This window comes from Acomys russatus, chromosome 4 (genome assembly GCF_903995435.1).
Source record: "Acomys russatus chromosome 4, mAcoRus1.1, whole genome shotgun sequence".
Taxonomy (NCBI): Eukaryota; Metazoa; Chordata; class Mammalia; order Rodentia; family Muridae; genus Acomys; species Acomys russatus.
Window position 1 is genome coordinate 79,506,728 of NC_067140.1, and position 68,621 is coordinate 79,575,348.

General features: G+C 45.8%; 2 protein-coding genes and 1 non-coding gene across 4 annotated transcripts; 1 reads left to right on the forward strand and 2 right to left on the reverse strand.

The window, feature by feature from the left end:
* Window positions 1–35,795: 35,795 nt before the first annotated feature.
* Snx5 (sorting nexin 5) lies at window positions 35,796–52,827 on the reverse strand. Its single transcript, XM_051144767.1, has 13 exons — window positions 52,700–52,827; window positions 45,426–45,530; window positions 44,684–44,794; window positions 43,772–43,893; window positions 42,667–42,790; window positions 41,941–42,036; window positions 40,443–40,548; window positions 40,280–40,355; window positions 39,817–39,856; window positions 39,646–39,732; window positions 38,288–38,447; window positions 37,257–37,342; window positions 35,796–36,385 (listed from the first exon to the last, which is right to left on the reverse strand). Exons 1-13 carry the CDS (start codon window positions 52,754–52,756, stop codon window positions 36,335–36,337), a joined length of 1,221 nt encoding a protein of 406 aa, XP_051000724.1. The 5' UTR covers window positions 52,757–52,827; the 3' UTR covers window positions 35,796–36,334.
* Window positions 48,676–48,913, reverse strand: LOC127188725 (small nucleolar RNA SNORD17). Its single transcript, XR_007830573.1, has one exon. It is a non-coding gene; the product is annotated as a small nucleolar RNA SNORD17 (small nucleolar RNA).
* Window positions 52,828–53,219: 392 nt separating the features above from the next.
* On the forward strand, window positions 53,220–59,120 carry Mgme1 (mitochondrial genome maintenance exonuclease 1). 2 transcript variants are annotated; one of them, XM_051144764.1, is made up of 5 exons: window positions 53,220–53,392; window positions 54,186–54,725; window positions 56,607–56,823; window positions 58,258–58,390; window positions 58,737–59,120. In XM_051144764.1, exons 2-5 carry the CDS (start codon window positions 54,218–54,220, stop codon window positions 58,896–58,898), a joined length of 1,020 nt encoding a protein of 339 aa, XP_051000721.1. In that variant the 5' UTR covers window positions 53,220–53,392; window positions 54,186–54,217; the 3' UTR covers window positions 58,899–59,120. The 2 variants fall into 2 exon arrangements, with proteins under 2 accessions (XP_051000721.1, XP_051000723.1); XM_051144766.1 differs by lacking the exon at window positions 53,220–53,392 and having other exon boundaries at window positions 54,165–54,725.
* The last annotated feature ends 9,501 nt before the right edge of the window (window positions 59,121–68,621 follow it).

Sequence of the window (68,621 nt, forward strand, 5' to 3'; positions counted from 1 at the left end):
AGACTGTAACTAAGGAACGTGATGCAAGATCATTTCCTGTATTTGTCACCAACATCCATGTCATGAAAGATGGGCCAGAACTGAAGGACTAGAGACAGGACAGCTGACTATAGCAGAGAACTGGGGTATTGTTTTGCCATAAAGGACATTACTGCGACCATTGGTAACATCTAATCACAATTAGCTGGTAATTGTGTCAAATTGTGTCCATGTCCTGATCTAGGAAACTGCACTGTGGCTATGTCCATGACACTTTCTCTGTAGGAATTTCATGCTTAAGCTTTAGGGTGGGGGGGTCAAGAGCATCACATCTGTAATTTATTCTCACTTGATTTAGATATACATATACAAATAGAAATATACAGGAGTAGGAAAAAAGAAAAACAAGACAAATGTGGCAAAAAAAATGTTGCTATCTGCGAATCCGGCCTAAACAATGGAGACACTTTTTGTTCTGCTCCAGTGTTTTTTCTGTGAGTCCCTTTGACTTTGAACCTTATGTTGATAAAGATATCACAAAGATTGACTCCTCCCTGGCCCCCAACTAATATGTTCACTTGACGCTGTCGGCTAGATGAGTGGTGCTCCAATCTAACGGCTCTTCAAAATAAGCTGTTTTACTTTGTTTGAGGTAGGATCTTACGATGTAGCCCAGGCTGGCCTCAAACTTGCTGTCTTCCTGCGTCAGCGCTCCCGGTGCTGGGATGGGGTGCAGACTGCATCACCATGCCCACACTGCAGTGGGCCTCTGAAGTTGCTATCACTATCCCCAATTCGCAGAATTAAAAACAGAGGGTCACTTATTAAGGTCACAGCAAGCTATCCAAGTGGCCCCCAGATCTTCACAGTCCCACAGTGACCCACTCTGACATTGCTGAGACTTCTCATCAGCCGCTGTTTTAAATTTCTTCTTCTGGTTCTTCTTTGCTGAAATGATAGAAGCAAAGACGCAAACAAGGCTAGGCCGCCTGCTACAGTGAGCATCGACATATACACATAAATGCTCACATTAAATGCAATTAAAATATAAGGCTCAGTTCCTCAGGAGCATTAGACTCGTTTCAACTCCTCAACAGCCTTTTTTAGTTAACATCTACTGTTTTGGTAGATAATTAAACATTTCCACCACTGCAAAATGTCATGTTTGACAGTGCTGCCCTGAAAATCTTCACATATCCTTTCCCGCCCAAGGTAGCTTTTCTTTAAACTCACTCTGTAGACCAGGCTGGCCTCAAACTCACAGAGATCCTCCTGACTCTGCCTGTTAAGTGCTGAGATAAAAGGCATACACCACGCTCTACTCCCAGGGTAACTTGGAGTTCACAATATTGTCTTCCTCACGCACAAATTAAAAATTTCTGGAGTCAGAGGGAGACACCTACAGGCGAAACGTGGAATTACACCCTAGCACAACCAGCCGCCGCGAGTTGGAACCCGCCGGGTTTAATGGCCGTTAGCCTGAACTTGTAAGAAAAGCCCCCACACCACGGAAAGATGAGGGACACAGTGCCAGGAGTCTAAACTTGGCCAGAAAGTGCATCCACCACTAGCCTGAGCCCTCCAGCAGCATAGGCCACAATGAGATCCATCAAAAATGCTACATCTACTAATATATCCATGAAGAAATTACAAGTACAGTGATTGATTCGCTTGGAGGAAGACTCCAGAACCTTACATTGAATGTTTTCTTGTCTTAACTTTGATTTTTTAAAAACTGGATGGATCCTTTGCTAGGACATCAGTGCTAAAATGGGATCTACTTTCAGGCAACTTATGACATGAAAACACATGACGTTTGAGCTTTGTAGAGTCATCAAGGACAGTACACAGCAAGACTTCTGAGTAAAGCACAAAGTATGCCCCTGCTTCCTCCTTTGGCACAGGTCTCAGGGATGAGTGGTGGCTTGCTTGATTGGGAGATGGATTCGTCTAAATTATGTATTGACCCACGCAGTTCACAAACACGTGCCTGACCTCACGGTAGCCAGGGAGCAGAGGGACAAGAAGAGGTTCTCTGGGTCCTGAGCACAAGGTTCGTCTTAGCTCAGTCCCAGTATTAGACTTTTATATCACTGGACAAAATAACAGATGAAACAACTACAAAGGAGGAAAGACTCAGGACAGAGCAATGACTCACTCAGTGGTTAAGAGCACTGACTGTTAGCCAGGCGTGGTAACAGAAATGTTTTATCCGAGCACTCGGGAGGCAGAGGCAGGCAGATCACTGTGAGTTCAAGACCATCCTGGTTTACAAAGTAAGTCCAGGACAGCCAAAGCTACACACAGAAAATCCCTGTCTCAAAAAAAAAAAAAAAAAGGCTGGCAATGGTGGCACACGCCTTTAATCCCAGCACTCGGGAGGCAGAGGCAGGTGGATCGCTGTAAGTTCGAGGCCACCCTGGTCTACAAAGCGAGTCTAGGGCTACACAGAGAAACCCTGTCTTGAAAAACAAAAACAAAACAAAACAAACAACAACAACAACAACAAAAAAGAAACAAAATAAAACACAGTCTGTTCTTTCAGAAGACCTGGGTTCAATTCCTAGCCCCCACATGGTGGTTCACAACTGCCTTTAACTCCAGCCCCAGAGGATCTGATGCCATCTTCTGGCCTCCACAGGTACTGCATGCACCTGGTGCATATGCATGAACTCTGGTAACACAATATAAAGGTAAATAAAGTCCAATGGTTTGGTTTTGTTTTGTGGAGTTTTTTTGTTTTTGTTTTTGTTTTTAGGTTTCTTGTTTGTTTTTGTTTTTTCGAGGCAGGGTTTCTCTGTGTAGCCTTGGCTGGCCTGACTCTGCCTCCCTAGTGCTAGGATCAAAGGCATGCGCCACCACTCCTGCCTTTTTTGGTTTTCGAGACAGGGTTTCTGTGTTACACAGAGCCCTGACTGTCCTGGACTCTCTTTGTAGACCAACCTGGCCTTGAACTCACAGAGATTTTCCCCCTGCCTTTGCCTCCTGGGGGTTGGGATTAAAGGCATGTGCCATCATTCCTGGCCAAAATAATAATAATAATAACTTAAGGATAAAGGATTTGTTTGGTCCATGATTCTGTCCATGGTCAGCTGGCTCTGACTTTGGGCCTAAGGTGAAGCTGGACACCACGGCAGAGGAGGCCGTTAACCTCATGACAGACAGGAAATGGAAGCATGCGGGGACCAGGGTCTAGGCATAACCTTTGAAGACAGACACCCCCACCCCTGACCCACAGTAATCTGTTTCCTCTAGCTGGGCCCGCCTCCTAAATTTCCCACCACTTCCCAAAATAGGGCCATCAGCTGAGGACCAAGCACTCCCTACAGGAGCCTAGAAAGGACATTTGGAATTCAGATCACAGGAAACCTAGTTCAAGAATGAAGTCCTTTTTCGTTTGGGGTTTGCTTTGGGTTCACTATGTAGCCCAAGCTTACCTTAAACTGGTAATCCTCCTGCCTCTGCCTCCAAAGTGCAGAGACTACAGGTGGGTACCACCATGCCTGACCTAAATCCCTTAACTTTGCCAAAGGAACAGGGTCAGAGTTGATTGGACCATAGGTCTTGCCCTGCCTGAGGACAGACACATTATATTTTCCAAAACAAAGAGAAAAAAAGGTGGCAATGAAGGCCCTCAACCCCCCCCTGGGGGGGGGGGCAGCAAGTGCCCTGAAGTGGGCTATGCTGGGGAGGTGGCTGTGGTTTCCGGGAACTCCGGAATCTAGTGGGTCCAGGTGCCAGGGGAGCTCAAGTTCTGCATGCAAATCTCCAACTTGTAGCAGATGGGGCATAGATAGTGATGTAATCCCCAAGGGCTGGGGAGGGCCCCATTTCTGGGGTGACGTTCCATGGGGCCAGCATGTGGTCAACAAGGCTGAGTCAGGACTCGATCCACGAATTGGTGGCCTGAGGAAGCTCAGGGGCCACCTGTCTGGAATTAGAGAGGTCTCAGGCTTGCGTCTAGCTTTGAGGGGGTGATGGAAGAGTACCAAATGTACCATTTGTTGCAGAGTTCACAGTAGCAAAGCCCCCCAAAACAGGGATCATCCCCTCCTCAGTTAACTTTCTCTAGACTCTTGCCTTGGGCCTGTGCTAGATTCTGGGAGGAGAGAGAGGGTAAGCTTCAGGGAGGGGCAGGTTCACACAGACCCCCTTTCACCCTCATCACACACTGCGTAAAGCTCTCGCGCCCCTTCTTAACTCCCGGGATAAGTGAGATGCTATTTCCCAACACTCTCCCTTTCCCAGGAGGGGAAGGGTACCAGATGCATGAACCGGGCACCTTGCTCAAAGACAGTCACAGGCTTATGAAAATATGCTCAGCATCAATGGGCTCAGCCAGATGCAAATGAAAACTATGCACACTTCGGCCGCACACTACAATTAAACCTCTGAAAACACCTGGATCAGTTGGCGTGTGGCACAAGCTAACTCAGAAGCTACTGTGGGAGTTGACATTGGTGAAAGGGTGTTGGAGGAGCACAGGCAGATGCTTCTGAAATTAATGGTATGCCAAGCACATGACCACGCTGTTCCACCCCTGGGTGTATACCTCAGAAGAAATGAGTGCTTGTGTGTGCCAAAAGACATGTGCAAAGGCATACATCTCAGCCACATGGATAACAGCCCTAACAGTAGAATCCAAACGGCAGTCCACTGAAGAATGTATAAGTGTACGGCAAAAATCAATGAGCTGATAGACACTCAATGTTATTAATAAATCTTGAAAACACAATGTTAAGCAAAAGAGATTAGATGCAGAGGGAAGGGGTGTGGCTTAGTGATAAAGGACTTATCTGGAATGCCTGTGACCCTGAGTTTGATGCCCAGCAGTGTAAGCAAAACTAAGAGGAAAGGAGGGAGGGAGAGGGAAGGGAGAGGGAGGTGATACAAAAGACCGTTTCCTGGGCTGGAGAGGTGGCTCAGAGGTTAAGAGCCCTGGCTGTTCTTCCAAAGGTCCCGAGTTCAATTCCCAGCAACCACATGGTGGCTCACAACCATCTATAATGTGATCTGATGCCCTCTTCTGCCCTGCAGGGGTCCATGTATGCAGAGCACTGTATATATAATAATAAATAAATTTTATAAAAAAATATACACGAGAAAGAAGGACTCCGCTTGGGGCCACACTGCTTTGGGAAGATGTCCTCCCTGCTCTCTTTTCAGTACATCTAAAGCAGGCTTTGGCTCTGCTAGGACTCTGGGGCGCTCAGTCTGCATGTGGTGACATCTGTACCTCCATCCCTCCATCCTGATCCCAGGAGAGCATCCCCGCCTCAGGTTCCGCCCCACCTCAGGTGGTCACTAACCCACTAACATCACTCTCCTCTGGCTGTGAAAACCAGGCTGACCTCAAACTCATAGAGATTTGCCTGCCTCTGCCTCTGTCTCCTGCCTGCTGGGATTAAAGTCATGCACCACTACACCCAGCTATGTTTGGTGGTGGTGGTAGTGGTGATGGTGGTGGTGGTTTTTTGAGACCGTGTTTCTCTGTGTAGCCTTAGCTGTCTTAGACTCACTTTGTAGACCAGGCTGGCCACAAACTCTGCCTCTGCCTCTGCCTCCCAAGTGCTTTAAAGGTGTGCGCCACCACCGCCCAGCTATGGTTGCTGTTGTTGTTGTTGTTGTTGTTGTTGTTTTAACAGTGCTGAGTAATATGTTTTCTCTGCTGACAAAATGATCCAATTCAAGTGAGATTAAAGCATAAAGGCAGGTTTACTGGATGCAGTTCTTGGGGCGGGTTCACTGGTCCCAAGGACGGAGGCCAGGGAGGTCACCAGGGGGAGAAAGAAAGAGAGGAGAGGGGAAGAGAAAGAGAGAAAGAGCCTGCACACAAAGGGAGAGAGAAAACGCAGAGGGGTGGGGGACCAAAATGTCTGGATCATACAGGGAAGCCCAGCCCCTGGGCTGGAAAGTTCAGGGTAGATGGTGGAGTCTGCCAGCCATGCCCTGTGCCAGGGAGGGGCTGAAGGCTGCTGGAAGAACCTAGAGGCCAGGCCGATTTGGTATGTTAATTATACACCTCAGCCGCTTGTCCAGGGTCTGAAACCCAACGCTGAGAATGGCACGGAGGGCCACGGCATGGTAAGCCTGTTCTCTGCCCCTCGCAAACCCTCTCAGGTGTTTGGCCGCATTCTCAGAACTGGAAAGTGGCTGCCGTGTCCCGCCCAGAGCTGCAGTGCCTTCTCTCCATGTAGCCCCACTACTCAGGGCACTTACCACGGACATCATGGTGCTCAGTCAGTCTTTGCTCAATTAGTGCTAGACATGGTGGGACCCACGCCGACCCCAGCATTGGGAAGTTACCAACAGAGCTGTCAGGCAGTCAGTGCAGAACAGTTCCAAGCCGAAGGTGCACTGGTGTACCTTCATCACTTCCAATCCCGTCTTGAAATCAAAGAAACTGATGAAATCCCCTTATATGGGGTGGGGTTGCAGAGAAAAGCAAGAAAGACCAAAACCTTTAATCCCAGCACTTGGAAGGCAGAGGCAGAGGCAGGCAGATCTCTGTGAGTTCAGAGCCATCTTGGTCTATGTAGTGAGTTGCAAGGCAACATAGTGAGGCCCTGGCTGACCTGAAATATACAACAATCCTTCTGCCTCTGCCTCTGCCTCTGCCTCTGCCTCTGCCTCTGCCTCTGCCTCTGCCTCTGCCTCTGCCTCTGCACGACAAAGGCATGCACCACCACACCTGGCTTTTTACAGTTTTATAACTTCTGTGGTGGTGGTGGTGGTGGTGTGTGTGTATCTGTGTCTATGTGTCTGTGTGTCTCTGTCCGTAGGTCTGCCTGTTCATCCCTGAGGTCGAACTCAAGTTGCCCAGCTTGGCAGCAAGCACCTTTTCCCAGTAAACCACCTCACCAGCCCCACAAGCTAAGATCTCAAGCAGGCAGTCTGGAGGCAGTGTCAAGACACAGGCAGAGAGTGAAGGACTCAGCTCCCAGCACCCACATCTGTAAGCTGCCTATAACTCCAGCTCCAAGGGATGCCCCTAACTTCAGGCACATGCAAACACACACACATGCACATAAATAAATAATGATAAATGGTTTTTTAAAAAAGAAACTACTTTGGCTAAAACCCACTGACTCCTCCCTTGATCCCAAAACGCTGAAGTCGAGAAGGCATGAAGTTAAGAATATTTGTCCTAGGCCTATAATCAGCGGCTCCTCAGGGGCAGACCCTCCAAAGGAGGACAACCATCTGGGGTGGGAAGGGACCTTGACGGGCAGGACCACACCTTGACCAGGACTTTTTAATTACATACCTTTTGTCTCCTGCCCAAACCTAAAGCTTTGTCAGTACCCTGAAGATAGACCAAACCTTTTATTTCTTCTTCTATTCAATCCATGCATTAAGTCTTCTGTCACAAAGTGGCGGCAGCTACTCTGGTGACCCTAGGATCCAAAGTCTTCCAATGACTTGCCTTGTCTGACCAGAACCGGGAGAAGTGACACTGCCTTTCTGATCCCAGGTCTCCGGAGCCTGTGGTTTTCCACTGAACTGCTGACCCTGCCCAGGGAGCAGCTGAGCTGCTAAAGGAAGACACTGACCTCCCAGGGGAGAGCCAGCTCCTCCTGGCTGAGGCTGTAAAGGAGAAGACTACCAGCTTTGTAGACAGGAAAGACCCCACGGAGTCAACAGAACCCAAGCAAAGAGAGTGGAAACAGCACCGAATGGCCAGCTGGTGACTAAAGCAAGTACAGGGAGTCTGGATATTGGTGTGTGTGTGTGTGTGTGTGTAACTGTGTGTGTGTAACTGTGTGTGTGTTACACACACAAGTGTACACTTGGGTGATGGGATCCAGGGCTTCAAACATGCCAGGCAAAGTACTTCACCACTGAGCCCTCCCCACCCCTAGGCCCCCCCGGCACCCCCCAGGTGCCCCCCAGTGTTGTTTACTTCTTTGTCAATGTGGGCCCTAAAACGAGGATCTCTAGGTTTATAGCCCAGCTCGGGAGCAGCGTGAACCACATCTTATTAAGCAAGACCTAGGAAAGTGAACACAAACCATTCTTTTCAAATCTGTCACAGAACTGCAGTCACAAGGCCGCAAACTCCTCTACGCATGGCACAGACAAGGCTGGGAACGTAGCCCAGTGGAACAGTCCTTGCCTAACGTGAGCAAGGCCTTAGCCTTACTCCCCGGCATCAGTAGAAAAACACAAAACAAGTAACAAAATGACAGGCAGGGTGATACATAGACTCTCAGTTAACGCGCTGCTGTGAGACCCCGGCAGCGGCAGCTTCGGCAGCAAGCAGTGTGTAGTTGTCAGTGTGCTGGGGGAGCAAAGTGTGGACTAGGCTGAGGGAAGGCTCCCGGGCTAGGAGGGGCACACCCATGCTTCAGTGAATTTACCTCCAAGGCTATCATGTCCTCACAGTAATGAGTGGAGGAAAGTGGTCTGGCGCTTCTGCATGGGGTGGGAGGGGGTGTAGGGGGTAGGAGGGGGTAGGCAGGTGTAGGATGGAAACCTCTGTCACTGTGAAACATGCCAGAGCATTCTGTCCTTTTGAACCAAGCCCGCCTCCAAGAGAAACTATTTCACCACAGCCTGATCCATGGGAGTCCACTCAGACGCCAGGTTGAACTGACTCCGGGAATGGCAGAAGCCCAGCCCCAGCCTCCTGTAGGCATCTGCTCCTCTACGCCAGAGGAGAAAGCTGGAGCTGCCTTGTGAATTCCTGCCCCTGCCACAGACTCACACTAAGGGCCAGAGGCCAATCCTGGGAATCGAGTCTTCCTCTCCCCCCTCACGTAAGCACCGGGCTATTAGAGGCTTTCTGGCACGGTCCCTTTTTCCCTGGTCCATCGTGCCTGACTTCCAAATCACCCTCCAAGGCTGAAGGGGGGGAGAATATGAAGATAGGAGAGGAAGCATCCGAATCTGATATGGCAGTAATGCAGCAATGACCAGACCAGGCCTTAAAAAACAAACTGTGGAGCTGGGCGTGGTGACACACATCTGACCTCAGAACTCAGGAAACTGAGGGAACAGAGAACTGGAGACCAGCCTAGGCCACACAGAGACACCCCCCACCCCAGCCCACCCCCCACCAGCTCAAACATACACACACTTAGCATGATATAGTTCATATATATGATTAACGTCACAAGGACTTTAGTGGAAAAGGTAGGCAGACATTAGATAAGTGCTCTAAGCAGACAAGCACTTAAAAAAACAAAACACTGTAGCAGAGGCCAGAGAGATGGCTCAGTGGTCTAACAGCACTTACCGCTCGCGCAGAGGACCCTGGTTCAGTTCCCAGCACCCATCAGACAGCTCACAACTGCCAATAACTCCAGCTCCAGGGAGACCTGAAGCTCCTGACTTGCTCTTAGCACCTGCACTCACATGCCCAAAGCAGCACACAACCACGGAGAGAGGGGGGTGGGTAGGGAGGGAGAGAATTTAAAAATACATGTTAGGCCAGGCGAGGTGGTGCACGCCTTTAAACCCAGCACTTGGGAGGCAGAGACAGGCGGATCGCTGTAAGTTCAAGGCCAGCCTGGTCTACAAAGTGAGTTCAGGACAGCCAAAGCTACACAGAGAAACCCTGTCCCAAAAAACAAAAAAAAAAAAAACAAAAGAGAGAGAGAGAGAGAGAGAGAGAGAGAGAGAGAGAGAGAGAGAGAAAACATAAGCCACTTGCCGAGAGAAACTATTTGCAAAAGATGCATTTGAATTTGATAAATAATTTGAAAGTATAAAGAACTCTTCAAACTCAACAGTAATAGCATGGTGACCACACGGTGATTTATGCTTTTAATCCCAGAACTTGGGAGGCAGAAACAGGCCAGCCTGGTCTACATAGTGAGTACCAGGTCAGCCATGTATTCCCGAATAGGTGCCTGAAAAGCTCACAGTCTATAAATGCAAACCAACAGGTGCGCTAGAAAGGGAGGGGAGAAGGGGTGGGGGCGGGGAGGAAAGAGAAGGGAGGTGGTCGGCTCTCTTTAACCAACCTAGGAGAGGAAAACCGCCTCACAAGAACACTGGGTAAATAGAAGCACACAATCACCCAATCCAAAAAAGAAAGAAAGAAAAGAAAAAGGACAAAGATAAAAGCCTCAGGGACCCAGGCACTGTGATCAAAGAGCTGACATCCACACCACGGGAGTCAGGGGGAAGGGGAGGAGGTCGGGGGAGGGGGGAGGGGGGAGGGGGAGGAGGTCAGGGGAGGGGGGGGGGGGGGAGGAGGGAGGGGCGTGGGAGGAGGTCGGCCCTGAAAGGCGGCTGACAGAATAATGACGACTATAAACTTCCCAGTTTGGTTTTTTAAAAAACCATAAGGCTTACAGCTATGTGTGGGCCGGAGCAAGGGCTCAGCAGTTAAGCATGTGACCTCCAGTGGAAAGCTGAGTCTGAGTTCAGCTCCCAATACCTTCAAGCGAACACCGACGGCAGGTAACATTAGCTTCAGAACTCAAAAGGACACACACATGCACACACACACACACACACACACACACACACACTTAAAAACAAAATCTTTTTAGAAAAGAGACTCTGTGAACCCCAAACAAGGTAACCATCCCCAAAAATATCCATGAGACACATCATAGTAAAAACTCTAAAAACCAAGGACCAAAATACTAATAACAGTGACAATAGTAAGACTGAAAGAGGAAGAGAAAGGGAGCGAGGCCTTCAATAGTCTGGAAGATGGCAGGCCTGGGCTAGAAGAATTGTCAAAGGAATTTTTCTAAAGGAAAGAAATCGGCAAAAGAAGGCACCTTGGATCCTCAGGAAAAGGAAAAAACACTTCAAGTAAAAGACTTTTGGAGAAACACAATGGACTGTATTTCCTCTCCTAAATTATGTCTGACACTTGAGGAGACGTTGAGAGTTTCCTGCTAAGACTCTGAACTTCCTATACAGACTACAGAATTCATTTCCCCTATAAGTTGCTGCATCCCATGGTTTTTTGTAAGCATTTTGGATATCTGCACACGTAGGTAACAAAAAATGACCCCTCACAAATTGGGTATGGTGGCGCATCCCTTTAATCCCAGCACTTGGGAGGTAGAGGCAGGCGAATCGCTGTGAGTTTGAGGCCAGCTTGGTCTACAAAGTGAGTCCAGAACAGCCAAGGCTACACAGAGAAACCCTGTCTTGGGGTATGGGGGTGGGAGACTCTTCACAATGAATAAACATGGTCCCACCTAAGGTCAGACTGAGCCTCTCTTTCCACCTCTGCCTCTCTATAGCTTATGTTATTATGTTATTTACTTACTTACTTATTTGGATTGTATGTGTGTGTGTATGTGTGTGTGTGTATGTGTGCGTTTGAGTCAGGGTTATTCTGTGTAGCCTTGGTCATCCTGGAACTCACTCTGTAGACCAGGCTGGCCTAGAACTCAAAGACCTGCCTTGCCTCTGCCTCCATGGGATTAAAGGTGCACACCACCCCCACCTACCTCACAGCACCCCACACCACCCCCTGGCGCGCAGCTGCCTTGAACAGACATAACCCCAGATCCGGTGGTTTAAAGGGAGCGTGCCAAAGGTGCAGGAAAGGAACTGCTGAAATGGCCGCTCTGAGGATGGAAAAGAAAAGGTTTGTTCCAAACTGTCATGGCTAGCTCTCAAAGGAAGAGCAGGGAGAAGCAGGCCAGGGAAGCGCCTTGAGGGTTATGAAGCGAACAGGTAGGTATGGGGTGGGGGTGGGGGGCGATGGGGGCGAGAGGGGAGAGGCAGCTTAGTAGGAACTAGCGTGGGGCTCTATCTGTTGGACACTTGTTTGACTAGGCAGAACTAGAGGCCCTCTCCGGAGCCTGGGGACCGTAGGAGCAGATAAGAAAGCAATGGCTTTTCCTGACAAACAGAAACCCATTTTACAAGGTTTCTGAGGAATGCTGAGTGTTTACCGGGTCAGAGTCCAACATGAGCTGAGGCCAGATTGTCATGGGGTCAGAGAGACGCGATAGTAAGTATTTAATACAACCACATTACAGAGAAAGGGTAAGGGAGCTAATTAGCCGTTTGTAACTTACATGTCTGATGCAACTACAGCCAACAGTAGAAAAAGGGATGCGTTCAAACCCAGACACCAGATCTCTTTAAATGTTCAAACCCAGACACCAAATCTCTTTAAATAAACGACTGTTCGTGTATGAACCTGATTGCTTAGGTGAGACGTGTGGCATGCTGCTCAGCCTTTCATCCTGGTAACCACATCTCAGCACAAAGCTAGGATCCCAGCAACAGGAAACAGGAAGCAGAACTGGCCTGTGCTCAACGGCTCGTCCCCTTTCCTTTAGTCCACCTGAGCCTCCAGGCCCTCGGATGTGCAGCCTACATTCTCAGTGGCTGGCTCGGGAAACGGCCTCCCAGACGCTCCCAAGGATGTGGTTTATTAGTCTCCTGGGTTCCTCTCCATCCAATCAAGCTATCGAGGGCAGCTACTGCAGAGGCTGCACACCAGCACTTGGGGGGATGGAGGCAAGAGAACTGGAGTCCAAGGCTAATCTGACCTGCAGAGTGAAATCAGGTCTCAACATAAAATTTAATAAAAGGGATTTTAGTCAGGGCTGGAGAGATGGCTCAGAGGTTAAGAGCACTGGCTGCTCTTCCAAAGGCCCTGAGTTCAATTCCCAGCAACCACATAGTGACTCACAACCATCTATAATGAAATCTGGTGCCCTCTTCTGGTGTGCAGGTGAACACGCAGGCAGAGCACTGTATACATAATAAATAAATCTTTTTAAAAAATTATAGTCAGTGGTGGTGGTAGCACACACCTTTAATCCCAAAGCAGAGGCAGGTAGATCTCTATGCTTTTGAGGCTAGCCTGGTCTACACAGCCACCCAAGGCTACACAGTGAGAGTCTGTTCATTTTATTTTCTTTTGAGACAAAGTTTTATGAGTAGCTCAGGTTAGCTTTAAACACATGGTGCTCTGGGTTCAACCTTCTGAGTACCAGGTATAGTTGCTAGCCGGAAAGCCTGGCTTTTAATTAAAATTAAAATTTTAAATAAGCAAAAATAAGCAAGTAAATAATAAAAAAAATTAAAGCTACACATTGTAGATAGAGTTCTTAAAAGTCACAAAATATTATATTCCATTTGTGGTGGTTACTCCTCATAGTCAAGGTAAATGGACTTAGAGTTGGCATAGAAGGCTGGAGCACTTGCTAGGAAAGCACAGAGACCATACAACAGGCTGGGTGCCCTGCTCACACTTGTAACCCCAGCTCCAAGGTGCTTGGAGGCAGGAGGATTGCTGGGGCTTATAGGCTCACAGCCAGGGAAAACTCAAGCCCCAGGTTCATGGGGAGACCCTGCCTCAAGGGAAAATGTGAAAAGTGATGGAGGCAGACACCTACCATCCTCTTCTGGTTTCAGCACACACACAGGCACACATACACATACACAAATAGGTCCTTTTTACCTTATATTAAAAGGCTACCTACACATATTTCCCCATAAGATCATGAGAAAGGCAGAACCCAATGGGCTCATTCAACTAGCCTTAGCTAGTCAAATATGGCAAAAACAAAATAAAGAGATATGAAAAATGAAAGACTCATAGAATGTAGCTGGATGTGGTGGCGCACGCCTTTAATCCCAGCAATTGGAAGTCAGAGGCAGGTGGATCTCCGAGTCTGAGGCCAGCCTGGACTACACAGTGAGTTTCAGGATAGCCATGGCTAGGTACAGAGACCCTGTCCCACAAATTAAAAAAAAAGCCCAACAGACAGAAAAACAGCAGATAGGAAAGAAGGAAGTAGAGAAGGAAGGAAGGAAGGAAGGAAAGAAGGGAGGAGGGGAGGGAGGAAGGGAAGGAGGGAGGGAGGGAGGGAGGGAGGAAGGGGCAAAAGCACTGCCCTGGGCTGTGGGTGTGGCTCTGTGATGGATAGCCTGTAAAGTAATATATATAAGACCTTGGGTTCCATTCCCAGTGAGTGAGAAAGAAATAGGTTTCTATTTGCAGATAATGCAGAAAATCCCAAGGAATCTGGGGGGAAAAAAAAAGAATAGCAAAACTAGTAAGACCTAAGTTTGATCTCCGGGATACAGAAAGAGAACTAACTCTACAGGTTGACCTCTGACCTCCACGTGTGTGCTGTAGTACACATGGGCACATGCGCACACATACATAAATAACATAACAAAATATTTTTATAAAACATTTTAAGGAAATGGAGAGTCACTATATGTTCATGAACTAGACAACCCCAGACAATAGTCAGTTACTTATCCATAACTGACAGGTTCAAAACTAACGCTATCAGCATTCCAGCCAGGATTTTATTGATATGAAGAAGACTATTTTAAATTTTACATGGAATGACAAAGGAAGAAGAATAAACAACTCCAAGAAAGACAAAGTTGTAGGGTTTCACAAAACCCATCTGAAGACCTACAATAATATTGAAAACGGGGTAGACAGATCAGTGGAGCACAGGAGAGACCGGATGTTTGTGGTAAAGCCAGCTTCTTGTTCAGAGTGGTACAGAAGCCACAGTAAGTGACTTGGGAGCAAATGGACACCCACTGGTCAGACATGATGCAAAACTCAACACAGACTACAGAGTCAGTGACAGAACACAAAGGTAATCACACCCGTGACAGAGCGCGAAAATCACACATGGGAGGCTAGCCTGGCCTACACGGTGAGACCCTGGGGAAGAAATAAATTTAAAATGGATTATTGCACATGCCTTTAATCCCAGCACTCGGGAGACAGAAGTAGGTGGATTGTTGTGAGTTTGAGGCCAGCCTGGTCTACAAATCGAGTCTAGGACAGCCAAGGCTACACAGAGAGACCCTGTCTCAAAAAAAAAAAAAATGGGTTATTAACTTCTGTGCAAAATGTAAAGCATACACTTCAGAGCTGGCCCAGAGCATCCTGGAATCCAGCACCTGCTCTGCATGTGAAGGCTGCTATCCACAGGGGTCAATTTGGACTTGGATGAAAGTAACAACTTTTTCTCTGTGAAAGTCCTTGCTAACATGGTGTGAGAATGAGCCTCGGGTTGTAAGATAATGTTTCAAACCACCTGCCCATCAAAGAACTAACTCACAAAGCTCCGCAGTATGAAAATAAGCAGCTCAGTTAGAAAAGAAAAAACCCAGGCATTTCTGTGAAAAGGCTGTCCAGACAGAAAGCAGGTCCATCCGCACATGTTCTGTACTGTCGGTCACCAGGGAGATGCAAACTGAAGCCCCCGAGACACCAGCAAACACTGCTCCCCCCTAAGACTGTAAAATGAGCAGCCACCCCGGAGAACAGGTGGCAGTCTCTAAAGAGATCCAGTTCCCCAGCTCAACAACAGGAGAGTCATGCCTCATACTGGAGACCTAGCCAATACCCAGGGCTAGTGAAGTCAGTTAGAGGAAAACCTACAACTGTCACTAGACCACCATAATTCCTAACTGACTACACTCTAAACATTTGCCCTTATACCCACAGATAAGGAAGTGTAGTCCTCGCCCCTCATCAGGGAAACCTCTTTGCAACAGACAGGGACCGTTACAGAAAACCAGGACCAATCCAAAAGCAGAGCTGCGGAGCTCAGTCCCAAAGGCTACATCTTCGAAACACTCCTGTCCCTAAGGCTCAGGGAACATTGCAGAAAGGCAGCAGGAAGACTGTAAAAGCCAAAGGACCAGGGAATTGGCTGAGAGATTGAGTTTCCTAGAAGGTCAGAAGCTACACCCTTGAGACCTCACCAACATGGCTGCCTAGGCATGACCTGAGTAAGGACAACAGCAATAGACATACTCACGTGAATGTTGGAAAGTCAATGGGGCCTCAACCCTCCACAAAGGACTACAGGCAACCAAGGAATGCTGAGAGCAAGAAGAAGAGTATTCTCCAGAAAAGGGCATGTCAATTGGTCATCTGGTACCAAATGGTCAGCCCCAAAGACATACATAGAAGAAACAATGCCTGGCAGTGGTGACGCACACCTTTAATCCCAGCACTTGGAAGGCAGAGGCAGGTGGATCTCTGTGAGTTTGAGGCCATCCTGGTCTACACAGTGAGTTCTAAGACAGCCAAGGCTGTATAGAGACCTTTTCTCAAACAAACAAAAACATATATGCATATTTTAAAAAAAGTAATTCAGGGGCTGGAGAGATGGCTCAGAGGTTAAGAGCACTGGCTGCTCTTCCAAAGGTCCTGAGTTCAATTCCCAGCAAACACATGGTGGCTCACAACCATCTATACTGAGATCTGGTGCCCTATTCTGGTATATAGGTGTACATGCAGGCAGAACACTGTATACTTAATAAAATAAATAAATATTTTTAAAAATTCAAGTACAAGGCATATACTCTTCTAATCCCAGCACGTTGGAGGCAGAGCCAGGAGAATTGCAAGGTGGGAGCCAACCTGGGCCACACAGCGAGACTTGGGGCTGGGGCAACTAGCATGCAATTTATATTTGACCCACTGATTTGCAACTGTACTACTGGTAATTATTCCAGAGAATAAAACCTTATATGCATGCATAAACTATACAGTAAAGTTAATTCAAAAGGTCTTATTTGAAGCCAGGCGTGGTGGCTCATGCTTTTAATTCCAGCACTTGGGAGGCAGAGGCAGGCAGATCGCTGTGAGTTTGAGGCCAGCCTGGTCTACAAAGCGACTTCAAGACAGCCAAGCCTACACAGCGAAACCCTGTCTCGAAAAACAAAAACAAAAAAATCCACTGCATATTCAAAGCTTGGTGAGCTGTTCTCTGGAAGCTTGGACAATAGGAATGTTGAGAGCAGCGCAGAGGATGAGGCCTGGCTTGTGAAGCTTCCAAGGGAAATTTGAGAGGACCTTAAAGACTCTATAAGGGAAGCCAGGGTTTCTCTGTGTAGCCCTGGTGTCTTGGAACTCACTCTATAGACCAGGCTGGCCTCAAACTCAGAGATCCACCTGCTTCTGCCTCAAGAGTGAAGAGATTAAAGGTGTGCGCCACCACTGCCCAGCAACATTTTCTTTGTTGTTGGTTTTTGGTTTGGGTTTTGGTTTTGGTTTGTTTGTTTCTTTTTTGACACAAGGTTTCTCTGCGTAGCCTTGACTGTCCTGTACTCACTTTGTAGATGAGCCTGGCCTTGAACTCACAGTGATCCACCTGCCTCTGCTTCCCAAGTGCTGGGATTAAAGGCGTGTGCCACCACCACCCAGCCTCCCAGCAGCATTTTCTTTAACCATACCTTCCTGGCTCCAGGCTGGGGGAAGGAAGAGCCAAAAGCGGGTCCAATGTGAAGTCTTGCCCCACCCCTCAACTGCCTGGGTAGGAGGTAGCATCTTTTGGGGAAAGAGTTAAAGAAATGAAAAGTGGGAGCCTAAGTGATTTGGCTGTGCTGGAAGGTATGGGGAGAGATTAACAGTAAGGAATTTACAACATAAGAAAGAAAGAAGAAAGAAAAAAGTGGGGCTGGAGGGATGGCTCAGAGGGTAAGAGCACTGTCTGTTCTTCCAAAGGTCCTGACTTCAATTCCCAGCAACCACATGATGCCTTACAACCATCTACAATGAGATCTGGTGCCTTCTTCTGGCATGCAGGCACACATGTGGCCACAATACTATATAAATAATAAATAAATAAATCTTTGAAAAAGAAAAAAAGTATTAGCACTGCAGGAAAGAATACACAGGACCTCTGAGTGTTGTTTCTCAGAACTATATGTAAATCGAGTTTATTTATGTCAAAATAAAAAGTCAATTAATAAAAAATTAAATGGAAGCATTTGAAGCTAAAGGCAGTATTTTTGGGGCCTGGAGAGATGGCTCAGAGGTTAGGAGCACTGTCTGCTCTTCCAAAGGCCCTGAGTTCAATTCCCAGGAACCACATGATGGCTTGCAACCATCTATAATGAGATCTGGCGCCCTCTTCTGGTGTACATGCAGGCAGAACACTGTGTATATATGATAATTTTTTTAAAGACAGTATTTTTTTAAAAATAGAACTTCATGGAACTGGAGAGCTGGCTGAGTGGTTAAGCACACACATACTGTTCTTTCAGAAGACCTGAGTTTGTTTCCCAGCATCCACTTGGGGCGGCTCACCGTCGGCTGTAGCTCCAGCTTCAGGGAGATCTGATGTCCATTTGTGTGCATGCATAACTAAAAATAAAATAAGTCTTTTTAAGAGTTACTAATGAGTAGGCTGGAGAGATGGCTCAGAAGTTAAGAGCACTGACTGCTCTTCCAGAGGCCCTGAGTTCAATTCCCAGCAACTACATGGTGGCTCACAACCATCTATGATGTGATCTGATGCCCTCTTCTGGCCTGCAGGTGTATAAGCAGGCAGAGCACTGTATACAAAATGAATGAATAAATCTTTAAAAAAAAAAAAAAAAAAGAGTTACTAATGAGGAAATTTAAAAAAATTTTTAAAAGAGTGACTAATGAAAATAATTGTTTTTAAAGTAGAACTTCAACAAAAACTATTCTTAAACCGACCAGAAAGAAAATATAAGCAAGATCCAGCATTAAGGTAGGTGGACTGGCCTCCTGAGAATTCTCTTTCCCTGTCAGTCTCACTGAGCTGACAGCCGCCCTGACAGCCAGCCACTGGCAAAACATACTATGCTGGTGCTTCCATAGGTGATCAGAGTTTACAAGTACATTGGGTAAAGAGATCATCTTCATCAATTCAGGTAGACAGAGAAGAGATAAACTCACTGACTATGCATAAGTCAGGACATTTTGTCTCACCTTGGACACAAGAGAGGGCCACATGCCAGGAGAAGTAAAGGAGAAAAATCTCAGAACTTGAAAGAAAGCTAGGGTCATCTACCCCAGCCTTTACCCAAGCCCACAGGTCAGAGAACAGCCCTGTCCTACTTCTAGACCCTGAGGAAAGTCCTTTAGCTTCTCGGCACCTCAGTTTCTTGATTTGTAACATTTCAGCCTATCTGTAGTGGGTACCGTCAGCACCTCCCCAGCAGGCTGCAGGCCCCTCCCAGCCCGTGCACTACTTTGCCTGCATGCTGACAGGAAGGAGAGACTCAGCACGCTTCAGAGCAGAACCAGCTAGGGAACAGCTGTGGAACAGACTCCTGGACTCCCAAGGGCAGGCGGGGCTAGGAAGGCAGTCTCCATGGTGTCCCGAGGTTGCCAGTGAGCCCGAGCGCCCACTGCTCGTAGAGATGATGCATTTGACCATACACCCTCATCAGCTGCACCTCGGTCATGTTCTAATTCCCCATAAACTCCTGCCTATCTCTTCCACATAAGAGGTGAAAGCATAAAGCACTTGGACCACAGGGTCACAGGGTCAACTTCTGAGACAAGAGACTTCCTGATGTTCTCACAGTGCGGGTTGAAATCTGGGCTCTATTCTGTTTGCAAGCGGAAGGAGCCACGGGTCTATTTGTGCGGGAATTCAGAGGTTTTCCCTTCTATGATGCCTGTGTAGACTTTAAAGTAAGAGGGACCTACGTAATAAAACATGGAGACTCGGCATGTAACTCAGAGGTAGAGCCCTGCCTCCTACCTAGTGTAAGGGCTCCCAACAGACACATAACTTCTAACCTTTGACTTTCAAAGATGCCAGCCCAGTACACTAGGCAGCTAACTGACATGCTGAGCAGCTCTGAGCATGGCATTCACCGTCAGGCGAGTGATATGCTCCCTAGCCTGGCCAGAATGATCTAAAACTGAACTCAGCAACATTTGTAGCAAATCCTGGGGCATCATGTGGAATCAGGTAAGATGGGATTTGGTTAAAGCATGCAAAAGCCCCAGGGGAGCCCAGTGACTGGGGCCTGGGGAAATAGGAAGGAGAAAATAAATAACAGCACTACACTGTAGCCCACAGAATAAAATATGTATCCATGAGGTCGTACTGAGATACATTAATATTTGGTTACATAAATTGCTAGCAGAGAAGTGACAGCTCTTCCTTGGGACAGAAATTCAATCAGCCACTGTCAAGGGAAGGGGGAGGGGAGGAAAAAAGTGACCTTAAGCAAATCACAGTGACTGGGGACAGGAAGATTTGAGAAGTGATTGGCAAAGCCTCAGGTGATCTCTTCCAGTAGATCTCCGACAGGCCAGGGCGAAGGGCAGGTATGTGACACACTGCACATCCGCAATGCATGACCAGGATGCATGCACCTAGTGAAGGAGACCCTAGCAGAGGATGCTGAGAGCCAGTCACTTCTCTCCATGGGTATCTAGGTCCTAAAGGCACCAATGGCAAAGGAAAGGCTGCAGCTGGCCGGAGACCAGAGACAAAAATAAAACTACGTTGCAAAGATAGATTCTTGATGGACTCTAGGGAAAGAAAGGGATGGTAGTGAGAAAACTGGTCCAAAGTTTGACTAAGGGCACCATACCAGGGTCGGTTCCTGGATCTGACCATAATCCTGTGGGTTTTTTTTTTTTCATTTTTGTTTTGTTGTTGTTGGTTTGTTTGTTGGTTTGTTTGTTTGTTTTTTATTTATTTATTTAGACAGAGTTTCTCTGTGTAGCCTTGGCTGTCCTAGACTCACTTTGTAAACCAGGCTGGCCTCGAACTCACGTCAATCCACCTACCTCTGCCTCCGGAGTGCTGGGATTAAAGGCGTGCACTACCACGCCCAGCTAATCCTGTGGTTTTGTGTGGTGAGGAGACTAACGGAGGAATATGGTGAAATGCTACACTGGTTCTTGGAGCTTTTCTTTTTTATTTTATCTTTGGATTTTGGAGACAAGATTTCTCTGTGTAATAGCCCTGGCTGTCCTGAAACTCAATTTGCAAACCAAACTAGCTTTGATCTTAGAGATCCACCTGCCTCTGCTTCCAAATGCTGGGATTAAAGGCATAAACCCCACCCAGATATTTACTTTCTTTAAAAAAAATTTTTTTTTTTTTACCCTCAAGACAGAGTTTATCTGTGTAGCCTTGGCTGTCCTGGGACTCATTCCATAGACCAGGCTGGCCTGGAACTTAGAGATCTGCTTGCCTCTGTAGGCTCAATATTCTTAACAAATATATTTTATTACCAACTTATTAATCGAGCATACATCACTTATAATCCAACTAACCAAAACAATAGGAAAAGAGGATTAAAGAATACAATAACAAAACCGTAAGGATATCAGTTCTGAGGAACGATTCTCCCGGCATAATCTTCAGGATTTCTTCTGCTGGAACCTGGAGCAACCAGAACCCGGAACCTCAGCAGGAGCCGGAGCCCCAAAGCCTTTCCTCAAGTGGTTCTCTCTAGGAGCGTCTCAAAGTGCAGCGATGAACAGCCAAACTATGCCAAGTCTCCAAAAGGCCTCACCTCTTATTTCTGGCTCACTTATATATCTCCTCCCAGAGTCTGTTCACGGATCTTTTCAGCTAGCAACAATCAAGCTCCTGCATGAGGTGGTTTGTCTTCTAGTGGATTAACCTCACCTGTTCTCTCACAAGACCACTCCCCATCCCACACTGGGGATCATAACAAAAACAGGTTCCTCTCTCCTTCAGTCTCTGCCTCCCGAGTGCTGAGATTAAAGGTGGGTGCCACCACCACCCACCTTCTTTACCTTATTTACAATATTTATTTATTTATGTGTGAGTGTGTGTGTGTGTGTGTGTGTGTGTGTGTGTGTGTGTGTGTGTGTGTGTAATCTGTGTTCAAATGCCTGTGGAGGGCAGATGAGGAGCTCCGATCCCCTGGAGCTAAAGTTACAGGCTGTGGCAAACCACCACTTCAGAGCTGGGAATAGAACCAGGTTTCTGCAGAGCAACAAGCATTCTCCCCCCGCCCCCTTACCAAGATAGGGTTCCTCTGTGTAGCCCTAGTTGTCCTGGACTCACTTTGTAGACCATCTGGCCTGGAACGCACAGAATGGTTGGATTAAAGGCCACCAAACCCAGCCTACAACAAGCACTCTTTTTTTTTTTTTTTAAGTTTTTTGAGACAGGGTTTCTCTGTGTAGCCTTGACTGTCCTGGACTCACTTTGTAGACCAGCCTGGTCTCGAACTCACAGCCTGCCTCTGCCTCTGGAGTGCTGGGATTAAAGGTGTGCGCCAAAGAGAATCCAGGACAGTCAAGGCAAACACAGAGAAACTCTGTCTCAAAAAAAAAAAAAAAAAAAGACGTAGCGTCTTGTGCCTGTTAGGCGAGGTTTCTACAACTGACCAACATCTCTGGCCCTCCTGTTACTTCTTTTATTACTAGCTTTCCAAAGTACAAATTTAATAGAAATGAAAAGAAGGAGAAAAGCCAAGAAGCAGCGTCCCAGTTTCCCACCAGTGTCTTGCCGTTTGTGTTGACCGGTGCTTGACACCAGGGCAACAGAGCTCAAAATATTTTGAATGTGGGAGAGAAGAGGTTGGGGCCAAAGCCGTTTCTCTTTAAGAGCTCTCCCTGAGCTTTGGAAGAGTCGCAGCTCAATAGAGGAGCCCTGTAGATGCTGAGGACTGCCCTGGGGCCTGTCACTCATCAACAGCAACATGGGCTCAGGCCCACATCCCAGCTTCGGCCAATGCCAGGCTCTGACTCCTCAGAAGATAATGAGAACATCTGTAAGTGCATGTCCATGGCCGCTGCCTCTTTGCAGCTTGTTCAGATCTGGATCCAGAGCCTGTGCTGCAGCCAGCAGTGTCTCTGGGGCTCTTGGGCGTATTCTGAGAACCTCTATTCTAGGCCATATGGCGAGAGCTGGGCTTCTCAAGCTTTTTCCACTCACAATCCCTTTAGCTTGGGGAAAAAATATTTTCTTTTTGACCTGGAAATTTGGGGGGGAGGTGTATTTATTTATTTATTTATTTATTTATTTATTTATTTTGATTTTTCAAGACAAGAGTTTCTCTGTGTAGCCTTGGCTGTCCCAGACTCACTTTGTAGACAAGGCTGGCCTCGAACTCATAGCAATCCACCCCTCTCAGCCTCATGCTTAGCTGGCCCTGGGTATATAAGTATATAAAATAGCCAAGACAGTGGTACACACTTGCACACTTGTAATCCCCGCACTTGGGAAGGCAGAAGCAGGCGAACCCTATCTTTAAAAAGAAGTAGATAAGTCAGGTGGTCGTGGCGCATGCCTTTAATCCCAGCACTCGGGAGGCAGAGGCAGGTGGATCGCTGTGAGTTCAAGACCAGCCTGGTCTACAGAGTGAGTTCCAGGACAGCCAAGGCTACCCAGAGAATCCCTGTCTCGAAAAACAAAATAAAACAAAAAACAGTGACTCAGTGGTTAAGAGCACTGTCTGCTCTTCCAGGGGTCCTGAGTTCAATGTCCAGCAATCATATCCATCTGTAGTGGGGTCTGATGCCCTCTTCTGGCATGCAAGTGTACATGCAGATAGAGCACTCATACATAAAATAAATAAATACAAAGACCATCAAGGCTGGCAGATCTGGACCCGGGTGTGGGGGCGCTGCACAAACTGCTGTACAAACCAAGGACAATGCATGCATTAAGCTAGACCCCCTATTCAGATCTAGCCAATGGACAGTGCATTCTCCACAGTTATGGGGAAAGTGGGGACTGCCTCTGAACTCTGGTGCCCCCTATTTGACCACTTGGTGGGGAGGCCTGGTGGCACTCAGAGGAAGGGCTATCCAGATGAGACCTAGGCTGTAATCATATGGTGAGGGAGGAGGTCCCCTTCTGTCAGAGGTCTAGGGGAGAAGAATAGGGTGAAAGAGGGAGGGAGGGGGAGTGGGAAGATACAAGTGAGGGGACAACACTTGGGATGTAATCTGAATAAATTATTTAAAAAATAAAAAACGAAAAATAAAAAATGGGTATAAGTGGAGGTAGGGAGACGGCTCAGTGGTTACATGGGAATATTGCTTTTTCAGAGGATCCAAGTTTAGTTCCTAACACATCAAGTGGCTCGCATACACCTGTGACTCCAGCTCCTGAGGATCTGATGCCCTCTTTTGGCCTGCACTTACACTGCACTCATGTATGCAGATCTACATGCAGACACACACATATATGTAATTTTTTAAAAAAACCTTTAAAATAGGTATACAAAAATCAAACATTATTAAATCATAAACAAATTTACTCTAGGCCAGGCATGGTGGTGCACACCTTTAATGTCAGCTCTGAGGGCAAAGAGGCAGGTAAATCTGGGAGGTCAAGGCCAGCATGACTTATATAGAAATATCCAAAAGGCGTGGAGATGGGGAGGTGGGGCTGGAGAGTTGCCTGCACAGTTAAGATGCTTTTTGTGACCTGCCAAGCTCATGAGGACATACAGCTTGGTACAGAGACACAGTACAGATCTTTACTCGGGAGCACACATAAAATAAAATTAATATTTTTTGGTTGTTTTGTTTTTTGTTTTTGAGGCAGGATTTCTCTGTGTTAACAGCTCTGTAGACCAGGCTGGCCTCAAACTCGTAAAGATCTGCCTGTTTCTGTCTGTCCCCCTGAGTACTGAGATTAAAGACATGAGCCACCATGCCCGGCTATAAAGTTAATATTTCTAATTATTTTATTTTATAATTTTATTAAAAATAAAAACAATCCAAGCCAGGCACAGTGCACTCAACTTTAATCCCAGCACTTGGGAGGCAGAGACAGGCAGATATTTATGAGTTTGAGTGTGAGACTAGCCTAATTCCAGCCAAGGCTACATGGTAAGACCCTGCACTAAAAAACAAAACAAACAAAATCTCTCAAGGAACCCAGTTCTTAAGAGCTGAGCCATCCCTCCCAGACCTTCCTTCTCTCTCTCTCTCTCTCTCTCTCTCTCTCTCTCTCTCTCTCTCTCTCTCTCTCTCTCTCTCTCTCTTTTAGATAGAGTCTCTCTCAAGCATAGACTTGGTTGTTCTGAAATTCACTATGTAGACCAAACTGGCCTCAAAATCACAGAGATCCACCTGCCTGTACCTTGAGTGCTGGGATTAAAGGCATGTGCCACCAGCCCAGCCTCTGTCCCTCCTTTTATTATTATTTTTTTATTTAATGTGTATGTGTGTTTTGCCTGCTATATATCTGCGCACCACATGTTGGCCTGGTGCCCGTAGAGGCTAAGAGGAAGAGTTTGGATCCCATGGAAATGGAGTTAAAGGTGTGAGCTGCCATGTGGGTGCGGGAATCAGATTCAGGTCTTCTGTAAGTAACACATGTTCTTTTATTTAGAGAGGGGGCAGTTCCAGACGGGGTTTCTCTGTGTAGCCCTGGCTGTCCTGGATTCCCTTTGTAGATCAGGCTGGCCTCGAACTCACAGAGATCTGCCCGCTTCTGCCTCCCAAATTTAAGGATTAAAGGTGTGCACCACCATGCCTGGCTGCAACAAATATTCTTTTTTTGTTTTTTGTTTTCCAAGACAGGGTTTCTCTGTGTAACCTGGGCTGTCCTGGACTCACTTTGCAGACCAGGCTGGCCTGGAACTCACAGCGATCCACCTGCCTCTGCCTCCCAAGTGCTGGGATTAAAGGTGTGCGCCACCATGCCTGGCTCGCAACAAAAATTCTTAACCACTAAGTTATCTTTCCAGCTTTCCAGCTCCTTGACTCTTTTGTTGCCACATGGAATAAAGAATACAACACCTGGAAAAGTATTAATGTCTGTCTGTTTGTAGGGTGTGTGTGTATGTGTGTCTGGGTTTCTCTCTCTCTCTCTCTCTCTCTGTGTGTGTGTGTGTGTGTGTGTGTGTGTTATATTTGAGCTGGAAAATGTAGATTCATATGTCTGCATGTGTAAGAGGCTAGAGGGATATTTGTCATTATAGCCCTGATATTGTGGTAGCTTTATGTCTTTCTGTATTTCCTACTTTGAATTATAATTTTGGGAAAACTAGAACAACTTTTCTGTTTTGTTTTGTTTTTGTTGTCTTCAAGACAGGGTTTCTCTGTGTACCCTTGGCTGTCCTGGACTCGCTTTGTAGACCAGGCTGGCCTCGAACTCACAATGATTTGCCTGCCTCTGCCTGGGGGTAGGGGGTTGGCTAGAGAGATGGCTTAATAGTTAAGAGCACTTGCTGTTCTTCCAGAGGACCCAGGCTCAGTTCCTAGCACTCACATGGCAGCTCACAACTGCCAGCTCTGGGAGACCCAATGCCCCTTTCTGGCATTAGTGGATTCTGCATATATATTGTACACAGATTTACATGCAGGCAAAATACCCACACACATAAGATAATAAAATAAAAACATTGAAAGAAAGAAAGAAATTAAGCTGGGCTCAGTGGCACACATCTCAAATCCCACTTACTTGGGAGTTGAGACAGAGTTGGCCAGGCGGTGGTGATTCATGCCTTTAATGCCAGAATTAAGCTAAGCTTTCTCCCTTCTAGTGCTCCCTCTTATCACAGTGCCAAAGACTGCGTATCATTACTGATAATACCTCAGATGTATGGTCACCCCGGAAACTGATGCTAACGCGGCCCTGTACAACTTGGAGGTAGCCTTGTAATAGCCAAAGCGTGTGAAGCAGCCTAACCTTGGGCATGTCCAGGAAGCCAGCAAGTGTGCTTTTGACCTCAAAGGCCCCAACTCCACTCTGAAAGACCCCTCGAACCCCTTATTTTTCAGAACTCATGCCCTGAAATATGCCTTTGCACTCATGTGCAGCCTCTTTACTTCCCTTTTCCTTGCCTTTAGTCACCTTTAGTCACCACCATACTTTCTGAGTGTGCTGCTAGGGCCTGAGCCCAGGCCCCGTTCATGCTGAGCAAGCACTCTACCACAGCGTTATCCTCCACCCTCACCATACCGTACTCACACAAGATGTTGGATTTCAATGCATTATCGTATTTTCACACACACACACACACACACACACACACACACACACACACACACACACTTTTTGGTTTTCTCGAGACAGGGTTTCTCTGTGTAGCCTTGGCTGTCCTAGACTCCCTTTGTAGACCAGGCTGGCCTCGAACTCACAGAGATCCGTCTGCCTCTGCCTCTGCCTCTCGAGTGCTGGGACTAAAGGCATGGCCATGATGCCTGGCTCATTATCTTTTCTTGAGAGAAAACATGTAGTATTTCTGAGTCTGGTTTATTTTGCTTAACTCAATGATCTCCAGGTCTCGGCTTTTTCATATGGTTCTGGGAACTGAACTCAGGTCTTCAGGGTTCAAGGCACTTTACCGACTGAATTATCTTCCCAGTCCCCCATCTTAACCTTTAAAAGTAATGTTCCATTACTTTTGAGTCACACACACACACACACACACACACACACACACACACACACACACACACACACACACACACACACACACCACCCCACACTCAGACACACACATACACACAAAGGTTACATGGTCAGCTTGCCCCAAAATATTTTGCTATCTGTCCTTCTGACCGAGTATGCTCAATAATGGGCCCAACTTTACACGACTATACAGACTCCTAGAATAATGCCTCCACCTCCTCTATTGGAGGGCACTGTACCGGACCAATTCTCAAGCTCTCATTGGCTGCACATCTTGGCTGGGCAAGCTCTGGCTTCGTACTCACCAGATGAGGTTCAGGGCATTCAGTGACAATAGTGGCAGTACAATGCCAGCACCTCCCTCATCAAGCGTTGCTCGAGTGGCGGCCAGAGCTGCAGCTTCTTTTTAACTTGTGTACTAGTGCTTTGCCTACGTGTATGTCTGAGCTCCGGTATGCTTGTGCCTGCTGTCACAAGAGGCCAGAAACAGACAGAGCTCGGGGAACCCCGGGCCTTTGGAGGAACAGAAAGTGCTCTTAGCCACCGAGCCATCTCTTCAGTCCCTCCCTGCTGGAGGTTCTTATGGACAACCTCACTTCAAGTTCACAACCCTTTACATGAGACAGAGAGATACCTAGACTCTCACCTGAGACAAGCCAGTGTCCCAAGCACCTCTCAGCAAGTGGGCAGAGCCCTCACACCCTGACAATGTTTTTTTGTACTTAGAATATGCAAAGGGAACAAATTCCCTGTGGCTCACTGATGTCAGGGAGAGAGGCAGTGACAGTACCATAGGAAGACTACATAATATGAGCACTGAACACGGTACAGAATCCTGTTCTTCAGGAGTCACCATGCAGGCACAAGAAACACCTTGAGGGAAATAAGTAAATGTTAAGCCGCAGTGTGAAGGCAGCAAGCAGAAATCCCACACCCATCTGTGAACACCACTGCCTTCTGCTCCCTTCTATGAATACCCTTTACACCAGGTATAGTGGCTCACACCTGTAATCCCTGCACTAGGGAGGCAAAGGCAGGTGGATCTCTGTGAGTTGCAGGCAAGCCTGGTCTACAAGGTGAGTCCAGGATAGCCAAGGGTACACAAAGAACCCTTGTCTCAAAAAAACCAACAAAAAACAAAAGGAAAGAAAGGAAGGGAGGGAGGAAGGGAGGAAAGAAAGAAAAGAAAAAGGAAGACATGCCCTTTATGACTGCGTAGTTCCTCAAGAAGTATCTAACAACATACTTAGAGGGGCTGAGGATAGGCGTAGTGGTAGAGTGCTTTCCTAGCATGTGTGAGGGCTTGGGTTTCATGCCCAGCATGGGGTGGAGGTAATTAAAATTTTGCGGGCAGACACTGTTGTCTCCTGCTCTTACCATTCCTACTCTTGTGCGCTCAGCAAACGAACCTCTCCCCTTGGACAGCCAGCAGCAGGAAAGCTGACCCTTCACAGCAGAGAGCAGCTTCCTGGCTGAGGAAGCAATGAAATTAGAGAGCGGTGCTGTGAGTAAATTAGAGAAGTGAAGCCGCAGGCTAGAGAGCCTTTCATTAACTCACCCTGTTGGAAAGAGGCCCAGCTAAGGGGGAGAAAGCCAGGGAAAAAGCTGTATACCTGGGATAGAGGGGAGGTGACTGGAAGTCCCTCTAAAGCCTGGGAGTCCATGACTGTCTGTCCAGATCCTGACCCTCACTGCTGAGACCCCAAGGGAAAGTCCCAGATGCACCTGGAGTCTCGGGCACCTGACCTGGTCTCTACACCTCATCTTCCTCGGCTGCAAAATGGAGCTGACAAATCCCAACTCATAGGATATGATGACACTGGGTCAACCAAGTGGTCTCAGCCTTAGCTTTGGCTCACAAGAGCACACATATTTCTCAGACTAACAACCCATGGGTGCCCATCTGTAAACCCAGCACCCAAGGGAGGAGGTGGAAGTAAGTCTGCTTAGGCTACAAAGAGAAACTCTGGCTCAAAACCACCAAATTATAAACAACAAACTACCAACACCCAGGCTGTCTCTTCTACTGCAGAAATCTAGATCTGTAAGGGTGGGGAAGGTTTGGAGTGGAGGCTGTGATGCATAAAGGAGTCTTAGGAACCTGAGACTGGGCCAAAATGGAGCCTGGGCGAGGCAAACAGAAAAGAAAGTGTTGAGGACTTCCAGTTACACTTGCTGAGTAGAAAGCCACTGAGCACCAGGTGCCTGAAACCAGCAGTTTCATTATGACAAGACCATCTGGGTGGAGGCCAGGAAGGGCTGAGTGGAATGGCTTGTCTGTGTTACTCAATGCTGGCGGCTTTGGTTATGAAAACATGAACATCACAGGATTCCAAGGTCCTGGATCTGGGGCTGGGAAGATAGCTCAATGGTTGGGCATGTGCTCAACAAACATGAGGTCCTGGGTGTTGGCTTTTCTTGTTCTTTTTTTGGTTTTTCGAGACAGGGTTTCTCTGTGTTGCCTTGGCTGTCCTGTGTAAGGCGCGGCTGCACCCAATAATGGCGGCCACCGTTACCGCTCCTGCGCGTGCACAGGCATAAGCTCTCCCAACGTGCCCCTCCAGAACAGGGGTACGCAAATGAAGCACTCAGAAGCGGCCCTCTCAACTTGGGCATGCTAATGAAGCATCCGACTACAACCTATGAGACCATGACACGCCACGTACGAACCATATTTAAACGATGTGCTCGCGGGCATTCAGGGTCTTTCGCTTCAGCTTCAAGGGCGCTCCCAATAAAGTGCGATTGAGAAGAATCCTGGTGTCTGTGTGGTTCCTGCCGGCGGGAGGGCGCAACAGTCCTGGACTCACTTTGTAAACCAGGCTGGCCTCGAACTCACAGAGATCCCGAGTGCTGGGATTAAAGGTGTGCGCCACCATACCCAGTGAGGTCCTGAATTTCTTTCTTTCTTTCTTTCTTTTTTTTTTTTTAACATTTTATTTAATTTATGTGCATTGGTGTGAGGGTGTCAGATCTTGGAGTTATAGACAGTTGTGAGCTGCCCATGTGGGCACTAGGAATTGAACCTGGGTCCTTTGGAAGGGCAGGCAGTGCTCTCCAGACCGGAGCTCCTGAATTTCTAATCCCTAGTGAATGTCTGGAGAATGCATGCTTGTGCATGTACACATGCACACAGGTGCATATATGACCCCAAATTAAAATGTTAAAATAAGTTAAATATTTAACTTATTTCAAATATTTAGTTAAGTATATAAACTGAGTTTCTGCCTTCTCTCAAACCTTTAAGGGTTGTTAGTTTGCTGGGTACTTTTTATTTTGAAATTAAAAAAATTTTTAAACAATTCATTATGGATACAAAGTTCTGCCTGCATGTGTGCCTGCCTGCTGGAAGAGGGCATCACATCTCATAGATGGTTGTGAGCCACCATGTGGTTGCTGGGAATTGAACTCAGGACCTCTGGAAGAGCAGTCGGCGTTCCAAACCTCTGAGCCATCTCTCCAGCCCTTGATTTTACTTTTTGGGGAAAGGTCTCTCTGTGGTCCTGATGGCTGTTTTTCACATCTTGCCCACGTGCAGTAATTTATCTGGTAAATGGAACAAGGCACCTTTTTATAAAGCTTAAGCTTATGTTAAAAATGAAATTGAAACTTCCGTTCCTCAATTGCACTAAGCTACATTTCAAGTCAGTATAGAATTGCCAGACTCACAAAATAAAACATAATTCCCAGTAAAAACTTAAATCTCAGATCAAAGGAACAATGTCAAATACTACATGGAGTGTGCTACACTAAAGAAACATTCTGGGCATTACCTGAAGGTCAGAACCGACAGGGTGTCCTGTGTTCTACGCAGCACTCCCTCTCACAACCGGGGCTCTGTCACAAGGACTTCATCATTTACTCAGGATGACTTGGAGCCGGGACTTAGCAGGAGACAGGCCTTAACCACATGTGGTTGGCTCCTCACGGACTGAAGCACATCTGGGTTCTAGGAGGAAGTAACCCCCAAACAAGGTTTCCTCTGCTCTGTACTCACCTAGCATCCCTTCCTGGCTTGCATTCATGTGTTCCAAGAACAGACCCAGATTCTAGAGACTGGCCAACAGTGGGGTCCAGAAGCTTACTTGGGCTAAATCGAACCCTAGGCTATGTTGAAATCAGACTTCAGCCAAGTTGTTGGTGATGGAGAAGTTGCTGTGATCTTACTTGCATTTTAGCTCACCCCAACAAGGGCCCTTGCAAGCAGCAAGTGCCCTCAGCTCTAATCCACAACTGAGACAGTGGCAGGTGCTTTCATCCCTCCTGTGAAAGGTGCCACAGAGCCTTGCAGACAGCAAACAGACTTTGTTCACAGATAAAAGCCTTCTGGGCTTCACTGCAAGTTAAAAATCTTCCCTAGCATTCAGGGAACAGGCCAAAATCCGCCTCATCCCGGCTGGAGAGATGTCTCGGTGGTCTGCTCTTCCACAGGTCCTGAGTTCAATTCATCTCAACCATAGGGTGGCTCACAACCATCTATACTGGGATCTGATGCCCTCTTCTGGTATGCAGGGGTACATGCAGACAGAGCACTCATATACATTAAATAAAGGAAAAAAAAATTTACTTCGCCTGTCTTGGCACACAGCCTGCGCGCACACTGTTGGTTCCTCTTGTCTCTATGGGGTACTTTTCTCACCAGGCTTTCCAACAGCTCTCCCACTCCCAGTTGGGATCCTGACACAACCAACAAATCCAAGGAGCCCAGAAGCCCTGTGGGGGCTGCAGCTGGATTTGCAAAATCTGGCTTTAGCTTGAAGTTCCACTCTCCAGTAAAGCACTAAAACTGTTCTGCAGGAGCCTCCCTGAGGTAATAAGCAAGGGAAAGCAGACAGCAAGCAGGACTAGAACTATGTCAAGAATTACCAGGAGCTTTGGGTCACTGACACCCAGCCTGACCAGGAAGCAGGTTGCATTTGCAGCTTTGGACTTTGTCCTGTTTTGGGGTTATACATCAGAAGTACAAATTGCCCCCTCCTATGGTTTTGCAACATGAAGGAACCAGGACAAACAGCAAACAACAAAGTCCCACTCAAATGATAGGGGGAAAGAACCTGGGTCAAGTTGCTATCAACAGGCCTAAGACATGGCCATCCATCCACATTATCTTCAATGCATGTCACATGGAAGCTCCAACTCTGCAACAGCATTGATGCAATAAACCCCCCGAAAAGGTGCTTTGTTCTATTTACCAGATGAATTACTGCACGTGGGCAAGGTGTGAAAAACAGCCAAGAGACCCTTTCTAAAAAAAACAAAACAAAACAAAAAGTACCCAACACACTAAATTTAAATGCTTGAGAGTAAGCAGAAATCAGTTTGTCAAGGAGTGGTTTTTTTGGGGGGTGGGGTGGGTGTTGTTGAGGCGGCTCAGCAGTTAAGAGCACTGGTTGCTCTTCTAGAGGTCCTGGGTTCAATTCCTAGCAGCTACATGGTGGCTCACAACCATCTTAATAGATTTGAATCCCTCTTCTGATATGCATAAAGACAGCACTTGCATACATTTTTTTTTTTCGAGACAGGGTTTCTCTGTGAAGCCTTGGCTGTCATGGACTTGCTTTGTAGACCAAGCTGGCCTCGAACTCACATCAATCCACCTGCCTCTGCCTCCCCAGTGCTGGGATTAAAGGTGCGCGCCACCACCGCCCGGCATATACCTTAATTTTAAAGTGCTTTTTGGGCAAGCCTGGGGATTTCCAGTTGGAAGTGGACAAAACCCAGTTGAAAGGACATCAAGGGACTAGGCCCACAATTTCCCAGGCCTCTGGAGACAGTCTGGGGATTATTCCAAGGGGAGAGGGGCTGGGGAAGAGCTCATAGTAGGATCACTGGCCTTATTTGTACAACCCCCTGGGTGTGACTTCCCAACCTTCCTCCAAAGCACTATTTCATACTGAGAGAAGTTAGAAAAATTCAGAAACTAACCCCCAGTGTTGGTGTCATAGACCATTTACCCCAGGATGTGTATATGGATAGAAAAGAAATCTGAAGATGTTTGACTGTTACCTGTACTGACAATTGTGGCATTTTTGGTTTCTTTAAACCAATAGCCAGGCTTAGTGGCACATTTAATCCCAGCACTCAAGAGGCAGAGGCAGGCCGACCTCTTTTGAATTCAAGGCCAGCCTGGTCTACAAAGCAAGTCCAAGACAGGCAAGGATACACAGAGAAACCCTGTCTTGGGAGGGGGGCAAGGAGCACCAGAGTTCACGTCAGAGTTAGTCCCTGCTCTCCACATAACTGTGGAGAATGTCCTGTCCATTGGGTACATCTGAGTACTTGTATTGTCCTTGGTTAGTCCAATAGTTTGAGCAGACTCTCCTGGGCCCTGATCCACCCATCATGCTGATCTTCTTGTAAGTTTCTAGGACCCTCTGGGTCTATTTCCCCATCTCCCATATTTCTCTTATTAGAGTCTCAGTAGAATGTCCTCACATCTATCCCAATGTCCTGGTAAGTGCTCCATATTTGACCACCTCTCCTTGGTGGCACTCAAAGAAAGAATAAGCAGGCTACCAAGATGAGACTTGATAGCCTATGACCATATAGTGGGGGAGGAGTTCACCCTTGGTCTTAGACCTAGGGGAGAGGAATAGGGTGAAAGCGGGAGGAACAAGTGATGGAATAACAATTGAGTTGTAATCTGAATAAATTAATTAAGTTATTGCTTGAAAAAAAAACTGAGGGATCTCTCTTCCCTACATCTTTTCTTTCCTATCTAGTGATAGGTTAGAGGGGAGCAGGTACAGGGTGGGAAAAAGAACCTACAAAGCAGCAAAAGCCAGCCAGTTAGCTACTTACTTCAGTGAAACAGGCAAATTCATTTTTGTACTACTCCAATCCAATATGTAATACAAACATGTACTTCTCATGTGGTTGGCCAAGGCCAAGGTTAACCAAATCTGCAGTAAAACACTGGGCAACTCAGCCAGACAAGGACCATGTATGCATCGAGGCACACTACAAAGAAGTGAGAATGTCCCTAGACCTCTCGTTCCCAGCTCTGCTTAACCCAGACAGATCACAAGGCCTGGCTTTGAAAGCCTATTACCCCACAGCCGCTTGATGAAATGCAGACCACAGGGCTTCAGCCTGGAAGGGCGCACTGGTCTGGGTATAGAGTAGCATCCTGTGTTGCTGGAGATGTCACATGACATTTCCTCTGCTGTTACTGTTGTCAGCTGAAGAACTTTGCAGGCCAAGACCACCTAGCTCTGAACCAGTGACTGAACACTTTGCCTGCTGCCTACAGGCAGAAAGTTAAACACAACATGCTTAATTTCTCCTCTGCTGAAGACACCTTCCAATGTATATATACTCCCCCTCACAAAAGACCCAGGTGGGCCTGTTATCTCTTATCAACCTCCAACAGGGAAGACAGGCAAAGTAACCCAGAGCTCATGCTCACTGGGCCAAACAAGGCAAGACCATTTTTAATTGATGTGTTGTGAAGACCAATCTGATGCAGAACCCGGACAGTTTGCAAGCTGCCTGGTATGGGTGCATTCATAACACCTCAGCTCAACCTAGACTTTAGGTGTCTGTAATTAGCCTTCTCTTGCTTGCAGTTAGGGAGAATGTACAAATACAACTTAACTTCCCTGCTTCCAACATCACTTTGGGAGGAGTCTCATTCTGTCTAGAATTCCAGCACTTAGGCAGAGTGGACTACCTTCCTTAGAAGCCAGCCTGTCTGTGAGGGTGGCCTAAGCCCAGCTGTACTCTTGGCTTCCTTCAGAATATTAGTAGTGGACTCTCCTGACAGTTCAGCTAGTTCCCAAGCACTGTGAGAACCCATCCAATGGCAGCCTGAGTAGTATGCATGTCTTCAGGTCTACTCTCGGTTTACACTCCATCTGTGCCTGCCAGGACCAACCAAGGGGCACTGAATGAGTAACTGTGCAGTAGACTAAGTCTGCACATGTATCATCAGACCACAAGGCTTCAGCTGACAGCTGGCTTAGAGGTGGCTGCATACCAAGCACGAGACAGAACTTTTTGTTTTGTTTTTCAAGACAGGGACTCTGTGTGGCCCTGGCTGTCCTGGACTCACTTTGTAGACCAGGCTGGCCTTGAACTCACACTGATCTGCCTGCCTCTGCCTTCAGAGTGCTGGGATTAAAGGTGACGGCCAGCTGAGACATAAATCTTAACATGCAACTAACAATACTGTGGGAGGAAATACAGGTATAATCACAGTCACGCATGTAGTTGTGGTCTGGGTACCCACTATCACCCAAACGCAGAAACAGTATAGGAATGACAGGTAAAGAGATAAAGACAGGAGCCAGATTTTGCTGTGAAGTCTTTGCTTAACTCCAGACTCCCATCAATTGTGCTATGGAACCAATACCTACAAACCAATTTAGGTATGAAAGTACACCCCCACCCAGGCCACAAACAAACATGGCATCTAATATTTAAATACCAGTTTAAATTACTAGAAACTTGGCAAACAGCCAAGCTGAACAGACCTCAAAACTAAGCAGGAATGCTGGTATATCACACCTGCAGAACTCCAGAGGCCAGGAAGCTGAGGCAGTAGAATCCTAAATTCAAGACCAAATGCTGTTTCAAAAAATACTGGGAGCTCAAACAGTGCTCAATGTACAGCTTGCAGAAGTCCTGGGCTCAGTCCCTAGGTTAAGACAGGTAGTAAAGACTGGGCAGACAATAAAACCTTTTCACCTCTGGAATGCCTCAACAGAATTCTTGAGACCAACTCTAGTTTTCTGCAAAAAGCACTCCATAGAGTAGCATGAATTATTTTATTATATACTTTATAAAAACATCCAAAGCGTACACACATGCCCCACCATCAGGCAGTATCAGAACCCTAGAGTCTCTTTTTCCTCAAGTATTTTTATCCCAGATACAAAAATGGAGCTGCAAAGGGTGTCTACCACTTGCCCACAAGCAGTTACCATTTGCTGGAATTGGCACACATCTAAGGGGCACAAGCACAGGAAATGTTGAGACAGATGTAGGCCAGGCTATTTCCAGAAGGCACACATCTCCATACCATTTATTAGTATCCCTGACCATCTATAGGAGAACCCTTTATTTAGTCTACCTACTCTGAGGTATTAAATGCATAAGAAAAGGATTGGTTATGTCCAAGTAACATGCAGTGAAAATATTTTTAAACCAACATGGTTAAGTGTTAAGATTTTTAGAAATCAAAATATTTATTCACATGATTTTAAACTAGTCAAAGCTATGTCATTTGCAGTAATGATTGAAGTGCAAGTGATGCTGGCTTTCACACTGGTGTCCTTCAGAGTAAAGACAGTTTAGTTGTTCTTGAATAAGTCAATGCAGCTCTGCAAGAGGGAGACATTATTCTAGGAAAAAGAAAAGGGGGGGGGGGGGGGAATAAATGAATGAAACAAACCCAGACAGCTTTTCTTACAAACTCTGAACCTGAAGTAACCAAACTAGGCTGATACTTTCCTCCATGAACTCCCACCACCACCCATTGCCTGCACTTCCCAGAGGGTTCCAGGCAAAGAAGCCAGTGGCCACTCCCGCCACGCTCCAATCACAAACTTGCCCGAAAGACTATTCTGTAATGCTGGTGACTGAGAAAGGCTTGCCACAGACTAACTCGACAATATTCTGAGAGCTGCAAGGAGACTCTTCCATGGATTGTTGCTGTTAGAGACCAAACCTATGCCCCGCACTGAGCGCCCCTCCCAAAAACCAGACTGGGACTTAAGTACAGGCATCAAAAGTCTTAACCCTGAGTTCAAGAACTTAGGAGCAAGCACCTGGGTCCTGTTTCTTTGCTGAGTTACTACTAAGCACACACCACAGGACAATGAATTTTTAGTTTTTACTTTTAATCCCAACACTTAAGAGACAGAAGCAAGTGGCTCTCTCTGAGTTCCACAGTAAGTTCCAAGACAGCCAGAGCTATAATTGAGATGTATCAAAAAACAAAAACTAGCTCAAGATACTAAAGTGTGCTGTTTGGGTATGTGACTGCATGGCAGTGTCTCACTATGTAGTTCAAGCTGTCCTCTTGACACTTGTATTCCTCTTCTGTAAGGATTGCAATGCCACACTCCGTTCTGAAGAGCTTACTAGCAAAAGTCAGGTCCACGAGGGAAACCAAAGAATACTCAAAATTTCAAGTCTACCACAATAGTGGGACAATTTTACCTGCTAAATAAGTAAGAGCCTAAAATGCGGTATGGTTAATAAAGAACTCACTCTGGCATGCTTTATTTCCAGTTCAGACATTTCAATTAGGTTCTTTCTAAACGCTGCCACTCTCTTCCGTTTGAAGTTTACCAGTTCTATAGGAATAAAGAAAAGTTCAACTTTCCCACTCATTACAACACCCAGATGCCATATCACAAATGACCCACAGCCCCATCTTACACTGCCAGTCAAGATACATGAAAACACATGGCACATGCATTGCCTGTATGTGTGCCATACTACTGAACCACCAAGTACACCTTGGCTAGAGAACTGGTAGCCCAAGACTGTCCAAAGTTGGGGTGACCCTCCCCTCCCCTTCCTATATGTAGTTGGTGGGACATGGATGACTATACTTAACTTCCTTATGGAACCCTGTGGGATAGGAAACAAATCCGCTGCCCTATTTTAATTATATTTATGTATTTGAGGAGATACACTCTAGTATTTGTGCTGGCTTTGCTTTTAATGCCCACCTGGGCAAGATAAATGAAACCCTCCCAGGAAAAAGCCACACCTTATTTTCCAGCCTTTCTCTGACATTGGGGGTGAGCTCCTAGCTAACACGTACACACTGGGACCAGGATCTCATCTGGGAAACATGTTAACATCAAATTCCTTCAGATAATCCACTACTGTTGTCTCTGGTGCTGAGGCAAACTCTCACCCCACCATGTTACTTTTCATCCGTTCACAAAGATTACTGTAATACACTCCTATAATAACGAACACACTCTGAATTCCCCATAACCTCAGTAACCTGTTGTATATGTGTGTTCACATTTGTGCCTGGTACCAACTGAGATCAAGAGAGGGTTTCTAAAACTCAAATCACAGATGGCTGTGAGCCAACTCTCCAGCCCCTCCCCAGCCTAACAGAAACAGTTCTGTGTTACAATTCACCTTCTTGTGTTGCTGGGTCTAGCCCATAGCCCCAAATACCCTAGGAAGGCTGGACCTCAGCCATATGGGGAGGGATTTACGTCTACATAGTTTCTAGTATTTATTCCCAAATAAAATTTATAGAAGAAATGCTCAACCTTCTTTGGCAGATTCAGAAAGCTGTTCAAACTTCTGGCAGCATTCCTGCTGGTGAGTCTCAGCCAACTTGACATCTTTGCTTTTTAACCGGGCCTTGTCCAAAGCTTTGTTTGAATTTTCATAGTCAATTAGGGCTTTTGTGCGTCTGTATAGGAGATCCTGGGAGAAAGTTAACAATCATGGCATAAAAATTTCCCAAGAGCAAAATAAAGTATCACACACTGAAAATAAATGTCTAGCCCTGCCACCCCACCCAAAGTCTAGAAAGCATCCACAGTATAATACTTTTCTCTATCTAGTATTAATATTTAATTTTGGGCCAGGTGGTAGTAGTGCACGCCTTTAATGCAGGTACACCAGAGGTAGAGGCAGGCAAATCTCTGAGTTACATACAGGCCATCCTAGCCTACAGAGTAAGTTCCAGGCCAGCCAGGAAAAAAACATAGAATGTCTCATTCTAAGCCACATGACAAGGGCGCAGGAAATCAAACTGCTAAGCCACCTCTCTAGCTCTTTTTCCAGCATAAAATTTCTTAAGAGACTGAGGATGATATAGTACTTGCCTCGCACGCTCTATGATTTCTTTTCTCTTTGGTTTTTTGAAGCAGGGTTTCTGTGTAATAGCCCTGGCTGTCCTAGACTCACTTTATAAACTAGACTGACCTCGAACTCACAGCAACCGCCTGCCAAGTGCTGGGATTAAAGGTGTGTGCCGCCACTGCCCAAAGACTTCTGAAGAGCATTTTAATAATCCTTATATAGAAGACCCAGAAAAGGCTTCCATCTAGAACTTCTGGAAATCAGCAGCAAGGACTATCTGACTTGAAAATTTTGCATCTAAAATACATAAACCCTATGATTTCTGAGTTTCAGGCCAGTGTGAGAGGGCGTGCTTTACTAGGGGTTAAAATGTATGGCTCAGGGCTGGAGAGATGGCTCAGTGGTAAAGAGTACCACCTGATCTTCCAAAGGTCCTGAGTTCAGTTCCCAGCAACCACATGGTGGCTCACAACCACCTGTAATGTGATATGGCGCCCTCTTCTGGCTTGCAGGAGCACATGCAAGCAGAGCACTGGGTACATAGTATGGCTCTGAAAGAAAAACAAATGTCTAGCCCTTCTCCCCCATCTAGAAAGCACCCACAGAGTAAAGACTTTTTTCTATCTAGTATTAAGATTTAATTTTTTGGGCCTGGACTTCACATGCATGTGCATGCACAGACAAACATTCCAAACAAGTCTACCCCAATATAAAGCAACATTCTTGTGCAGTCCAAAGAGACTATCTTAAGCATTAAATGTCTGGTTATGGCAAAATAAACTAGTATTGTTAAAGCGCTAAAGAATTTCCACCTTACCTTTGCAGCCTCTATGTTGAGCATGTAGTACCGAAGGAGCTCTGTCAGTTTTAAGTCTTCATCAGATGAGACTCGACCTTCCACTTTCTATTTTAAATAAGTAAAGGTCACAGTCACCATCCAGGCAGAATGTTAACTAAATATTACCAATATCAACACAAAACTTCTTACCCTAAGTTTTTCAAATAGCTCTGCAACCTTCAACAGGTACCTGAAAGTATATAGTTCAAGATCTTAGTTCTCTATGATATATAAACGTATCAGTGCTCTTAAGACCGCCATAGCCAAGAATTAAGGTTTGTGATGGTGACACACACCTTTAACCCCCAGCACTCAGATCAAAGTTTGAAGCCAGCCTGGGATACAGAGAAACCAAACCAAACCAAACAAAAAAAAAAAAAAGAGAGAGAGAGAGAGAGAGAGATATGAGGACTTGTATCAATCTCACTGTAACCAAGGATCGCCAACTTGAATGTCTGATGCAATGTAACTGTATCAGCATACTCCACCAGGCCTCTCACTATAGTATTCAGTGAGAAGATCAGGGAAGGGGAGAGATCTACAAGTTGAGCTAAGGGCCTTGCCTAAGTGAGGAAAACACTCGGCTTGAACACCCCAGCCACCCAAAACTTACTTTTTGATGACTGCGGGTTCTTCTAAGGCCAGGCTGTGCAAGCAGGCTGCAGTGTGGATATAGTCATCAGCAACACCTGGAGAAAACAGGCACAGACCTTGTTATCTGAGCAGAACAAGCACACAGCACAGCTGTAGGTAGCCAAGTAGGTAAAGGTATTTACTTTTGTGAGATCTGGTCATTTTGTCAGCTTTAGCACAGGAATCCTTGATCCTATTGTAATAGTTAATAAGGAAGTTCTTTTCTTGCTCAAAGAAGTCATCCACCTCCTAAAAAGGAGGAAAAGGAAACTTAAGCAAAAATGTCACATTCATTTATGAGACTATGACCAGACTGAGTCTAGCATGCATGGGCTGCACAATAAAGAGCCTGAGTCCACACCAAGCAAAGTGGTTATTAATATCCCAAACTTAACCTGGACATACTAGGTTATCATGATACTTACATATTTGTAATTCCCAAGGCTGGCAAAACCAACCGGGTACAACAAGCTACAGCTCCATTTGCACAGAATCATTTTGAAGAGCACTCTGTGACTAGCCAGTAACTACTGATTGACAGCCTCCATAGGCCTGTAATTCTAGCACAGCAGCTGTCAGGTGGAGACTGCCCCCTGGCCGCGATACCACTCGTATTGGTTTTGGTTTTCTTTTTACAATTTGGCTATTCCAGCAATGGCAACAGACCCACAGTGAATATACATAAAGCCTATACAGTACTTCCTAAGGAACACCATTTCTAGCCTTATCTTTTCATTTACTACCTGTGCTCTGGGTTCCCCCATCAAGCCCAAGAGGCAAAGCTAGTATCAGATAACAACTGCCCAAATAATTATTTACAAAAAATATAAAGACACTGTGTGAAGAATGTCATTATCTCTGGCCATTCCTCATCAAAAAGCCAAACACATCTTAAGGTAGGTGTATCCAAGCCAGCCAAGGCTGCACAGTGAGTCCTCAAAAAAGAATAGTTCTTATGTGTGTCGGCTAAGCTTCGTGTTTTTCACCACGACTTATAGTGGGCAATGCGCACTTCCTGTGGTCCTGATAACTGAGCCCTGGCTTCCATACACACCAGAGCTACATGCCCATCCTTGTCTGCAGTCACAGGCCAGCCTTCACCCCAGTGCTAGGCTCACAGCCCCGTGACACCACGGTTATTTTCTTTTTACAATTGAGTAACCTACTCAATTGTTAAGGACAAAAAAGTTAAGAGAAGGAATATTCTGAGGAAGTAAATTAAAGTTAAATTGCTGGGCATGGCAGCGCATACCTTTGAGCCCAGGAGGCAGGTAGATCTGAGTTCAGGGAAACTCTGGTCTCCAAAATGAGTTCAAGCACAGCCAAAGCTACACAGAGAAGCCCTGTTTTTTTGTTGTTGTTGTTCCTTTTTGGGGGGAAAGCAGGGAGCCAACGATTTCCTAAAAGTTGTATCAACTGTTTTAGAAACATTCCCACCCATTCCTATGAAACCACTGAGCAGTGGTGGTGCACGCCTTTAAGCCCAGCACTTAGGAGGCAGAAGCAGGCCTATCTCTGTGAGTTTGAGGCCATCCTGGTCTACAGAGGGAATTCCAGGACAGCTAGAGCTGCTAGAGAAACCCTGTCTCAAAAAACTAAGAAAAGAAAATTTCTAACAGGCCAAGCATCTTTGCCTCTTACCTTAACTCCAGAAAATAGGACTTCATCAGCACTCTTCACCACACTTTTGAAAAAGCCACCAAACATCTCTTTGGTATTTTTCCGCCTAACGCTTAGCTGAAGGAAGGAAATTCCAAAAGAACCGTTTATGATATGGCATCTGTTAGCAATCACACTTACTATCATAACACACGCAGAGCACTGTAAGCCTGCCTTAAACCACTAAGTCTCAAACGTAAGTAGCACCGTAGTCCAAAAGGCTGACCTAACATTCTGAACCACGGAGGCACCAAGTCTCAGAGCTTGTTCAGCTCTTGGCAGAACCACTGCTCGGTTCTACTCATTTCAGGCTTCAAGAATTTAAAGACATTCCGAGACAGTGTCTCACCATGCAGCACTCCCTGTCCCTGACTGGCCTCCAACTCACAGGAATCTGCCTGACTAAAGGTGTGTGAAGTCAGGGCTCACTTTACGTATGAAGAAGCATGATTTTTTTAAAAAGGTAACTGAAATAAAGGCACATATATTTCAATTCCTTCTGACAATACTAAACAGAAGAAAATTAGTTTAAGGGGGGAGGAGGCCATTTTTCTCTTTCAGTGGTTTTTAAAAGTGAGCTCTGTAATGGATCTAAAGAGGAAGAGAAAGTATTGTTTCTCCACTTGTTTTCTGTGATGATAAATTCAAACTCAATAAGCTCATATTTTAGAAAGTATTTCAATTATGGAAATGTAAAAATTGCCTTACATCCTGATCATACTCCAGGAAAACATGGAAGTTGCGGTCTTTACTGAGAACAGGGTGAGAAGAAAGCCGCTGAAGAAAGACTTCATGTGAGGACACTGTCTTCTTAAATACAGCGAGATACTCACTGAAAAGACACACAGAGAGACTTCAGGTGGCATTGCTCAAGTCCTGCCCAACATAGCGCACTCCTTAGTTAACTCTACTCTTTTGCGCATGGTCACTGATACAACACAATTAGACGAGACCTAAACACTCTAATTCCACTCAGTGTCTAGTTAAGTAAGGCAGCTTACATTTTGGAATTTGTAGAATGAATGAACCAATAATGAAAAAAGTACAACTATAACTGAATTTGCTGCATCAAGGGAGAGACCCCAAGCCTACATATAATTACTGCTGTGATCTGTAAAGGCAAAATACTCCTTTCTTTAAATGTGATAAATCACAAGGGACTGATGGAAGGGAAGAGTATTTCTGAGCCAAGATAAAGAAATCCAAAGGGCACTCACTCTTGCTCTGACACCCACATCTATAAACAAAAGGTGTACACTACGGAAATACGTACAGTGTTCTCACATTTAAATGGCATTATATTATGTGGTCTTTAAATTATACGTATGCCTTGTCTCAGAATGTTTTTAATGATGTGTCATAAGGAAGAATTTGTGGGGAAAAAGATGCTGTCACCTGTGGACCTAGCCTCCTCCTTAAAGCCATCTACGTGGTCATTCACAACACTTTTACCAAACAGCATTTGCTATAATCCAACAACAAAGTTCCAGAAACACATTACATTGTGGCATGGTGTGGTACTTTGTATTTAATTGTTTGACCCTCGAGATTCTTACTATTCTGAGCAAACCCTCACATATACCAAAGTGATGCTGTCTCCGAAATTATCCTCAATAATGCAAGTTAAATATAACTGCAGTAATCACTACATGAATAACTGTAAATATTAACAATCTTCTACAAGATCAAACTCTACAAAATGCAGTTTTAGAAACCGGCACTAGACAACAAATAGTTATATTTTTAATATCAGGTCTTTCCATTCAGTCCCTATATACATCTCACAAGACAGAGCTCAAGAAAATTTACTTACGCTTCCAGTTCTTGCTTCATCTTGGCAAATTCTTCTTTTGTCATAGATCCTTCCCCTTCTCCCAGTTTCTGCATCTTCTCTCGGGGGCCATCAAAGTCTGGCTTTGTAGGGGCAGGAGGGATCTGAAGCAGAAGCACAGCACCTGTGAGGACCTTATGCTGGTGGCCATGTGGTAGCTGCAATCACATCACTTCTGCCAATACAGATGACCACCACAAACAGAGCTAAATGTCAGCTCCCCTCTCACCCACACCTCACTCTTTCTGAACTTTTAAAAAGGAATTATCCCAGGTCAGGTGTGGTGGCCATGCTTTCATCGCAGCACTTGGGAGGCAGAGGCAGGCAGATCTGAGTTCAAAGCTGATGTGATCTACAGAGGCTAACTACTATGGCTTGAGGCTCTGAGTTTGACCCCGCCCCATACCATAAATAATTCTTTTTAAATTAACAACATCCCTGAGCAAACTTCAGGCATCCATCTAATTCAATGTAAGAAACTACAGACAAGTAGCTGGGCAGTGGTGGCAAACGTCTTTAATCTCAACATTTGGGAGGCAGAGGCAGGTGGATCTCTCTGAGTTTGAGGCCAGCCTGGTCTACAAAGAGAGTCCAGAACAGTCAAAGACACACAGAGAAACACTGTCTCGAAAAACCAAAACCACCAAACCACCAAAACCAGAAAGAAACTATAGACAGCTGTGGTATACAGCACCCAGGAGCAGACAGGATCGAGAGCTCTGCCAACTGTTTCCTTCACTGTGTACCACTGAGGAACTCTAGTCTATCAGTGCTACTTGTGCCCAGGGTGGGTGTGGAGAGATGGCTCTGTGATAAAGTCCAGTTCACAGCACCCATGTGAACTCCAGCTCCAGGAATTTGACTCTGACTTTTTTTTTCCTGAGATAAACTTACAATAAGCCCAGCATAGTCTGTTGTTTCAGTAAGAGTGTCATGTAGCCACACAAAGTCTTCATGTTGCCTTGTAACAGAAAACTCTGGACTCTGAAACGAGGGCAGTGTGGTCTGTAAAGAGATAAAAAAAAAAAAAAATGGATTTAGATTTCCTAGGCCCCATTAATGAGAGCCTCACACTATCAACAACACAGTAAGACCTAATAAAGAGCCCAGCAGGATGATCCACAGCCACTCACCTACACAGCTTAGACATTCTCTTTTCTAGTGGACATTTTACAAGACCTTTTTTGTTTTGTTTTGTTTTTTGAGACAGATCACAAGACCTTTTGAAGCTTGCTTCTTATTAAACAGCAAATACAATACTAGTAAAAGACTCCTTTCAGACTGAACCTTCCCCAAGTCATAAAAACAGACAACAGCAAGTGCAATGTTTCCTGAGGTCTTCACTATGTAATTCTGGAAACTGTCCTTGGCTTCCTTTCACACCAGTGATTTACCTCATGTGCAGATGAAACCAAGAGGCTCAAGCTGTGGAAGTGGCTGTGGCTGCACATTTGACTATTAAGGGCTCCACTCCAGCCGAAGGGAATTAACCCCTTGACAGGCAAGACAGAAGCTCAAGCTCCCAGCAGTTTGTCACACTGGCCCTAACAGCAGTAACCATTTCAGCCCAAGTAATCAATTGCTCCAGACCCCTCTGAAATGCAAACTAGCACTTGTAGTTCTTACTGTCACTTACCTTGGTGTGCACTGTAAACTTGACCTTATCTCTCTCACTAAGTGCATCAGGTATGTCAATCTGAAGTGACGGGTCAACATTCAGGTCCACAGACACAGATCGCAACTGAAAGACATTTTAGTATTAGTGACATGTTCACTTTAGAAAGCATTTCCCACTGGGAGAGCCAGCAAGCATTCTTCAGTAAGGTGACCCATGGCCACAGGCCAGATCATCCAAATATCTAAAAGAGCTATACTAGTGGGACATGGTAGTGCACACTTTAATCCCAGCCTCGAAGATTTCTGTGAGTTTGAGACCAGCCTGGTCTATGGACAGCTAAAATTATAGTGAAAACCTGTTTTCAAAAACCAAATCCTCCTTCCCCCAGAAAACCTTATATTAATAAATGCTACGATACATACCCAGTCAAGAGGTCCTGACGTCTTAGCATAAGCACCTTTGTTTCCCCAGATGCATTTTAGTATTTGTTCAGTTTCTCACATGCCCATGTGAGATTCCTGCAGACCCAGCCTGTGGCTAAGCAGCATGTACACCAGCACAGCCGTGCATACAATCCAGTACAGAACCAAAAACTGACTTAGAAAACATTTGTTTTCTTCTATAACCAGAGTAGATGTCAAGAGGCGGGCTACATTTGGAAACCTAAGGCCAAGTGGTTTCTTTTTCTTGGTGTTTTCGACAGGGTTTCTCTGTGTAGCCCTGACTATCCTGGACTCGCTTTGTAAACAAACTGGTCTCGAACTCACATAAAACTGCCTCCTGTGTGCTGGGATTAAAGGAGAGTGGCACCACACCTGGCTTGGCCAGGGGATCCCTGCTGCCGCCCCCGCGGAGATTGGGTTTCTCTGTGTAGCCTCGGCTGTCCTGGACTCTCTTTGTAGACCAGGCTTGCCTCAAACTCACAGCTATCAGTCTGTCTCTGTCTTGCTGGGATTAAAGGAGTGCGCCATCACGCCCAGCAGCCAAGGGATTCTTTATTCACAATTTTGCTTAGTTCTGACATTTCTGGTAAGCAGCCTTGCTTCTATAAGTTACTCTTAAATAGACAGCCAAGAACTATCAATACGAACTGCAAAGGTAAACTGGCCACACTCCATCTTTCATGTCTGTTATGGTCAGATAAGTTCTTAGGATAGTTCTTCATATTGTCGTGGTGCCAACCATAAAACCACTTCATTGCTACTTAATAACTAACTGCTACCATTATGAATTATAAGTATCTTATGTGACCCCACAGGTTAAGAACCGCTGTGTAATTACTTTTGGAATTATGGTAAGAGGACCTAAGTGAGCAAGTGATGAAATAAACAGAGTTTATCTTAAGTACTGCAGGCAAAGTGACAACAGGAGTCCACCGGTTTCTAACTATCATCTGGCTTTATCTTCTCTCACTGACAACCACAAAGGGTATGCAGCTCCCACCACCTCTCTCCCACCCAGTGGTAAAAGGCTGTGCAGTGCTTAGAGCTTCTACACCAGCATTTGCATCCTTATTATTCTGGAGCCACGGAACGGGATTAAAGGCTCAGCATTCCCGCTTATACTTAGCAAAACCAATACCCAGTAGTCCAAAGGCATAGCAATTGCTAAATAAACCAGGCCTAAGGATAAAAGGGGCGGCAGCCTTACTGTCACTTAGTTTGTCCCAAGAATCTTAAAGTTCTAACCCAAGTGTGTCGCTGTCCCTTTCCTCCCTCCAAGCACTGTTCCCCCCCTCCTCCTTCCTCACTGTTGTTACACACACATCCCTAAACACGAAGCACGGCCTGCTCAGTCAGGGCTGACCAATGTGGCTCAGAGTTAAGAGCACTGACTCTTCTTCCAGAGGTCTTAGGCTCAGTGTCAAGCACCCACATGGCAGCTCACAATGGTTGTTAACGCCAAGATCTGACACCCACACATTACTTGCAGGTAAAACACCAACGCACGTAAAATAATGCTAGTAGTGTGCCGCCACGCCCAGCCCTCTGCAGGTCTTTTGTGCGTGGCTGGGACCTCCTGGATTTACCTTGTTCTGTTAGCATGTCCATCCACTGTTGTCCAATCATGTTTAGACAGACACGTTCGTGAGGCTTCATAGATGTAGCTTTTCACACTCCCAGCGCATACTCAGATACATCCCACTTAGATACTCCCTGTTCTCCTACAATCTTGCTGTCCCTTTTTGCAATGATCCCTGAGCCTCAATTAAGTGCATGAGCTGTACTGTAGATGCAGCAGTTGGGACTGGCCTCTGTAACTGCATTTTGATTGGTTATAATTTTTCTAGAAAGTGGCCTATTGCAAGAAGTTTCTTCAATGAGGGGTGAGGGCTATACATTCCTGTGGTTACAAGGACAAATATTTAGAACGTAGTTAGGGAAAGTATCGGTCCTAAGTCTCCCTCTAAGATTCATGACTTCAATGGCCCTGGGTAGGTTGCTAGGTTTCCAATAACAGCCACTGTTCTTCTCTGAGGGAACCTCAATTTAAACTAAGAAGCTGTTAGTGAGATGATATGCAAGCCAATACGCTGCACTCCTAGGGCTTTAGAGGCGTGCGGGCCACAGCTGCCGTTCATAGGCATCATGGCTAGGTGGGAATGCTCACTGCCTCCCTCCTTTGGAAACTTGCATGGCACGCCGTGCGTGCACACCCTGCATAATCTCAGCACTTGGAAGGCTATGGCAGAAAACCAGAGATGAGGCCAGCCAGCACCAAGGCATGATTTCAATACCTTGAACACAGGAGAAACAAAATTGAGATACGGTAACTGGTTTGGTTGTCACAGCAATTCCAAGTTCTGCTTCAGACAAGTGCCATGTAAACATTTACAGAGCTGGGCAGTGATGGCGCATTCCTTTAATCTCAGCAAACAGCAGTGGATCTCTGCGAGTTTGAAGCCAGCCTAGTCTACAAAGCAAGCTCCAGGACAGCCAGAGCTGTTACACAGAGAAATTGTCTCAGAACACAAAAACAAACACACAAAGATAAGTTCTAGAACACCAAGGGCCACACGAAGAAACTGGGGTAGGGGTGTGTATATGCATATACAAATATCAGGTCCCTGTTTTTTCTATTTTTATTTGATCACTACAAAGAAAAAACAGCCGTTTCTATTTAAAGTCTTAATGTAGAAATCTATGCTAACCCAGACATGCTAATGAGAGCCCTTCCTTCAGTTATTATGTTCATTCTAAGGATTTTATCTTTTACTTGTCCAAGGAACCAGTAACTTATGAACAAGGAACTGGAAGGGCTGCAGGAAGTGATCAGATTTGCACCACTCATCTCAGTGAGATGGAACCCAGAAGGCCCCATCCCTGCTGACACTGGCCATTCTTACCAGTAGTAGTCTACCAACACACATACAATCTGCAATAGAACACTGCAGACAGCAGCATATTGAGGCTACTCAGCCCCAAGTTCCCAGAACAGGAACTGAGGCCGGGAAGAAGGTCAGTGCAGCGTACTCAGCGAATGGATAAACAGAATCATCATTTCACAAGGCGGCAAGCCCAGATACTAGTCAGAATATGCTGAATTGCTGCCTTAAGTAATTCATGTCAAGAAGCCTTAGCTATCTGGACTACTTTCAAATAACTGCAAAAGATTAGGGATCCTCAATGGCTTAAGAGAAAACAGCTGCTGGTGACACCAAGAAGGTATTTGTCACCAAGCCTGATCACCTGAGATAGACTCCCCAGGACACACATGGGAAAGAACAAACTCCCTCAAGTGTCCTCCAACTTCTACATGTGTCCATACAAACCTAAAAAAATTTTTTTTCGAGACAGGGTCTCTCTGTGTTAGCTTCGGCTGTCCTGAACTCGCTTTGTCACTGGCCTCAAACCCACAGAGATCTGCCTGCCTCTGCCTCCCAAGTGCTGGGATTAAAGGCGCGCGCACGCTACCATGCCCAGCCCCAAACTTAAATTTTTAAAAGAGGGCAATGTGCTGGCAGTGAAGTCACCTTTGGAAAGTCAAATATACACAAAAATTTCAACTTGGATATTAGTTAAGTTTACCACAAAATGCCCTGTAGTTCCCTCCTGATTCCAAAGAATGAAACAGTCTTCTCAAAAAAAAAACAAAAAAAAACAAAAAAAAAACTGAGACAATCATAAAATTGTAACACTAAATCTTTGAATTGATACTTGGAGACATTCCAGTTTCTACCCACAAAATTGTTCTTGCTCAACTGCTCAAGCAATGGGCTAGTATCATAACATAATGTTGAAACAGCATTAATTTTTTAAAAAAGTGTTTATGTGCATGTTACTATTCTGCTGGGCAGCCCGCCCATGCTGACCCTTCAGTTTCAGCTTCCTGAGGAGGCAGCGGCAGCTAGGGTCGCCGGGCAGCCACACTAAGCAACTTGGCGACTTTAAACCCGTCACCAGTTCATTTCCAGGTGGGTTCCAATACTGGCCCACAATGCTTTGTGAGCACTATCGCAAAAGTACTCGAGGCTCCTGAAGTCCATGCCTACCTAGTACATCACTTCCAATCGCTAAATTAAATGCACAGAACTTGAAAATCACCCTTTAGTACCTTTGATAAAGTTCCTCATAATATCTGGATAAGGGCAAAGAGACTCAACAATCCAGTGCTCAACAACGTCATGTTGTTTCCTTTCACAACTTATTAATCATAAACCTTACAACAAATTGGCAAACTTCACCCCACCCATCACACCGTTTTAGAAAGCTGGTTTAACCTTATGATTCTCAACTACCAGTCAACATGTTCAGTGCCAAAGGACATCTGACAATGTTTACAGAGAGGGGGTGCCTGTCATCTCAAGTGGAACTGTTAATGTCTACTATGGGAAGGACAGGTTCCCAAAACACAATTTCACCAGTGCCCAAGTTGGACTAAAAGCCTGACTTTGTCAGGCACTTAGGAAGTCTCATCAACAAGAACAGAAAAACCTCTAAAAATCTAAAAACGGGCAAGCTACTTTCCACAGCAAAAAAAAAAAACCACATCATAACCTGCTAAAGTATTCACAAAGGGGACACTAAGACATCATGTGCAAGTCGCTGATCCAGAACTAAGGCGTGGGCAGCTTTGAGAAGCCACTTCCGCAGTTATATGACTACCGCGCAAAACTTCACTCTACATAAAAAACAAAATTGATAGAATTAAGACTTGCTAACAGTACTGATCAAAGAGTTCAAGGCTGTACTAACAATCAGTTCATGCAAGTATCTATAGGGAACAACAGTTAAATTATAAATGTTTTTTCCTGGGTCTGAACAGATACCCCTCATTAAGCCCATGGGACCCTCTAATCACAGAGTTCAAGTCAAACAGAGGACTAGATTCAGGGCCTCGCTCATGGTAGACAAACATGCTACCTCGGCTACATTCCCAACCCTCTTAACAAGGAGAATCCTTAGTTAAAAATGACTATAGAAGAGAAAGGGTCTTCATTTAGCCCTTGCAAGTGCAAAGATAGGCTTGTCTTTCAGGAAAACCCCATTTCAGAGTTTTTTTGGTTTTTTTTTTTCCCCTTTTTTGAGACAGGGTCTCATCGACTGTCCTGGGAACACACTACCAAGCTTGTCTCCCGAGATCCACCTGCCTCTGCCTTCCAAATGCTCAGATTTTTAAAAAAAATCAAGCTTTTCAAAAATAAGACATATCCAGGAACAATCAGAACACCCCAACACATAACAATACTGTTGTGCATTTAATGTACCCTAAATTAGACTAATCAGACTAATCTCAAAAGACCCCACAAAGACACAATAAATTTGATATACACCTCAATCTAGTCTATTCAGGGAGATCCTACCTTCCACACACACAGACACCTTACCCCACCAGACTTAAGGGCTGAAAGAGCATGGGCTTTCTATGTAAAAGAAAAATATGTGCCATGCAATTCTACCTCTAAATTCACTGTAAGGAGAAGACACCTTAGGGTAAAAGGTTTTTACATTAATTCAAACGTCCAGACTCTACCCTCTGCTCTACTCCTAGAGTTTCACTCCCACCAACACCCCAAATCTGAAAAATTAATTCTATTTGTCACTTGAACAACTTAAGAATTCCATCTTTATGGAAACTCAAAGCTAAATAAACAAGAGCATTTAATTACAACTGCAAAATACGTTAGTTGACAAATTTGCCCAACTTGGACTCCAATTCCCTTTGACAGTTGCCAAGCTTCCTTCACATCACTTCTGCCATCTTGACCTCATCTGCCACAGCCTAGTACAAATCAGGAAACAAAAATGAAACCACGTGCTAAAACCAGTAATTATCTCAATATTTAACTTTAATTAGAAGAAAGCAAAAGCTATGTAATTTTCTCCAGCTTGCACTCACTAAACCTTTAATCTCCAGTTTTGCTGGATAATGGCAAACTCCTTTTTAAAAATCTATTAGTTAATAAAGAGACAAAGTCCCATCCAGTACCTATTATACATGCTAGGGGAGAGAAAAGTAATTCTCGTGTAACAGAAATAAAACACCAAGCACAGAAGCTCTATTTCAATCCAGCACCTTTGTTGGAACAATCCAACTGGTGATTCAGAGCTGTATTTTCTTACTAGATGAAATTTTGTCTATTCAGAGACAAAAACAGAAAAAAAAAAACCCACTAATACAGCTATTATTAACAAAATAGCTAATTTTCTTTTTAGATTTTTAAAAACTCATTTCGTCAAAGAACTATACTAAGATTCTGAAAACAAATTTGTGGCCGACAACCTACTTGTGCGATGGAAAATTGTAATTTAAAGGGCCAATAAAAGTGATATCTTTAATTGTCTACATAGCAATCTCCGTTTACTGTATTAGACCTCAAGATATTTGCAGCCCGGGGCGTACATCAACACACAGGGTTTACAGCTCCCACAGGGACACATTTAGCTCTTCTAAGTTGCAAGAAACATGCTACAAATTCTCCGTGGCATTTCCCCACTATTCTAAACAGAAAGGCAATTTTCTTAAAAGGGGCTAAGAACTGCAAACAAACCTCCGATTCACTTTCCAACTACCACGGAGGCGAGTTAAATTTTAGGAGGCTTTAATAAACACGCTCCTGAGGGTCTCCCGACATCAGCCTCATGGACTGGCAGAGCGTCTGTCGGCTTCGCACCACAAAGCTAAAGAACTTGGGTCCCGCCTGTCTGGCTCTGCTGGGTCAGAGGACTTAAGAGCACGGAGCTGGAAAGCATCTACAGAGGGGGCGGCGGGAGCCGGGGCGGCACGGGGCGAGGAGAGCTCCGGGTGTTGCCAATGCTTCCCCTGCCCAGGACCAGCCGACAGCACCTCACCTTGCTGCGGTCCTCCTCCTCCTCCTGCTGCTCCAGCAACTCGGGAACCGCGGCCATGGCGACGCGCAGGGGCCTCGAGCAGGGGCCGCCCGGCTGTGCGAGGAAAGAAGAGGCTGGGCCGCCGCCGGGGCGCCTTTCAGGGGCGGCCGCGGCCCCGCCTCCGCCGGCCTCCCTGCCGGACGGCGGCTGGAGGCCGCTGGACTCCGCCACCATCCCAGCAGCCCCGGGCGCAGGCCAGAGGCACGCCACGTGCTCCCCCAAGTACGGCCTCCCCCGTACCCGCAGCCGTCCATCTTGGAGCCGGGCAAAGAAGAAACGCGGGGCCTACCCTCGCTCCGCGCCACGCGGACAGCCAGCACCGTAGGGCCGGGACAGGGACGCGGGGTCCGAACCCTCGACCGGCGAGGCACGCCTCGAGAAAGAGCGCGCGCGGCGGCACGGGGAATTTATTGCTCAGCCAGAGTCCAAGATGGCGACCCTCGGTGACGTAAGCCAGATCTCGCGAGAGCGGAAACGCGAGACTTGACGGTGCCCACGCTTCTGCTTCGGAAGAGGGCTCTCTCTCCGGGTAGTGCGTGAGCGCCGCAGTGCATGCTGGGGCCGCCTCTCTTTGGGGAAAGCGCGGGACCGATTAAAATACGGATCCCGAGAGGTTGTTCGCACCCTGGATGTAAAAGCGTGGTGGCATCTCAGGTACAGAGAGAACCCTGCAGTAGGCTGAGCGGCTGTTTAAATAGTCTCTTTCCTGTTCAAACTCGCGCGTGAGGGGCCACAGTTGTCCTGTCGTGTCGTCCCCCCATGGGAGACTCCTGCGGAGGTCACTTTCTGGAATTCCATTGATGGGCCCTGCAGACCTACCTGCGACAAGTGGCCTACCGGCAGAAGTACCTGTCCCAAGTCTGTACCACGGGGGACCCACTTTTTAAAGGGTGTGAGGAATAAATGAGTAATGTCCATACAAAATATTTTGTAAAGATTTTGCTATATAGGCGTAGGGTGTTGAGCGGTTAAGCCTGGTCTGCAGAGTGCGTCCAGGGCAGCCAAGGCTACACACAGAAACCCTGTCTCGAAAAAACAAAACAAAAAAAGACTTGAGTTTGGGTTTGGTTACTTTGGGGCGGGAGGGTAGTTGTTTTTATTTTTAGAGATAGGCAAGCTGACCTCAGACTCCCAAGTCCTAAGTTTCCTGACCTATTCCACAAGGACTTGTCTCGAATCTTCAAATTCAAGATTTAGGGTGTCTTGCCCCCAAATTGCCAATACATTGACATTTAACGAATGTTAATTGATTTTGATTAGTCGTTTTTGGGAATTTTTCTCAATACACCAAAAGTTTAGAGTATGCACTTTTGATGTTTATTCTTGTGTGTGTGTGTGTGTGTGTGTGTTTACTTTCATGGTTTTAATATATAAAATGTACTAAACCTAATCTCACCTTTTTTTTTTTTTTAAAGATAAGAACACAGTGTGCTTTTAAACATTGCAGACTAGAGAAGAGTAAGAGGGTGACGTCTAAACATGAAGCCACTTCTGACCATCTGCAGGCTGTTTAAAAGTTTAAACAGGTTTCCTGTAAATCCAAACCCACTTGAGAGTTTCTCTACTTCCTCTTATTCGTGTGGCCAGAAGAAAAAAAACCCTTACGAAACAGTAGACCAAGCGAAGTACTCTCGTCTGGTACAGTCTGTCTTGTCCAGAGGCCCCACCCAGACCCCAGAGTCACTGTTCAAAGAAGATGCTATCCTCTATGGTCCTGTGAGTAAGCAGAAGGCTCCAGAGCAAGGGCAGCGGCAGGCAAGAGCTCCACAGAACTGGTGTCCTCTCTTCAATGAAGAGAGAAGTGTAAAACCACACACAAGTGTTTTTTCCAGTCCTTTGAAGATCCCTTTGAAGAGGAATGTGACACCCAGCGTGACTCGAATCCTTCAGCAGACCATGACGTCAGAGCAGGCTTTTTTTTTGGAGAGGTGGAGACAACGGATGGCTCTGGAGCTGGGAGAAGAAGGGTTTGCAGAATATACTTCAAGTAATTCTCTCACTTCTAGTATGTGCTCACCAGATCCTAGGAGATAGAGCATTCCTGGCAGAGGAATGAGGCTTAAAAAGATCGTACTTCAGGAGGCAGAGGCAGGTGGATCGCTGTGAGTTCAAGGCCAACCAGGTCTACAAAGTGAGGCCGGGACAGCCAAGGCTACACAGAGAAACCCTGTCTTGAAAAAAAAAAAGCCGCCGGGCAGTGGTGGCGCACACCTTTAATCCCAGCACTCTGGAGGCAGAGGCAGGCGAATCATTGTGAGTTCGAGGCCAGCCTGATCTATAAAGTTAGTGTAGGACAGCCAGGGCTATACAAAGAAACCCTGTTTCAAAAAAGCAAACAAAAAAAGACAGATTCTTTTAAAATAATAGACTTTTGAGTCTGACATGACAGTGCATGTCTATAGTCCCAGCACTCAGGAAGCCAAGGTAAAAGTGACATGTTCACGCCAGTCTGGAATACCTAAGGGGCCCCTGGTGGTGGGGATAGGGGCGAGGAAACCATTGCCATGAAGAGAAGAAGCTGCTCTCGCGGGTTACATAGGTGTCCTTGGTAAAACAGGGCGCACATCGACATTCTCTATCCTTTGTTTCCCCACGAATATTATATGTGCCCCTAACGATGCATGAGCACTCTTCTTTTAAGATTATTGTCCTTATTCCCAGGTAACTTAGGGGGAAAAATACCAAAATAGTATAAGCAAATAATTATGTGGGTAGTACTTGGATATAGCAGGAATGACTCAGGCTTTCCTTTATAACGTTGCTTCTCAACATGTGGGTCAGGGCCTTAATCCGGGCTCCAGTGAGGCCTACTAAGTGAAAGCTATTTCCTTCTGTTCAAGAGAATGACAGTCTCCCTCCAGTTTGAGTGGCACGCCTTTAATCCCAGCACTCAGGAGGCAGAGGCATGCAGGTTGCTGTGAGTCTGCCCCTCTTCCTCTTCTCCATCCTCTAGGCAGCTGCCAAGATTTACAACTTGGGTACTGAAGAGATGCTCAGTGTTTTAGAGCACTTGCTGCTCTTTTAGAAGACCCAGGTTGCATTCCCAGCACCCACGAGGTAGCTCACAACCACCTGTAACAGGAGTCTGATATCCTGATCTGCATGGGCAACAGGCACACACATGTGGTACACAGATACACATTTAGACAAGATACTCTTACACATTTAAAAAAAAAAAAAAAAAAAGATTTACCACTTGGCTGCCCTATGGTTTTCTTTTAAACTCTTTTAGAAAAATTTTTAAAGAACCAAGCATGGTGCCAGGCGTAGCAGCACACACCTTTAGTCCCAGCACTCAGGAGGCAGAGGCAGGCAGATTAATGTGAGTTCCAGGCTAGCCTGGTCTACAAAGTGAGTCCAGGACAGCCAAGGCTATACAGATAAACCCTGTCTTGAAAAAACCAAAACCAAAAAAAAAAAAAAAAAGAAGAAGAACCAGCTGTGGTGTTGCACACCTTTAATCCTAGAACTCAATAGCCAGAGGCAGGCAGAGCTCTGTGAGTTCAAAACCAGCCTAGCCTATATAGTGAGAGCCAGGACAGCCAGAGCTATATAGTGAGACCCTGTCTCAAAAAAAAAAAAAAAAATCTTGGGTTTCACAGGACAGTACATTTTGCTGAGCATAGTTGTTTGTACCAGCGCGTGAGAGTTAGGTAAGAGGATCTGACGTTCAAGGCCAGTCTAGTACAAACAAGACCCTGCCTACAACAGCAAAAAAGGGTGAGATTTCGTGACTAAAGGGTTTCCAGCTGAAGATAACTTTTGTGTAATTTAAACTATATATTATTATATATAAATATATATATTACTCGGTTTTTAAATCCTGTTTTGGTTTTGTTTTATTTTTCCTTGATTTTTTTTTTTTTAGATATGTTTTTACAAGGCAAACAGTTCCATGAGGCTTTGGAAAGCATACTTGCATCCCAGGAGAACTTAAAAGAGAGAGAAGAATACTCCCAGTCTGGCTACATCAAAAGTGTCCAGCATATTTTGAAAGAGATCAGTGGTGTGCAAGCTCTGGAGAGCGCTGTCCAGCATGAAGCCTTGCAGTATGTCGGGCTGCTGGACTGTGTGGCTGAGTACCAGTAAGTACAGGAGTTTCCATCCCAGTGCAATAGTGCAGTAATGTCTGTGGGGCAGGTGGCCCTTAACTTCCCTTGTAGATGTGCCTGAGGAATTGTGGCCTCCACCTTTTTAAAGTAAAAGAGAAGTGAGAATTAGGCAGGAGGTAGGAGAGACATAGTGGGGTAAGCCACATACTCTGTGACAATATGAAAATCAAAGTGACAGCTGGGCGTGGTGACACACGCCTTTAATCCTGTCACTCTGGGAGGTAGAGGAAGGTGGATCGTTGTAAGTTCCAGCCAGCCTGGTCTACAAAGTGAGTCCAGGACAGCCAAGGCTACACAGAGAAACCCTGTCTCAAAAAAGCAAACAAAACAAAACAAAACAAACAAACAAATGAAAGTGACAGGGAAAGGTGTGTCTTTCACTATCCCTAGCATGGTTTATCTTCCAGGCTGTTTCTTTTCCCTTCTCTCTAAGAAAGTTGCCAGCTGGAAGACCCAATTTGATTCCTACATTCTCTTTTCTGGTTTACTTTTAATCAGTGCTGTTTTTTTTTTTTTTGTTTTCTCCCCCCCCCCCCCCCTTTTTTTTTTTTTCCTGTTTTCCCAAAGACTGTACAGTGGTCTCTTGGCCCTGAGTATCAACTCTCTTCCTGGCTTCCAGGCAGTGGCTGATGTGATAAGGACTCTGAAGCAGCTGAAACGGCCTCTGGTTCCTAAGTTGCTGCTCTTACTGTTTTTCCCAGTCATTGCAGAGTCCAAGGGCTGCTGTCATCTGCAGATGCCCCGTTCCAAACAAAGCATGTGAGCAGTAACAGGATGTGAGGGGGAGCTGTGATCTGCTGACATCCGAACCTCTGGTTACACAGTAAGGGGTTTTTTTTTTTTTTTTTTTGCTGGGTTTTTCTTTTTGTTTGTTTTTTGAGACAGGGTTTCTTTATGTAACCTTGGCTCTCCTGGACTTGTTTTGTAGACCAGACTGGCCTTGAACTCACAAAGATGTGCCTGCCTTTGGCTATTGAGTTCTAGGATTAAAGGCGTGCACCACCACAGCTGGGATTACAGCCATGCCCCACCGCACCCGGCTGCCAAGCTTTCTAATCCTAAGAAGTGAAGGAGAAAAGCAACAGTCAGTGAGGGACCAGAATTAAAGTACACAAGAGAAGACTTAACTTGGTAGTTTTTCTGTTCCAGAGGAGTTTCAAATTACCTTCTTATTTGTTTGTTTGTTTGTTTATTGTGTGCCTGTGTAAATATGTGGGCTCCCACACCATGGTGTGTGTGTGAAGATCCAGGAACATCCTGGGGAGTTTGCTCTCCTGCCACGTGAGTCCCAGGCACTGTGCTTGGGTTGTCAGCTTGGCAGCAGGTGCCTTTACCCACTGAGCCATCTTGCTGGCCTAAGATTTTCTATTTGAACTGTTACAGAGATTTCCTCTGGGTTCTTTTTAGGGGCAAGCTGTGTGTGATTGACTGGAAGACATCAGAAAAACCAAAGCCTTTTATTCGAAATACATACGACAACCCACTGCAGGTTGTGGCGTACATGGGTGCCGTAAACCATGATGCCCACTACAGTTTTCAGGTCAGAACACTGAGCTTGACAAGCCTTGGGGGGGGGGGGGGGTTAGGGTTTTAACTCTTATTTACAACACTGCTGGTTGTTCCTTAGGGTTCTCTCATCTACAGAGCCCGCCCTCCCTTTCTGGGCTGTTTTGTTTGCTGTTTGTTGTGTCTTCTCCATAGTTGTTTAATGAGCACAGTCCATTCTTCAGTGTTTCCCTGCCATCTTTGTGTCCTGTGTCCTGGTGCAGTCTTTAACCAGCCTGCCTTAAAGACTGATTTAGAGATCCTACTGTAGCTTGCTTAGCACTGGCTAGTTTGCCCTTGATCGAGAGAAACTGCTGGGACTGTGCTGTGTTTCTTTCTAGGTTCAGTGTGGCTTAATTGTGGTGGCCTATGAAGATGGGTCCCCTGCCCACCCTCACTTCATGGGTGAAGAGCTCTGCTCTGAGTACTGGGCCAAGTGGCTTCTTCGACTAGAAGAATATACAGAAAAGCAAAAGAACCAGAGTATCCCGAAGCCAGACTAGAGGCCAGGACATCGCTTGGGAACCGTCACACATCTGCACCGTTTGGGGAGAGCGCTCCATTAGCACAAGCTGAAGATGGAAGGGGTTGGGATGTACTGCTGCTTAAAAGTCAGAAAGTCCAAAAATCAGCACTTGAAACACCAGCTAATCTACCTCAGGCTGTCACCTACCTGAGAAGAGGACACACAGGATTGGCAGGGACCTTGGTGACTTCTAGACTCCTTTGCAAAATATTGCCAGGATGCCCAATATTAGAATTGAAATCAGAAGGCCATGAACTATCAAACACCCAGCATGTCCCTAAGTTTCTCAGGAAGGGGAGGGGCCTCGCACCCCGAGAGTGCAGAGAGAGCACGTCGGTATCACCACTGTAACAGTTTGCTAAAATGTGTTTTATACATTAGGACTTTTACCATTAGGGGAGAACGTCGTCTTCACATTAAATTCATTCACATTGGTTATTGGGCTCAGAGTAAACCTGGCTGCCTAGGATGCTGGAACACTCACACATCATTGGCTGGATTCTTTTTGTGTACCCGATAAGCCCCAGCAGTCGTCAAGCCTGAGTCTGAAAGTCACCATTGTTAGGGTTTTAGTATCTCTTTTTTGTGTCAATCAGCAGGCCATGTACTAGAGAAAAAAAATACTGTTGTAGAATTTTTCAGCTAAAAGGAACACTTATAATCTTTTTTTTTTTTTTCCTGTGTTAGATTGGTAACAAAAATCATTGGCTGTCCTTGAATTTGGGAAAGTTAAATAAATGCCTTTTATTTACCTGGAAGAGGCTTTTCTATTTTATAAAGTAAGTCTAATAGCATTGAAGTTACAGCTACTGACTTAAAATTATAGGTTCTGCGGTCACATGTAGTTTTCATTAGTCATAAAAAAATAAAAAGACATGTAACTGACTCAGCAGTTAAATGCTTCCTAGTCTCTCAGAGGACCAGAGTTTGGTTCCTACTACCTAGGTCTGGCATCTCACAGCTGCCTGTAAGTCCTGTTCCAGGGGATCCTGCACCCTCTTCTGGACTCTGAGGACACCTGTGCTCATATGCACAGACATACAAACACATAAATGATGAGCCTTTAGTTTTCTTTTTTTTTTTTAAAGATTTATTTATTATGTATACAATGCTCTCCCTGCATTAGCCCTGCAGGCCAGAAGAGGGCACCAGATCTCATTATAGATGCCTGTGAGCCACCATGTGGTTGCTGGGAATTGAACTCATAACCTCTGGAAGAGCAGACAGTGCCCTTAACCACTGAACCATCTTTCCAGCCGGAGCCTTTCATTTTCTGTCTCATCTCACCTTTATTCATTTATTTTTATTCTCTCATTACATCCTGAGCGAAGTTTCCCCTTCCTCCACTTATTGTAGTCCCTTCCCCCCACCTTTCCTCTCCCCCAGGTCCACTCTTCAGTTTCCCTTCAGGAAAAGGCAGGCCTCCCAGTGATAGCAGCAAGCCATGTGTATCAGGTGGCAATAAGACTAGGTACAACAAAACAAAACAAAACCCTGAGCAAGGTGGATATGGTGGCGCATGCCTTTAATCCCAGCACTCTGGGAGGCAGAGACAGGTGGATCTCTCTTGAGTTTGAGGCTAGGCTGGTCTACAAAGTGAGTCCAGGACAGCCAAGGCTACACGGAGAAACTCTTGTCTTGGGGGGGGAAAAGGGGGTTGGGGCTAGGCACACCCCCCTCATATTAAGGCTGAGGGAGGCAACCCAGTAGGAGGAAAAGAGTCCCAAGGCAAAAGAGGCAGAAAAGCCCCTGCTCCCACTGTCAGGAGTCCCACAAGAGAGCTGGAGAGATGGCTCAGCCATTAAAGGCTAAGCTCACAACCAAAAACGTGTCCCACAACAACATCAAGCTACACCATACACAAACACACACTGTTTGGCTGAGTCTGGGCTGTTTTCTTGTGGTGTCCTTGACCTCTCTGGCACCTACAATCCTTCCTCCCCTACTGCAGGATTCCTCTAGCAATAATAAGCTGCTTCTTAAAAAAATAAGAGTAATAAAGTGTTTTGTTTGTTTTTATTTAAATGTGTACTTGTAGGGTAATTTCATGGGCCTGAAAATTGTTTGGACTTTTGTTTTTATTCTTTTGGTTTTGGTTTTTTCAAGACAGGGTTTCTCTGTAGCCTTGACTGTCCTGAAATCACTCTGTAAACCAGCTGGCCTCGAACTCACAGAGATCCCCCCTCTGCCTCCCCAGGCTGTGATCAAAGGCGTTTGCCACCACCACCACCCCCAGCTGAAAATTGTTTGTACTTTATTTTCATTTGTTTATGGTTTTTTGCAGTGCTGAGAATCAAACCCTTGGCATATGCTGGGCTATCGAGCTTTGTGTCTGATTATCACTTTTTATTTATTTATTTATTTTGGTTTTTCGAGACAGGGTTTCTCTGTGGAGTCTTGGCTATCCTGGTCTCCCTTTGTAGACCACCTGCCTCTGTCTCTCCAGTGCTGGGATTAAAGGCATGCGCCACCGTGCCCGGTGTTCGCTCTTTGTTTTTAAGTTTGCAATTTTACCACTGGCCCAGTAGCTTACTGAGTTCCATATAGAGGCATCAAAGGTGTCCTAAGTGAGCACTCAGCCATACTTACCTGACAAAGTCAACAGATATAGATAAAGACGTGTGTTTGGGCAGGGTTCTCTAGAGGAAGTGAGCCAAGAAAATATAAAAAGACTAGTGGAGGGCCGGGTAGTCCAACAGTGATCCCTGACAGAGCTGAAAATCTCAAGGCTCCCTGGGGGTTACTGGTGTTGAGGCTCTGTTTGAAGGCTGACTTGGGAAATGCTAATGTTGGGCAAGTACTGTGCAAGCACAGCTCCTGGCAGGCTTCCTTACAGCTTGTCCACAGTCTTGACACTCCTACCACACCCATGTAAAGTCTCGGTCTCATGAGAGGGACATGGAGGAGTTTTTTTTTTTTTTTTTTTTAAGACAAGGGTTGTCTGTACAAAGACAAAATAGCCTTAGCTGCCCTAGGCTCCGTTTGCAAACCAGGGTAGCCTTGAACTTGCCTCTCCCTCCCCTAGTGCTGAGAGAACAGGTGTTCACCACCTCCCCGACTGGAAAATGGACTCCCCCCAGCCCCACCCAACTGAGACAGGGTTTCTCTGTGTAGCTTTGGCTGTCCTGGACTCACTTTGTAGCCCAGGCTGGCCTCAAACTCACAGCAGTCTGCCTGCCTGTGCCTCCCTGAGTACTGGGATTAAAGGCGCGCACCACCATGCCCAGCCCTGGAAATGAACTTTTTTTTTTTTAATATGAATGTTCTATCTGCATGTACACCTGCACACCAGAGGAGAGCATTAGAGGGTATATAGGTGGTTGTGAGCCACCATGTGGTTGCTGGGAATTGAACTCAGGACCTCTGGAAGAGCAGACAGTGCTCTTAACCTCTGAGCCATCTCTCCAGCCCCGGAAATGAACTTCTTAAAGATTTTTTTTATTTATTTATCTGTATGAGAGTGTGTCTGGGAGCGTATGCCACAGGTTTGCAGAGGCCAGAAGACCTGAAGTTACAGCCAGCCACGAGTCACCAGACTCGGGTGCTGGGAGCCACACTCTGGTCCTGAAAGCAGGAAGCATCTAACTACTGAGTCATCCATCTCTCCAGCCCCAAAGTGCACATTCTTAAAGATAGGAGAGGAGCTGGAAAATATTTGATGGTTAAGAACAGTGGCTGCTCTTAAAAAAGACCCAGGTCTGGTTCCCAGAACCCACATGACAGCTAATAATAGTCTAACCCCAGTTTCAAGGAGTCTAGCCTCCAAGGACACCTGCACTCACATATATATACCCACACACATGAGCACATTATTTTTTAATGTTTTTAATCTGCTGGGTGGTGATGGTGTACAGATTTAATCCCAGCGCTAAGGAGGAAGAAGCAGGCAGATCTCTTGAGTTTGAGGCCAGCCTGGTCTAGAGTGACCAGGACAGTCAGGGCTCTGTTGTACAGAGAAATCCTGTCTTGAAAAACAAATGAATGGGCTGGAGAGATGGCTCAGTGGTTAAGAGCACTGACTGTTCCTCCAGAAGATTCAGGTTCAGTTCCTAGCACCCACATGGCAGCTCACACCTGTCTGTATGTAAATCCCAAGATCTGACACTCTCACACTGATGTCCATGCAGGCAAAACACCACCAATGCACATGAAATTAAAATCAATAAATTATTTTTTTAATAGGGCTGGGCATGGTGGTGGACACCTTTAATCCCAGCACTAGGCAAGGCAGAGGCAGGCAGATCTCTGAATTCAAGGCCAGCCTAGTCTACAAAGTAAGTCCAAGACAGCCAAGGATCCACAGAGAACCCTTGTCTCAAAAAATAAAAAATAAAATAAGTAAATAAAACAAACAAACAAACAAAAAAAAAAAAACAGCTTAGGGCTGGAGATATGGCTCAGTGATTAGGAATACTGTCTACTCTTCCCAAGGACCCCAATACAATTCCCAGCACCCACATGGTAGCTCACAACTGTCTGTAACTCCAGTTCCAGGGATTCTGACACCTTCATGCAAATAGAATAAGATTAAATAAAAAAAATTTTTTTAAAGAAAGAAAAGGGCTGGAGAGATGGCTCAGAGGTTAAGAGCACTGACCTCTCTTGCAGAGGTCCTGAGTCCAATTTCCAGCAACCACATGGTGACTCACAGCCACCTATAATGTGATCTGATGCCATCTTCTGGCCTGCAGATGCACAAAATAATAAATAAAAAATTTAAAGCATTTTTTAAAAAAGAAAGAAAAGGAAAACAAGCCAGGTGTGGTGGCCCACACCTGTAATCCTAGCACCCAGGAAGGCAGAGGGACATGGATCTCTGAGTTTGAGGCCAACCTGGTCTATAAATATCGTCTAGGACAGCCAAGGCTACACAGAAACCCCGCCTTGCAAAAAGAAAAAGAAACAAACAGAACACTGGGCATGGTGCCACATGTCAATACAGTCCCTGTTGCTTTGAAGGCTAAAGCAGGAACAAGACCTATTGAACCCAAAAGATGTGGGCCAGCCAGGGAAAATGAGACTCCCAAGAAGAAACAATCACTATTAAAGGCATAGAACAATAAAGCCAAACTTGAATAACGATGTTACTAATTTTTGGATGCCTCTTTTTCCTCTAAATCAGTGTTTTTAAACCTTCCTGATGCTGTGGCCCTTTAATACAGTTCTTCCTGTTTGGTAAGCCCCAACCATAAAACTATCTTGTTGCTACTTCATAGCTGTGATTTTTATACTGTTATGAATGCAGGATAACTGACATGTGACTGTCACAGAGTCACAACCCACAGGCTGAGAGCACTGCTCTAAATGACACAGTGGCACAAGCCTGCAGTCTTCAGCACTCAGGAGGCAGAGGCAGGCAGATCCCTGTGAGTTTGAGGTCAGCCTGGACTACAGAGCAAGTTCCAGAACAGCCAAGGCTACACAGAGAAACCCTCTCTCAAAAATCCAAAAATAGTTTTAAATTTTTTAATTTTATGTACACGGGTGTTCTGCCTGCTTATATATGGATATGAGGTGTCAAATCTCCTAGAACTGGAGTTACAGACAGTTGTGAGCTGCCATGTGGGTGCTAAGAATTGAACCTGGGTGCTTTGGATGAGCAGCCAGTGCTCTTAACTACTGAGCCATCTCTCCAGCCCCCCTAAAATGTTTTTTGTTTGTTTTTTTCCATGACAGGGCTTCTCTGTATAGGGTTGGTTGTCCTGGACTCACTTTGTAGACCAGGCTGGCCTTGAATTCACAAAGATCTGTGCCTGCCTCTGCCTCCCGAGTGCTGGGATTAAAGGGATGCGCCACCACTGCTTACTTATTTTTTTTAAGATTTATTTATTTATTTACTTACTTAATGTACATATAAGAGCTCTGTCTGCATGTATGTCTGTACACATTATAGATGGTTGTGCTCTTAACCCCTCAGCCATCTCTCCAGGTCCCTAAAATGTTTTATACACTAAAGGTTTATTTTATTTTGAGACAGGGTCTGGTCTCATTGTATAGCCAGCTCAGTCTTCCCTTAAAATTCTATATAACTACCTAGTTAAACTATGGCAATCCCCCCGCTTCACTTCCTGAGGGCTGGGATTACAGGTGTACACTACCATACCACACTTTATTAAAGGTTAAAAAAATCATTTATTATGTTGTGTATGTGTGGGTGCACAGAAGAAATGGCACACACAGAAGTAAGAGGACCACTTCGTGGAGTTGGTTCTCCTTGTACCATTTGGGTCCTAGGAATTCTTTTCTTTTTGGTTATTTGATTATTTAATGGGGCTGAAGAGATGGCTGAAGAGTAGTTAGGGGCACTTGCAACTCTTCTTGAGACTCAGGTTTGGTTTCCTAAACCCCACATAGAACACATACATACATACTTGCTGGCCAAACATAGAAGGGGGAGGAGGGAGAGGGATGAAGAAGAAGAAGAAGAAGAAGAAGAAGAAGAAGAAGAAGAAGAAGAAGAAGAAGAAGAAGAAGAAGAAGAAAAGAATCAGCAGCAAGGCTTAGTGACACATGCCTGTGATCCCAGGCAGGCCTGTGCCTCAGGCAGAGGCAAGCAGATCTCTCAGTTCCAAATCAGCCTGGTCTACAAAGCAAGTCCAGGACAGCCAGGGCTACACAGAGAAACCTTGTCTCAAAAAACAAAAACAACAGCCGGACGTGGTGATCCCAACACTCGGGAGGCAGAGGAAGGCAAATCTCTGTAAGTTTGAGGCCAGCCTGGTCTACAACAGCCAGGGCTACACAAAGAAACCCTGTCTCAAAAAAACCAAACCAAACCAAAGCAAAAAAATATATATCCAATAAAAATATTTTTAAAGATTTCATTCTTAAGTGTGTGCCTGTGTTGGAGTGCACATGAGTACACTGAGTCTACAGGAGGACACCGCATATCCGGGGTCTGAAGTTACAGGTGGTTGTAAATCTAGTGTGGATTCTAGAAACTGAACCTGGCTTCTCTACAAGAACAGCAAGGACTCTAAACCACTGAACCATCTCTCCAGCCACAGTTCTGGGGAAACTTCCTTAACACAGGTCGTCTGGCTTGGTAGCAGGGTATCTTTGATCATTGAGGCATCTCAGCTTCCTTATGGGAATACACGATGTGATTTTGTAGTCCCTAGCTTTTGAGACACAGCTCACTGTATTCTCTTTTCCGGTGTAAGTCAGAGCCGCTGATATAACTCAGTCATAGAGCATTTACCCAGGGTGCAAAGGGCTTGGTCCCCAGCACTACAGAAACAACCTGAGGTAACTACTCACTCCTATTCATTGCTTTAGGATTGGGGAGGCACTGAAAATACAAAAACGACCTTAATTTAACCCAAAATGACTTTTTCCAGCTTTAGACCTGGCCTCTCCATTGCAGCCATTAGCCCACGATGAACTGAGACCATTAACCTCTATGAACCTATTTTTAAATGATAGGGAAACTTGTCAGCGTGTGACCCTGTGGTTTTATGTGTTGACCTGGGCAAATACAGGAAGAGGGTTGGTTAGTGAGACTGTGTTTCTAGGTAACCAATTTGCCTACCAGCTTTAAGAGGCCCTAGAAGGGGTAATTTGTTCTAATCACTGCAGCTTTCCACCTGAGCAGTTAACATTTGATTACAGCTTACCCTGCCCTCCCCCCTCCCCCCCTCACCCCTAGACACAGAGAAGTGAAACAGGGAATAGCCGACTGTCTGTTTTTAAAGAAACACTTGAGATGTTTAGAGCTGGTACCTAAAGGAAGCCATTCTGAAGAACCAATTCTAACTATAGGGCAGAACTGACTTCCTTCTGCCCCACCCTCACCCCCAAACACATCTGATAAACGTAAAATGGTGTTCTGGGTTGGGGTTTGAGGCCCCCCATGTGCTTAGACTCTGTCCTGATAGAACTACTGGGTAAGCAGGACATTGAGCAGAGGAGGCCTCTGTGTTTGTTTCCCTGGCTCCATTCCCTCCCCTCCACCAGTGACACAAACACCAGCATGTTTGGATTTTTCTAGTGTATGCTTTCATAGATTTATGACATTCCCTGGTCTCCATGAATTAAGAAAGTCTTGCAGCCGGGCATGGTGGCCCACGCCTTTAATCCCAGCACTTGGGAGGCAGAGGCAGGTGGATCGATGTGAGTTCAAGGCTATCCTGGTCTACAAAGTGAGTCCATAACAGCCAAGGCTACACAGAGAAACCCTATTTCTTTCTTTTTCAATATATATATTATTTATTATCATGTATACACTGTTCTGTCTGCAAGCACTCTTGCAGGCCAGAAGAGGGCATCAGATCACATTATAGATAGTTGTGAGCCACCATGTGGTTGCTGGGAATTGACCTCAGGATCTCTGGAAGAACAGTCAGTGTTCTTAACCTCTGAGCCATCTCCAGCCCCCGAGAAACCCTATTTCAAAAAACAAACAAAAGAAAATTTTGCTTTCTATGTTTTTAGTTTCTAGATTTTTTTTTTTCCTGAGCTGGAAATTAAACCAAAGGCCTTGTGTATTCTGGACAAGTTCTTGCCCTACCCCTCAGCAATTTGTTTTTGAGATTTATCCAGGTTGACTACATCTGCATAAAGTGCATTGTTTTTTTATTTTATCATCATCATCATCAGAGACAGGGTCTCTGTACATAGCCCCAGCTGTCCGGAACTCACTTCTTAGACCAGGCTGGCTTCGAACTCACAGAGATCTACCTTCCTCTGCCTTCCTTCTGTGTGCTGGGATTAAAAGAGTGTGCCACCAGACCCAGCTGCCACAGCATTTTAATGCTACTCTGGCATTCCCTGGTGACTTACTGCCAGACTAATGAATTGTTAAGTAGCGTTGTGACAGTGTCTACAGTGCTTCGGTGACCACCCTGTACACGCTTCCAGTACGTGCAAAGCTCAGGCAATACAATGAAAAGCAGAATGGCTGGGTGTGGTGGCACAAGCCTTTAATCCCAAGAGGCAGAGACAGGTGGATCACTGTGAGTTCGAGGCCAGCCTGGTCTACAAAGCGAGTCTGGGACAGCCAAGTCTACACAGAGAAACCCTGTCTCGAAAAACCAAAGAAAAAGAAAAGCAGCATGTGGTCTTGGCTCTGCTATTTACTAGCTCTGTAGCCTCAGACAAGTTCCCTGGCCTTCACCGGTGTGTTCTCTTGGTTTTTTTGTTTTTTGTTTTTTGTTTTTGTAATGAGGAAACAATACTCTGAGGATTAGGCAAGGTTAGCTCTTAGAGCCTGGAGTGCCACACAGCGGGAGGCAAGGTTAGCTCTTAGAGCCCAGTGTGCCACACAGCGGGAGACGAGTTAGCTCTTAGAGCCTGGAGTGTCACACAGCGGGAGGCGAGGTTAGCTCTTAGAGCCCGGTGTGCCACACAGCAGGAGACAAGGTTAGCTCTTAGAGCCCAGCTGCCACACAGCGGGAGACGAGTTAGCTCTTAGAGCCCGGCGTGCCACACAGCGGGAGACGAGGCTAGCCCTCATCAGCCTCCAGTGGTCAAACCTGGTTTTGCTCCAGTGAACTGAGCATCGCTGTCAAACTTCTTCCCAAGGGGGAAAGGTCACAAGGCCTCAACCCTCCACAGAGAACTGCCCTGCCGGCAACTAAGGAATGCTGAGCGGGAAAGATAGTCTCCCACAAGGAAATAACTACAAATGGTCAGCCCTGAAAACATGGTTACAAGTAATGTCATACATACTGAGGTTTATTTAGGTCCATATAGATGCATA

Excerpts from the sequence above, each read along its gene's own strand:
- Snx5 (XM_051144767.1), bottom strand. The coding sequence starts at position 52,756 with ATGGCCGCGGTTCCCGAGTTGCTGGAGCAGCAGGAGGAGGAGGAGGAC. Across the intron at positions 45,531-52,699 it reads AGGAGGAGGACCGCAGCAAG|TTGCGATCTGTGTCTGTGGA; the intron begins GTGAGGTGCTGT and ends AATGTCTTTCAG. Across the intron at positions 39,857-40,279 it reads GAACCCGCAGTCATCAAAAA|GTACCTGTTGAAGGTTGCAG; the intron begins GTAAGTTTTGGG and ends ATATACTTTCAG.
- Mgme1 (XM_051144764.1), top strand. The coding sequence starts at position 54,218 with ATGAAGCCACTTCTGACCATCTGCAGGCTGTTTAAAAGTTTAAACAGG. Across the intron at positions 56,824-58,257 it reads GACTGTGTGGCTGAGTACCA|GGGCAAGCTGTGTGTGATTG; the intron begins GTAAGTACAGGA and ends GGTTCTTTTTAG. Across the intron at positions 58,391-58,736 it reads ATGCCCACTACAGTTTTCAG|GTTCAGTGTGGCTTAATTGT; the intron begins GTCAGAACACTG and ends GTTTCTTTCTAG.